General features: G+C 41.9%; 1 protein-coding gene across 1 annotated transcript; it reads right to left on the reverse strand.

The window, feature by feature from the left end:
* Positions 1 to 21320: 21320 nt before the first annotated feature.
* Positions 21321 to 59842, reverse strand: LOC141077578 (uncharacterized). The gene is made up of 7 exons (XM_073564567.1): positions 55290 to 59842; positions 45279 to 45429; positions 44970 to 45149; positions 44763 to 44886; positions 44617 to 44681; positions 44328 to 44418; positions 21321 to 23755 (listed from the first exon to the last, which is right to left on the reverse strand). Exons 2-7 carry the CDS (start codon positions 45354 to 45356, stop codon positions 21816 to 21818), a joined length of 2478 nt encoding a protein of 825 aa, XP_073420668.1. The 5' UTR covers positions 45357 to 45429; positions 55290 to 59842; the 3' UTR covers positions 21321 to 21815.
* Positions 59843 to 61226: the final 1384 nt, after the last annotated feature.

Genomic DNA, 61226 nt, shown 5'->3' on the forward strand with positions numbered 1-61226 from the left:
CAATCCCCTTCATCACAGCACCACAGGAAGAATACCAAAGAATGATGCTAGGGAGGGACAACTGCCTGGAGGACTTTCCTTCCAAAAGGCTAAATCTTTATTTAACAACAACTCTAATCTACAGTGCTGTGAGAAGGTATAGACTGTGGACCAGGTGGGAGCTCTGTAGATCTGCTCCATGGAAGGACTAGCCCCTTCAGCCCAGGAGACAGACCTGGATCTTGTAGAATGAGCTTTCAGCGATTCTGAAGATAGATTCAGGCTCTTATACTATTCACAAATTGCTTGCTTAATCCAGTTTGTTAAAGAACTTTTAGAAATCTTCCCTTTATTAGGTCAACAGTATTGGACAAAGAGATTTTGATCTTTCTCTGGGACGCTGTTTGGTGTAGGTAATAGAGGATGTCTCTCCAGACCTCCAAAGAATGAAATTCTTTTCTGTGGTCTGTCAGATTTTGACAAAAGGAAGAGAGGACTATCTCCTGAGACCCATGGAACGCTGTTGTCCCCATGGGCAAGATTTATGGTTCTAGGTGGAGCACCACCCTATCTTCTAGGATTTTTAGATAGGGTTAGTTCATAGAGAGGACCTGTATAGGAACACTGCTTTCCATGATAGGTTATCTATATGCAACAGGGACAAGGATTTGAAGGGAAGCATATTTATACCCTTGAGTACAATATTCAGATCCCAAGATGGGATTGCACTGAACCTTCTTGGGTGCATTAGAGAAGCTGCCTTCATAAGTCTCCTTATCCATAGATGATCCGCCAAATTTTGGTCAAAATAGGAGCTTACGGCTGACACCTTGACTTTAAGGATAGTAGGTTTTAAACCTCTTAACAATCCATCCTGCAAAATGTCCAATATTTTGGCTATGTCTGGAAAAAATGGATCCAGAGGAATAGACCAGTACGGTAAACTGAAGGTTTTCCATATTTTCCATAGATGGCATTTGTAATTTGCCTCCTATTTCTCTGGAGGGTATGTATGACCCCCTCTAAGAGGCTCATAGCTTTTAGGATTGAGGCTTCAGAAGCCAAGCAGCCATATACAGACTCTGGGGGGCTGGGTGATAGTTCAGACTTTGATGTAGACGGTCGTGGATCTTCCCACTTCAAGCCGTTTAATGTCCCAGCCCTTTTTTGGCCACAGAGGTGCTATAAGAATAGTCTTGACCTTCTCTTTTCTGATTTTTTTTTATAGTGTCCTTTGGTAGTACAAGAATAGAAGGAAATGCATTGGCTAGCTTGCACTCCCAATGATGAGCGAATGCATCTATCGTCACTGAAGCGTCGTTCAGATCCAGGAAGAAATATAATTTTACTTTTGATAATTTGCAAATAGGTCTATTTCTGGATAACCCCTTTTTCTGGTATTCATCTGAAAGATATTGGTATTCCTGCTCCATTCACCTGGATGTATGTTTGTCCTGCTTAGGAAGTCTGAATGTTGTCATGACCTATTAGGTGGAGGGCTGATAAAAGACTGTAGGTCTCGTTCTACCCAAGAAAAGATTGACACAGATTCTCGTATCTTGTGCTCCCTTAGTGTCTCATGTTGTCGGAATAAACTCTGACGTGGGTCCCATGAAGAAAAGATGTTGCTGTCTCAAGGGCTTCCTCTACTGCTTGCAAGTATCTGAAGTTTGAGGACTGACTGGTAAACAGTTGCAGCCAGATTCCATGAAACGTGACCTAGGAGAATACAGCTCCGTAAACTCTTTTGCTGACATCCATCCTTACTGAGGTTAGCAGCATGCTATATCCATGGTGTTCTTTAGCCAGATTTCCCAAACAGAGCCATCAGCTGAAAGACACTTACCTGGTAGGGTAAATGGATAGATGGATTCTTCTGCTGAGTGAACACGGAGTTCTGTCCCATAGTGAAATAATTAAATTTTCAAGGATCCTTGTATGGGCTTGAGACCAAGGAACTGCTTGGATATAGGATGTCTTGGACCCCAGGATGGACATTGCAGATTTTATAGAGATCATCCTCTCGTTCCTCAGAGCATAGATTCTGAATCTTATATGTACAGTGGCATGTAAAGTTTGAGCACCCCTGGTCAAAATTACTGTTATTGTGAACAGTTAAGCAAGTTGAAGATGAAATGATCTCTAAAAGGGCTAAATTTAAAGATGACACATTTCCTTTGTATTTTTGGCAAAAAATAAGTAAATATACTGTATATTGTCATTTTTTACCTTTAAAAAAAGGAAAATGGACCAATGGAAAAGTTTAAGCACCCTTGGAGATTTGTGTGCTCAAATAACTTTGACCAAGGTTTCAGACCTTAATAAGCCTGTTATGGTTATGGCTTGTTCTCTATCATTGTTAAGAAATCCAGGTGATGCTTTATAAAAACACAGCCTCCTCTAACCTTGTGCATTCATGGGTTCTTCTAAGCAGCTGCGTAACACTCTGAAAATGAAAACGGTGGAGGCCCACAAGCAGGAGAAGGCTATAAGAAGATAGCAAAACGTTTTCAGGTTGACCTTTCCTCATTTCGAAATCGAATTAAGAAACGGCAGTTAACAGGAACAATGGAGGTCAAGATAAGGTCTGGAAGACTATGCAAAATTTCAGTGAGAACTGCTTGTAGGATGGCTAGAGAGGCAAATCAGAACCCCCACTTGACTGCAAAAGACCTTCAGAAAGATTTAGCAGATGCTGGAGTTGTGGTAAATTGTTCTACTGCACAAATATGATCTTCATAGAAGAGTCATCAGAATAAATCAAGAAAAGAAAAAAAAAAACTATAGATGGAGTGGTATAGTAACTCAAAAGCTCACATGAAAACTAATACCTAAAATCAGATTTCATTAAATCCACTTAAAATCAACACATACTATATTATGCCTACAACAGGTAAATTAGTCAAACCAAAATGGTGGTATAGATTACTAAAATACCCTGAATGAGCCTAATGCACCCTCTTGCATTCCTTCTTGCCGTGGAGGTTGGCACCCTAGATAATACGCAAATAGCAACCTCCGCGGCAAGGTAGGGACAAATGACTAGGGTTTGTAGAGGGTGAGTTTTGATAATATATATCCTGCTGTTGATTCGCTATGTATTATTTGTGACTGCTTCAATTATCTGTCTGGGTATCCACTGGTTAATGAATCAGAATGTGTAAATTCTGCTTTAAAGTTAGTATTGATGATATGATTTCCTAAGGGTTTATTTGGGTTTTGGTTAGTGATATAGAATACCCTCTTGGAGGGCACACCTATTTTAGTAACATAGGTTCATTTTATTGTCACTGTTACGATAGGAATGGACGCAGCTTAGCTTAGATAGCTAACGCTCCCACGCCGCCAGGCCACGACGACGTGGACCATAGAGGGGGACCTAAGCCTACCAGGACTAGGGAAGGGCAGCAACCGGAGTCTGTGGCAGTTGAGCATGTGGGCAAGGTGGTGAAATGCAGGACTAGATGACACCGAACAACTTCAGGTAAGAAGAAACAAAGTTTACTAAATAAAGTCACATACAGAAAACAAGACATATTGCCAGGCTCCCGACTCTGCACATCAAGGAAGGGTGAACATCACAGGTCTCCAGGCGTCCGACGATGGCAGGAGGTCATCACGGATTGATGCAGTCCAGGTTCATCTGGCACGGACATATCAGGAGAACCTGTCTCAGGCCTCAGGCGTAGCACAGGCACAGCAGGAGAACATCAGACACTGACCGCGAACAGAGAGGGACCCCAGAGAACAGGCAGGACACTGGGACACAGGCAAAACACAGACAGCATGGATCCAGGAACACCAACATGGAAGCTAGATCGGCTGGTCAGATCCAGGACACACAGGCAGAGCCGTCACCGAGAAACAAGACTGGAGACTCCCCAGAAACACAGAGGAGGAGCCCATCCAGGAACACAAGCGGGATCGACTCGGAAACAGACTGGATATCAAGACACTGGCTGAACATAGGGACACAGACAAGACAAGGACAGCACAGGTCCAGGAACATTGACATGGCAGCTCAGGACATCGGCTGGTCAGACCCAGTACTTGCAGGCACAGCCGTCACCAGGAAACAAGACTGGAGACTCCCCAGGAACATGGAGGAGCCCGTCCAGGAACACGAATGGGACTGACTCTGAAACACGGGCTGGACCACCAGGATCACGGACTGGATATTTGGACACAGGCGGGACATCTGGACTCCGGACAACAGACACGGCTCCAGGCAGAGAACACCAGGACCCAGGCAGGACATCAGAGACACTGGTAGGACCTCAAGAACACCAGCAGGACATCGAGCAGTGGTCATCAGACTCCAGGCACCAGACAGTGGTTGTCAGGCTCCAGGGAAAAGACAGTGGTCGCCAGACATCAGACACGACCTAGAAAGGAACTCAAGCTGTATGGTGAAAGCACCGCAGGATTGGACCGCAGCTGGGCAGAGCTAGCACTGCATAATGGTCTTTGGCCTTTGCTGTACCCACGGTATTTAAGTGCAAATTCCTTGTTTGATTTTTATGGATTTAATGTTTAATAAATTATTGGAGTTTTAAATTGAGTATTGATCTACCTTTGCCTCTTTTCTTCTATATATTTATGGTGGATATGGTTAATGACTAGCTTTTGTAGGTGATATTTAAAAATACACTGCTCAAAAAAATAAAGGGAACACTAAAATACCACATCCTAGATATCTCTGAATTAAACATTTCAGTTGCAAATTTTTATTCATTGCATAGTGGAATGTGTTCAGAACAATAAAACATAACAATTATCAATGTAAATCAAAATGAATATCCCATGGAGGTCTGGATTTGGAATGATACTCAAAATCAAAGTGGAAAATCAAATTACAGGCAGATCCAACTTCAGTGGAAATGCCTCATGACAAGGAAAAGATGCTCAGTATTGTGTGTTGCCTCCAAGTGCCTGTATGACATCCCTACTGTACAATGCCTGGGCATGCTCCTGATGAGGCGGCGGATGGTCTACTGAGGGATCTCCTCCCAGACCTGGACTAAAGTATCCGCCGACTCCAGGACAGTCTGTGGTGCAGCGTGACGTTAGTGGATGGAGTGAGACATGATGTCCCAGATGTGCTCAATCAGATTCAGGTCTGGGGAATGGGCGGGCCAGTCCATAGCTTCAATGCCTTCACCTTGCAGGAACTGCTGACACACTCCAGCCACATGAGGTCTGGCATTGTCCTGCATTAAGAGGAACCCAGGGCCAACTGGACAAGCATATGGTCTCATAAGGGATCTGAGAATCTCATCTCGGTATCTAATGGCAGTCAGGCTACCTCTGGCGAGCACATGGAGGGCTGTGCGGCCCTCCAAAGAAATGCCACCCCACACCATTGCTGACCCACTGCCAAACCGGTCATGCTGATCGCTCTCCACGGCATCTCCACACTCTGTCACGTCTGTCACATGCGCGCAGTGTGAACCTGCTTTCATCTGTGAAGAGCACAGGGCGCCAGTGACAAATTTGCCAATCCTGGTGTTCTGTGGCAAATGCCAAGCATCCTGCATGGTGTTGGGCTGTGAGCACAACCCCCATCTGTGGACATCGGGCCCTCAGACCATCCTCATGGAGTCGGTTTCTAACCGTTTGTGCAGACACATGCACATTTGTGGCCTGCTGGAGGTCATTTTGCAGGGCTCTGGCAGTGCTCCTCCTTGCACAAAGGCGGAGGTAGCGGTCTTCTGAGTTCTTGCCCTCCTACGGCCCCCTGTAGTGCCTCCAGCCTCTGGACACTACGCTGACAGATACAGCAAACCTTCTTGCCACAACTCGCATTGATGTGCCATCCTGGATGAGCTGCACTACCTGAGCCACTAAAGTGGGTTGTAGAGTCTGTCTCATGCTACCACAAGTGCGCACAACCAACATTCAAAAGTGACCAAAACATCAGCCAGAAAGCATTGGTACTGAGATGTGGTCTGTGGTCCCCACCTGCAGAACCATTCCTTTATTGAGTGTGTCTTGATAATTGCCAATAATTTCCATCTGTTGTCTATTCCATTTGCACAACAGCATGTGAAATTGATTGTCAATCAGTGTTGCTTCCTAAGTGGACAGTTTGATTCCACAGAAGTTTGATTTACTTGGAGTTATATTCTGTTGTTTAAGTGTTCCCTTTATTTTTTTGAGCAGTGTATTTTGGACGTTTTGATAAGTATCAGCTGCAGAGGCCCTCGCAACCCATGGATAGCTTCCACAGCGGCAGCCAGGGACCGCACACGCAGAGGGTCAACACATGAACGACTACACAGCAGAGCTGGGAACTGAGCAGCATAAATACAGGTTACAGTCAACAGTATCCCAGCTATTTAAGGGAAAGGAGCAAAGGCTAAGAGCACAGAAATGCAGAGTAATGCCGGGGAAACAAGGCACAAACACACCAGCGTTACAGTCTCTTTTCCCAAACACCCCCTTTTCATCCTGACACTGCGGCATCACTCTTGAGCACTGGTTGGCATTATAGATTGGTTGGTGCTCAATGTTGTAGCCAGGGTCTTCTAGAGAGTTTCTAGGGAGAGCCAACGGTGAGAGGGGGCACCACATTGCATCAAAGTTAGGGTGCCAACCTCCGTGGCAAAGAAAGGATGCAATAGGGTGCATCATGGTCAGAGTATTTTGGTAATCTGTACCACCATTTTGGTTTGACTAATTTGCCTGTTGTTGTAGGCGTAATATAGTATGTGTTGATTTTAAGTGAATTTAATAAAATCTGATTTTTAGTATTAGTTTTCATGTGAGCTCATCAGAATAAAACATATCCTGCGTCCTCATCATAAAATTCAGCTTCAGAAGTATGCAAAAGAACATCTAAACAAGCCTGATACATTTTGGAAACAAGTCTTGTGGATCGATGAGGTTAAAATATAACTCTTTTGCCACAATGACAAAGGTATGTGTAGAGAAAAAAGGGCACAGAATTTCATGAAAAAATTCTCGCCAACCATTAAGCTTGGGGATGGATCAATTATGCTTTTGGTTTGTGTTGCAGCCAATGGCACTGGGGACATTTCATGGGTAGAGAGAAGAATGGATTCAATGAAAATTCAACAAATTCTCGATGCAATCATAACACTATCTGTAAAAAAAAAAGGTGAGCTTGAAAAGAGGATGGCTTCTACAAATGGATAATGATCCTAAACACGTGAAAATCCACAAACGACTACCTCAAAAAGAACAAGCTGAAGGTTTTACGATGGCCCCCACAGTCCCCTAATCTGAACATCATTGAAAATCTGTGGTTAAACCTCAGAATAGCAGTGCATGGAAAATGGCCCAGGAATCACAGAACTGGAAGAATTTTCCAAGGAAGAATGGATCTAAATCACTCAAACAAGAATTGAAAGACTCTTGGCTGGCTACAATAGTGTTTATAAGCTGTGATACTTGCAAAAGGGGATGCTACTAAGTACTAACTATGCAGGGTGCCCAAACCATTACATTGGCCCATTTTTCTTTTTGTGATTTTTAAAATGTAAAAGATGAAAAAAAAATTGTACATATATAACAACGTTAGTCTATGATGTCTGTTATATGTTCTCGGATTCTTATTTTTAAAGTCCGTGTGGCGAGTCCCACATAAGTTTTAGAACAGGGACATATTGTGCAGTATATAACTAATTTTGTGGAGCAAGTAATGGGCTCCGTAATATTACACTCCTTAGTGCCATCGGATAAGTATAATGTCGTGGCATGCTCGATATTAGGGCATGCTACGTACCCCGATCAGGGATGAAACCCCCACTAGTATGAGCAAAAGGTAAGATGGAATGATCATTTTGACCGTAATAGTTCTGCACCAATATGTCTCCTAAATTCTTACTACTCCTAGCTGTAACACTTGGCTGTGTTGGCAAATATTGCTTAAAAGTCATCAACCAACAATATGGGCCAGTACTTTATTGCATTTGTTTTCATAAGAATCCATTGGAAATGTCACTGTGATTATTCTAATTTTAGTATCCATGGGGCGTGGTTTCAGTGTACAGATGAGACTGTGGCATCTGGAGTTCCTAGCCCAGGTTGTAGGCATAATTAATGGAATGATTACTATAGCAACACTCCCGAAATAGTTCCTTTAAGTCTACCACCCTTCTCTTGAAGTCTGTATCGTAGGAGCAAATGTTGTGGATTTCTAGGAACTGTCTGGTAGGTACTGTATTGATTACATGTGGAGGATGTGATGATGAGGACAGAACTCTCTTTGCAAAAAAGGTCAGCTTGTAACATGCTATATCTATCACACTTCACTGTCACATCCAAGAAATCAGCACTGTTGTCACTGAACTTGTATATGAGACGCAGATTCAAGTTATTATTCTTTATTTGTCAAAAAAAATTCCAACTCAGTAGGATTTCTCTGCCAGATCAAAAAATACATTGCCAATATACCGCGCCCAAAAGGGGATGAGGTCCATTGACGAGTATTGATCTGACAGGTACAGGTCACTCTCCTACAGTCCCAGGAACAGACTGGCATTGGACAGCACAAAGGCCTCCCCCATGACTGTCCCTTGGAGCTGAAAGTAGAGAGACCAGCCAAAAAAGAAAAAAATTGAGTGTCAGAGCGAAATCTAACTGTAAAATAAAATAATTTTCTTCCCTCGTCATATTAGTCATAGATCGGTAATAGGCCACTGCATTGAGGTCATAATGGTTACGAATACTAGTGTAGAGCACATCACCATGGCCGCACTTTCATCCACATGTATCAAATCTAACTTTTTAAGAAATCTGTTGTATTACGGACAAAGGATGGCAAAGTTTCTAGAAATGTCTTCAACAATACATCAATATATTTACATATATGCTCCAAGAAGTTGCCATCCCCTGAAACAATGTCTGTCAGGAGGTATCTTATAGTTCTTGTGTTCTTTAGGGAGCAAATATAATATGGAGACTTTAGGCTCAGGTACTATTAATGCCTCATGTAATTGTTTAGAGATTCCATTTTTCTTCTCGACTCTCTCCAAAATTTGGGGAGTGCATCACATTATGAAAGGAGAAGGTTAAACGTTTTTCGATAGCATTGGCTGTCCTGTAACAAGCCTCAGCCTTGTACATTTTGCGAGGCCAGATCACGATGTTTCCACCCTTGTCTACAGGCTTGATAACTATATCTCAAATTTTGTTCAATTTGTTAATGAATGATTACACAATTAAACTTATCCTATAAATCCAGGCAGGGATTTCCTCCGAAACTAGATGAACAAATAGTTCAATGTTATAACATGCGCACAAGGGTGGAAGCCTCTGAGATCTGTGGTAGAGGCAAGGTGGTTTATTACCCAATTGTGTAGCCTTCTAATCTTTAGATAAACCGTCCAGGGTCTGCAGGGCTGATTGCCCCATAAGTTGGCAATATCCTCTAACTCCTCGTTATGAAACCACTTTTTAAATATCAGTGATCTTGTGAAAATGTGGAAGACTTTTATTGCTGTAAATGGGACAAACCAAATTTAGTGTCCACATGTTTGGCATTTTTCTAGCGATGAGATTCTGACTAATTAACATGTACGTATTGTCCAGAAGCATGAGGTGAGCACTATAATGATTATAAAATAATTATGCAATAATTATACAATTAGTATAATTTCCAGAATGGGGTAATTTGAGGGGGATTCTGCTCTTCTAGTACTTAGAGACTCTGTATATGGAGTCCACAAACTAGGAAAATTTGCGCTCCAGGAGGCAAATAATGCTGCGTCCCTCTAGAGTCTCATAAAATGTCTAAGCAGTACTGCATAGACACATATGGGGTATTTCCACGTTCAGCAGAAATTGTGGGACATATTTTGGTCCAATTTTTACCCATTCCCGTGAAAAAATGTATTTGGGGCTAAATCTAAATTTTGGTGGTAAACATTTAAATATTTTTTATTCACTGCCCAATGGCAAACAATTCTGTTACACACCTGTGGTGTCAATATGATCACTGTACCCGTAGATGAATACATTGAGAGGTGGAGTTTGCAACATGGAGTCACTTATGGGGGTGTCCTGCTGTTCTGGTACCACAGGGCTCTCTCAGCGAGTCATGGCACTCGAAAACGATAACAGCAAAATCTGCCCAATTGCATGGCAATCCTTCCCTTTTAACTGTACCTCAAAAGTAGTTTTCGACCACATATGGTGTATCAGTGTACTCAGGAGAAATACAACAAATTTTAGGGACCGTTTTCTACTGCTATCTTTTTCCTTGTAAAAATTGAAAAAAAAAATGTGGCTAAAACATTTTTGTGGGAAAAATATATTTTTTTCCTTTTCACAGTTCAACATAGTAAATTTCTGTAAAGCTCCTGGGGATTCAAAGTGTTCACCACACATTTAGATAAATTCCTTGATGGGTCTAGTTTCCAAAACAGGGTCACTTGTGGGGGTTTTCCAATGTTTAAGCACATCCGAGGCTCTCCAAACGCCGCGACACCCGCAGACCATTCCATCAAAGTCTGAGTTCCAAAACATCACTTTTTCTGAGCCTTACCTTGCAACCAAACAATAGTTTTCCCCCACATATGAGGTATCGGCCTAACAAATTTTGGGTTCCATTTTGTCCTGTTACCCTTGTTAAAATAAATAATTTCGGCATAAAACATTTTTATTGGAAAAATGTGATTTTTTTTTCACGGCTCTACGTTATACTCTTGTGAACCACCTTTGGGTTTATGGTGCTCACCACACATCTAGATATGTTAATTGATGAGTTTAGTTATCAAAATGACATCACTTGTGGGGGGTTTCCACTGTTTAGGCACATCAGCAACTCTCCAAACCCGACATGGAATCCGTTGTAGTGTTCCATATAAAGTGACACTGGTCAGAATTATCCTGGTCATGAAGGTGAATACAGGCTTGGGGGGTGAAGGAGTTAATGAATCTCAGGAATTTTACCAGCCTGAATGCTGGAAGCCATTGTTATGGTCTTACTTAAGTATGGGAAAGAGAACACTATCGGATTCACTCAGACCTCCCTTTTGACAGCTAATCTCAGGATACTGTAAAAAGTTCTGGCCAAAAGTTTGAATAAACTAATTTCATACATCAGCATCAAGCAGGCTTTATGCCTAAAAAAAAATAAAAAAATCAACCAATATAATTATTATACGTCTTTTCTTTAGACTTCAGATACCATCAGATAACTGTAGAGGTAGGGCTATATTCTCATTAGACGTTGCAAAAGCATTTGACAGTGTTGAGTGGTCCTACCTACAATTGTAAATAAAAATTTACACTGGACACGTGGAAAAAAGTGAGGTCAGACTTTTATTGTTTCTTGCACATAAATTGATAACATTTAGATGTATTCAGTTGTATTCTTGTACAAATCATTACTAACAAAGCCATTACTATAGGACCATAGGGACAAATATCCCAATATGGATACTTAAACAAAACAAAAAAAAAGGAACAAAAATCAGAATATATGTTAAAGGTCCTTGTTTTGAGAAGTAGAGAGCTGAGGTTGAGGACACTATTTCTAAAAGTCGAGAAATAAAGAGGGAGGATTGGGAATTCTGAATGTATTTGTCTATTTCATGGCTTCATAACTGGGAACTTGGAAACTTATGAATCAGCAGGTTTGGATGAAATGGGCAACTCATCAAATTCCATGCCTTGTAACATAGTAACATAGTTAGCAAGGTCGAAAAAAAAGACATTTGTCCATCCAGTTCAGCCTATATTACATCAGAATAAATGGCCATATATACATCCTTCTTAAAAACCTAATAACTGTTAGATAATGTTGTTAAGCTCCAGAAAGACATCCAGGCCACTCTTGAACCCCTCGACTGAGTTCACCATCACCACCTCCTCAGGCAAGGAATTCCAGATTCTCACTGCCCTAACAGTAAAGAATCCTCTTCTATGTTGGTGTAAAAACCTTCTATCCTCTAGACGCAGAGAATGCCTCCTTGTGACCGTCACCTTCCTTGGTATAAACAGATTCTAGGAGAGATATTTGTATTGTCCCCTTTATATACTTATACATGATTATTAGATCGCCCCTCCGTCGTCTTTTTTCTAGACTAAATAATCCTAATTTTGCTAATCTCTCTGGGTATTGTAGTTCCCCATCCCCTTTATTAATTGTGTTGCCCTTCTTTGTAATCTCGCTAGTTCGATGATATCCTTCCTGAGCACCGGTGCCCAAAACTTTACACAGTACTCCATGTGTGGTCTAACCAGGGATTTGTACAGAGGCAGTTTAATGCTCACATCAAGTGTATCAAGATCTCTTTTAATGCACCCCATGATCCTGTTTATAATTTTTAGAACATATCTTAAAATTGAGAGAATTTGAACTTTAGATTGCAAAAGGTATATATATATATCTAATATATAAAGCTCAAAGTGTGTATGTATGTATGTATGTATGTATGTATGTCTGGGATAGGCATCCGCACCGTCGCAAATACAGCCACAAAATTTGGCACAGTCACACGTCTGGACCCCGAGAACGTCCTAAGCTATGTTGTGAGGCGAAATTTTAACCCCGCGCGTTCCAATTCACCAATTTTGCCCCCATCTACATACTGGGGAAAAAGTGTGTGCGTATCAAGCCCCGCCCCTCATTATGATGTCACAATGGTTGCCATGGCGACACTGATGTCATCAAGCCCCCGACGCTCATTATGATGTCATAATGGTTGACTATGGGATGGAGGATGTGTGATGGGTATATGGGCACTGGACTATGGGATGGAGGATATGTATGACAGGTATATGGGCACTGGACTATGGGATGGAGGATATGTATGACGGGTATATGGGCACGGGACTATGGGATGGAGGATATGTATGACGGGTATATGGGCACGGGACTATGGGATGGAGAATATGTATGACGGGTATATGGGCACGGGACTATGGGATGGAGGATATGTATGATGGGTATATGGGCACGGGCTTATGGAATGGTGGATATGTCTGATGGGTGTATGAGCACGGGACTATGGGATGGAGGATGTGTGATGGGTATATGGGCACTGGACTATGGGATGGAGGATATGTATGACGGGTATATGGGCACGGGACTATGGGATGGACAATATGTATGACCGGTATATGGGCACGGGACTATGGGATGGAGGATTTGTGATGGGTATATGGGCACTGGACTATGGGATGGAGGATATGTATGATGGGTATATGGGCACTCAACTATGGGATGGTGAATACGTATGATGAGTATATGGGCACGGAACTATGGGATGGAGGATGTGTGATGGGTATATGGGTATGGGACTATGGGATGGAGGATGTGTGATGGGCACTCGACTATGGGATGGAGGATATGTATGATGGGTATATGGGCACGGGCCTATGGGATGGAGGATGTGTGATGGGTATATGGGCACGGGACTATGGGATGGAGGATAATTATAATTTGTTATAACTAACCACAGTTAGTTACTATGCCCGGGCAGCGCCGGGCTCTTCAGCTAATATGTATATATATATCATATCACAGTTGTTGGAGAATCACATAACAAACAAAAAAACAGGAGCGCCAGCCGACAAAGCAGGAATGGACTATGGGTATGCAGATCAGATTGCAAACCAATAGTTGGCTCTTGTTTTGACTGCTGACTGTCCTATTTTTTTGTTTCCGTTTTGTACTTGCCAACAAGAGGTCCAGAGTGAGGACAACCGGCTTATGGTAGCAGGTGGCTGACTATAAAAGATTTAATTTTTCGTCTTTTGTAAATCCTTTCTTTTTTGCCCACATCCTTTTGTGTATCCAGCATTCATTCAGAAGCCTCTTTTTTTCTGTTATCTTCTAAGTTGTTCGAGAATAGAAGAATAAGGACGATAGAGTTCTTATTCAATATAGAAAACAGCCACCGGTTAAGGGTGAAATTGTTATGTGAAGCCTTATAGAGATAAAGGGACATTTTTGGAAAAATAAACTAACAGTTATAACTTTGTTAGTGAGAAATTGCAGCAATAAGAGAATTGTATCCAGGCTTTATAATGCCATAATGAGAAAACCTGATTGGCCGACTTCTGCTCCAGCAAAAAGTAAATGGGAGAAAGTAGTAACAATAAAAGAAGATCAGTTCTCTCGAATACCCAGACAAGTATCTCTACTTTCTAAAAGCAAATAATTTGGCAATTATTTAACGCCTGAGGTATTGCCAAAGGTAGGTAACAAGAAGGACCGTGAGTTTCTGAAATGTCAGGTTATGTTGGTGAACACGTACTATAAGTAATTGTTATGCTATAAAATGTAAATTTGTGGGTGTCAGGTTATTGAGACAAGGGAATAAGTGTTTAAAATCAAAGTCCCCTTAGTCCCAATAATATGTGTATTGGGGGATAAGTTGGGAACTGATTCCTTTCTCCAACACGGAAAGTGACTTAAAAAAAATAGATCCCACAAGATGTTCCTACCAAGAAGGAATGGATTATAGATGTAAATAGCAATTTACAATCTGAACATGTTCATTATTGTAACATAGAAAAGATAAAGACGTTCACACACGCAGATTGTGGATTATAAGGAACTGTAATCACAGACAGATGTGAGATTGTGAGTTAAGAAGAAGAGGAGGAAATGTAGGGTAACTTCTTGAGGAGGGAGTTTGCAATATTCCCACATAATGAATATATAAATATATACCTGAACTATTCAGTGCAGATGGACAGATGGAATATTGCATTTGATTTGCTCTTTAGGTAACATATCTATTACCCTGTTTCCCCGAAAATAAAACACCATCTTATATTAATTTTTGCTCTGAAAGTTGCACCATGTCTTATTTTCTCAAGAAAAAGAATTGACCAATTTTTTTTTGTCAAAAAAATTTAACATTTATTATCATACCAACGTATGCTGAACAGTAGTCATCACAAAACAGTAGAATCAAATAAACTGTGAATCGTATCAAGAATTTCTTGTTACTACCGTATAATTACGGTATTTCCATGTACAACATGTAAAACAACGAACAATGGTTCATTTACTGATCTCAATATTTAATAACACAAAACAAGATTTATTCAATGACAACCATGTCATCATCTTCTGGAACATCATCATAACAATCCAAACTCTGAAGTTCCTGTGAAATTTCTTGGGACTCCATTTCTTTCAAAATCATTGGCCCATATCTCTCATGTCTAGCAATAGCACTGTCCTTAAATGAGCACTTCTTGTCAAGGTAGCCTGCTCGTTGTGCATTTGCAATGCAAGTGTCAGTGATTTTCTCCCATGAATTCTTCACCCAAGTCACAATCTCTGGCAGTTTAGGTTTCACAAAGTTTCCACGTTGATTTCTCTCCATTCTATTTTCAATGTAGTCATTGATTTCCACATGCAAATTGTCCTTGAATGGTTTGTTAATGGCGATATCAAGAGACTGGAGATAAGCCGTCATTCCTGCAGGAATCATTATTTGATCTATTTTTCGCTCATGAAGTTCTTCATATCTTTGGCGTGGTGTGTGCTGGCTGCATCCCAGATCAGCATTCCTCTTTGGCTCCCTCGCATAACAAGCGGCAGCATTAAATCGACCCACTTCCTTATAACTGCTTGTGTGGCCCAGGCTTTTTCAAATTCAAGAATATAAATGCCTGAAACACGTTCAATCTCGTCTTTCTTGCCCTTTGAAATGAGTAAAGGTGGGACTTTAGTGCCATCCAGATGCATCGCCAAAATACAGGTAACACGTGCACTTTCATAAGCAGTGGAGGGAACGTACACTGAGGAGGCACCTCGTTGTTCAATTGTTGTTTGAGATGCTTGGCCCATAAACACTGCAGTTTCATCCATGGCAATCATGTTGGAAAGATTGTATTTAGAGAAGTTAGCGTCATCAAAAGGTCTTGAATGCAAATGCGCGTTTAATAATTTCAGCATCTTCTAGCCTAAAGAGTGTTGTGGATCTTCTCAAAAACAGTTCACTTCGTTGAAGGAAGTTATCCAACCAGTGTTGTGATGCCTTGAATTCTTCAGGAGCAATTTCAAACTGTGGTGCCATTTGCAAGGGCAAATTCTTAAATCTGAGCCCTAGTCACAACCAATGTCTTTGCTCTCCTGTCAGCAACCCACTCACAGATCAGGTCTTCTAGCTCAGAATATAATGGTTGCCGACCAGATCCAACCTTGCACTTTTTTAGCATTTCCGCTGTCCACTTGTTGACTGAGGTTACCGTAATCTGCTCGCCATTTTTGGACCAATCGGACACTCAACATTTTCTCTTTGCAGAATTCAGTAAGATTTTTGCCCCAAGATTCTTCCACGATTCCTTTTTTGTACTCGACGGAATAGCCCTTTCTTTTAGCGCTCATGTCTAGGGGTAAAAATATACCGTATCACCATTTTTTACGGTATTTCTTTTACAGTACGGTACTTTACGGTAGACCGTTCAGCAGAAAAGCAAACAAATCAAAGTAACACACTACGGTACGGTACTGTAATTGCCTGACTCCCACAAAGGGCCACAAAACATAAGGGCTCTAAAATGGCTCGCACACACTTTCTGGACACTGTACCGCTACTGTAACAATCACCCACAGCAGTTCCTTTACCGTAGCAGCCCCATCATCATTTTGCAGCCCCAAATATTCCCATCATCCCATTGCAGCCCTCATCATCCCTTTACAGTCCCCAATACAGCACCCCCATCATTCCATTACAGCCCCCATCATTCTACTGTACAGTATTGCAGCCTCCCATCATCCCACATCATCTCACTGCAGCCTCCCATCATACCGGTATCCCACTGCAGCCTCCCATCATACCGGTATCCCACTGCAGCACACACACACGAACACACACACACCCATACACAGACACACACACTTTCACTTTCTTAAGCCTGGATCACACTTCCGTTTTTTCAAATCCGTCAAAATCCGTCGGTTTCCGTAAAAAAAAAATGGATCCGCCATTTTTTTTGGAGGATCCGTTTTTTTGTCCCATAGACTTCCATTAGCGGTTACCGCGGATCCGTCAAAAACGGATCAGTTTAAAAAAAAAACGGATCCGTTTGCGGAAAAAAACCGGAAACGGATCCGTTTGGCGGACACAAAAAACTGATGTGTGAAACAGGGCTTACTGGTTTCCTCCGCAGTGCTGCTTTCAGTGCTTTTGGTGGTGCAGGAGCCCTGGGCCAATCAGAGCGCAGGAGCCCTGGGCCAATCACAGCCCAAGAACAATCAGAGGCTATGGATGACGTCAGCTGGCCCATGGTTCCTGCGCTGATTGGCACAGGGCTCATGGGCGGAGATCGGCACACAGCTCCGAGGCTGTGATTAACTCCTGCGAACAGCGCGGCTGCAGTGGCGGGCACCGGACAGCAGGAGCGAGATACAACTGCATGCCCCATGCACAGAACAAGGTATGCCTTATTTTCAGGGGGGTGCCGTATATTAGCAGGCACAGTGCTCCTTCTAGCATGCCTTACTTTCGGGGGGCGCCCTATTTACGGGGAAACGGGTAGTAACTGCATCTGTTTTAAATTACAATCTCTTACTCGCTTACTTGTCATTACTATGACTGTCTGTTATGTGTTTTCTTGTAGTGTTTGTCAAAATATATTGTTTTTTCCCAGTTTGAGTTTTTTTGATGTTCAATAAAATATGACTGTTAATGGGAATCAGTCACCTCATTTTTGGCCTATAAGATGTGGCCACAGCCATTAGGGGCTTATCTAAAGCATTCTGTAATGCTGTAGATAAGCCCCCCGATGTAACCTGAAAGATAAGAAAAACAAGTTATATTATACTCACCGGGGGACGTGGTCCGGTGCGGTGGGTGTCGCGGTCCGGCGCCTCCCACCTTCTAGCGATAACGTCCTCCTTCTTACTTCAGCCACGGCTCCAGCATAGGCGTACTTTATCTGCCCTGTTGAGGGCAGAGTAAAGTACTGCAGTGCGCAGGACCTCTGACCTTTCCCAGCGCCTGCGCACTGCAGTACTCTGCTCTGCCCTCAATAGGGCAGATAAAGTACATCTGCGCAGGAGCCATGGCAGAAGTAAGAAGGAGGACGTCATCGCTAGAAGATGGGAGGCGCCAGACTGGACGGTGACACCCATCGGACAGGAACAGACCCCCCGGGTGAGTATACAGTGCCTACAAGTAGTATTCAACCCCCTGCAGATTTAGCAGGTTTACACATTCGGAATTAACTTGGCATTGTGACATTTGGACTGTAGATCAGCCTGGAAGTGTGAAATGCACTGCAGCAAAAAAGAATGTTATTTCTTTGTTTAATTTTTTTTTCAATTGTGAAAAGTTTATTCAGAGGGTCATTTATTATTCAACCCCTCAAACCACCAGAATTCTGTTTGGTTCCCCTAAAGTATTAAGAAGTATTTCAGGCACAAAGAACAATGAGCTTCACGTTTGGATTAATTATCTCTTTTTCCAGCCTTTTCTGACTATTTAAGACCCTCCCCAAACTTGTGAACAGCACTCATACATGGTCAACATGGGAAAGACAAAGGAGCATTCCAAGGCCATCAGAGACAAGATCGTGGATGGTCACAAGGCTGGCAAGGGGTACAAAACCCTTTCCAAGGAGTTGGGCCTACCTGTCTCCACTGTTGGGAGCATCATCCGGAAGTGGAAGGCTTATGGAACTACTGTTAGCCTTCCACGGCCTGGACAGCCTTTGAAAGTTTCCTCCCATGCCGAGGCCAGGCTTGTCCGAAGAGTCAAGGCTAACCCAAGGACAACAAGGAAGGAGCTCCGGGAAGATCTCATGGCAGTGGGGACATTGGTTTCAGTCAATACCATAAGTAACGTACTCCACCGCAATGGTCTCCGTTCCAGACGAGCCCGTAAGGTACCTTTACTTTCAAAGCGTCATGTCAAGGCTCGTCTATAGTTTGCTCATGATCACTTGGAGGACTCTGAGACAGACTGGTTCAAGGTTCTCTGGTCTGAGGAGACCAAGATCGAGATCTTTGGTGCCAACCACACACGTGACATTTGGAGACTGGATGGCACTGCATACGACCCCAAGAATACCATCCCTACCATCAAGCATGGTGGTGGCAGCATCATGCTGTGGGGCTGTTTCTCAGCCAAGGGGCCTGGCCATCTGGTCCGCATCCATGGGAAGATGGATAGCATGGCCTACCTGGAGATTTTGGCCAAGAACCTCCGCTCCTCCATCAAGGATCTTAAGATGGGTCGTCATTTCATCTTTCAACAAGACAACGACCCATTGCACACAGCCAAGAAAACCAAGGCCTGGTTCAAGAGGCAAAAAATCAAGGTGTTGGAGTGGCCTAGTCAGTCTCCTGACCTTAACCCAATTGAAAACTTGTGGAAGGAGCTCAAGATTAAAGTCCACATGAGACACCCAAAGAACCTAGATAACTTGGAGAAGATCTGCATGGAGGAGTGGGCCAAGATAACTCCAGAGACCTGTGCCGGCCTGATCAGGTCTTATAAAAGACGATTGTTAGCTGTAATTGCAAACAAGGGTTATTCCACAAAATATTAAACCTAGGGGTTGAATAATAATTGACCCACACTTGTATGTTTAAAATTTATTAAAATTTAACTGAGCAACATAACTTTTTGGTTTGTAAGATTTATGCATCTGTTAATAAATCCTGCTCTTGTGTGAAGTTTGAAGGCTCTAACTTATTTGCATCTTACCAAACCTGCTAAATCTGCAGGGGGTTGAATACTACTTGTAGGCACTGTAATCTAAAGGCCCCGTTACATGCTTCAATGTCCCAGCGATCCGACGTGGATGGGATCGCTGGGACATAGCTGATCACTGGGACATAGCTGATCGCTGGTGAGCTGTCACAGACAGACTCACCAGCGATCAGGACCAGCGAGCAAGCTGGTATCCAGGGTAAACAGTGGGTATCCAAGAGCCGCGCGGCTTTTAGTTACCTGCTGTTTACCCTGGATACCAGCTCCTAGCATCGCTGATCGTTGGTTTCTCGCTGTCACACGCAGCGATGTGTGCTACCCAGCGGGAGACCAACGATAGAATTATGGCCCAGACCATTATGCAACGATTACACAGGTCAACGAAAAAAAATTTTTTTTCTGGTGTCCAAAATATTTTAATGAATTTGGGGTATTTTTGGGGTGCTGATTCTGAATATGTCATCAGTTTTGCCAGATTGGCTCAAGTTTTTGAGATTTTTGGTATCTTATTTATAGCACTTGTTGGTAAATGCGACGCATCATCTCATTAATTTCTTTGGATTAGTACTTGAACTGAGCAGTTCTCAATATAGTTTTGTGTTAATTAGTGTTCTAAAAGTTTGTTCATAGCTTGATTTTTGCACTAACTTTATGTTGTTGTCTGTTTTCCAGTGAAAAGCATGAACTCATCATGAAGAAGTTGTCTTAACGATCCAGACTCATTCTGTTACATTTGTGGTGAATATACACTGCCAAAACATAGAAGAAACATAACACACTTCGTAAAAAAAGTGTATTTTGCCTATTTTGGGGTTATGCTTGGGGACCAAGACAAGTTTTGGGCACCACACATAGTGTGCAAAGCATGTATCGAATTATTACGAAAATGGAGCAAAGGACAAAGAAAAAGCTTCAAATTTGGTGTTCCAATGGTGTGGAGAGAGCCAAAAAATCATCATGATGACTGTTATTTCTGTGCAGTGCAAGTGCAAGGATTCAATAAGCATAAGAAACGAAAATGGGAGTAACATGGAATCTGCAAGAAGGCCTGTCCCTCATTGTGAAGATGTGCCTGTACCTGTGTTTACCATAAATAACAGTCATCATGATGATTTTTTGGCTCTCTCCACACCATTGGAACACCAAATTTGAAGCTTTTTCTTTGTCCTTTGCTCCATTTTCGTAATAATTCGATACATGCTTTGCACACTATGTGTGGTGCCCAAAACTTGTCTTGGTCCCCAAGCATAACCCCAAAATAGGCAAAATACACTTTTTTTACGAAGTCTGTTATGTTTCTTCTATGTTTTGGCAGTGTGTATTCACCACAAATGTAACAGAATGAGTCTGGATCGTTAAGACAACTTCTTCTTGATGAGTTCATGCTTTTCACTGGAAAACAGACAACAACATAAAGTTAGTGCAAAAATCAAGCTATGAACAAACTTTTAGAACACTAATTAACACAAAACTATATTGAGAACTGCTCAGTTCAAGTACTAATCCAAAGAAATTAATGAGATGATGCGTCGCATTTACCAACAAGTGCTATAAATAAGATACCAAAAATCTCAAAAACTTGAGCCAATCTGGCAAAACTGATGACATATTCAGAATCAGCACCCCAAAAATACCCTAAATTCGATGAAATATCTTTGGCACCAAAAATGCTGTTGACCAGTGTTATCGATCAGCCAACTGATCGTTGCTACATGTCACACGCAACAATGTCGTTTCGACATCGCTGCAACGTCACCAAACTGGTGACGTTGCAACGATATCGTTCACAATATCGTTGCGTGCAACAGGGCCTTAACTTGTTTTTCAGGTTACATCGGGGGCTTATCTACAGCATTACAGAATGCTGTAGATAAGCCCCTGATGGCGGTGGCTGCACCTCATAGGCCAAAAATGAGGTGACAGATTCCCTTTAAGTCAACCATTTATTACCTTTTAGATGTGATTGTGCCTTCTCCCTGTGAGATGTATGATTTTCAAGATGATGCCATTTGCGAATAAAAAATTTACCTCATTCAGAATATGAAAATGGCTTCTCTCATGTGTGAGAAATCTGGTGTTTAATAAGATTTGACTTATTTGCCCAACATTTCCTGCATTTTGATCAATAATTCTGTGTGATTTCTCTGGTGAATAACTATAATTTCTGGTTAAAGTGTTCCATATTCAAAATGTGAGATTCTCTCCTGTGTGAAGTTTCTGATGTTTAACAAGACTTGTTTGAGCTGCAAAACATTTCCCACATTCTGAACATGGAAAAGGTTTCTCTACCCTGTGAGTATCCTCATGTGTCACAAGACTTGATTTCTGAATAAAGCATTTCCCACATGTTGCACATGAAAACGGCTTCTCCCCTGTGTGAATTTTTTGATGTGTCACAAGAACTGATTTCCGAATAAAGCTTTTCCCACATACTGAACATGAAAATGGCTTATCTCCGGTGTGAGTTGTCTGATGTGCAGCAAGATATGATTTACTTGAAAAAGATTTCCCACATTCTGAACATGAAAAAGAATTCTCCCCTGTGTGAGTTTTCTGATGTGTCACAAGAACTGATTTCCGAAAAAAGCTTTTCCCACATACTGAACATGAAAATGGCTTATCTCCTGTGTGAGTTGTCTGATGTGCAGCAAGATATGATTTACTTGAAAAAGATTTCCCACATTCTGAACATGAAAAAGAATTCTCCCCTGTGTGAGTTTTCTGATGTGTCACAAGAACTGATTTCTGAATAAAGAATTTCCCACATGTTTCACATGAAAACGGCTTCTCCCCTGTGTGAATTTTTTGATGTGTCACAAGAACTGATTTCCGAATAAAGCTTTTCCCACATACTGAACATGAAAATTGCTTATCTCCTGTGTGAGTTGTCTGATGTGCAGCAAGATATGATTTACTTGAAAAAGATTTCCCACATTCTGAACATGAAAAAGAATTCTCCCCTGTGTGAGTTTTCTGATGTGCCACAAGAACTGATTTCTGAATAAAGAATTTCCCACATGTTTCACATGAAAATGGCTTATCTCCTGTGTGAGTTCTCTGATGTACAGCAAGATATGATTTACTTGAAAAAGATTTCTCACATTCTGAACATGAAAAAGGTTTCTCCCCTGTGTGAGATCTCTGATGGACAACTAAATCTGATTTCTGAATAAAACATTTCCCACATTCTGAACATGAAAAAGGTTTCTCCCCTGTGTGAGTTTTCTGGTGTTTAACAAGACTTGATTTTATTGTAAAACATTTCCCACATTCTGAGCATGAATATGGCTTCTCCCCTGTGTGAACTCTCTGGTGAATAATAAGATCTGATTTTTCTTTAACACATTTCCCACATTCTGAGCATGAAAAAGGTTTCTCCCCTGTGTGAGTTCTCCAATGGACAACTAAAGATGATCTCTGATTAAAACATTTCCCACAATCTGAACATGAAAAGGGCTTCTCTCCTGTGTGAATTCTCTGGTGTGTAATAAGCTGTGTCTTCCTTACAAAACATTTCCCACATTCTAAACATAAAAAAGGTTTCTCCCCTGTGTGCGTTCTCCGATGGACAACTAAAGATGATCTCTGATTAAAACATTTCCCACATTCTGAACATGAAAAGGGCTTCTCTCCTGTGTGAATTCTCTGGTGTGTAATAAGCTGTGTCTTCCTTACAAAACATTTTTCACATTCTGAACATGAAAAAGGCTTCTCTCCTGTGTGATTTTTCTGATGTGTAAAAAGATTTGATTTATTTGCAAACCATTTCCCACATTCTGAACATAAAAAAGGTTTCTCACCTGTGTGAATTTTTTGATGTTTAACAAAAAAACTGTTAGGGTAAAAACATTTTTCATTCTTTGAATTTGAAAATGGCTTCTTTTTTGTAAGAGAAATTTGATTTTTAACGCCTCTTTTGTGGCTTTTATTTTTCTGAATAATTTTTGAAGCATTAGGAGATAAGTCTTGTTTAAAAGTATCAGATGATCGATCTTTGCTGTGAAGGGATGATGAAATAGCTGGAGTAATGGCATTCAATTCAGTTATATCTTGTGTGATATCAAGGGCTTCTGATTTAAGAACTGAAGATGTCTGATGTCCCTCTGATCTCCAGGTACAGTCATCTGCCAAGAATAAAACCAATTATTTAATAAAGAATCCTTAATTATATTTTTAAATTTTTAGATATATTGCAATTTCTATGGATATTTTATGTAGAAAAATTGGTTTACCAAGACAAAAACAGTTCACAATCTAAGAGACCTCAGAGCACGAACCAGTTGACCATGAAATTCCACTATCTTTGCACAAACTACTTACCTAATATTGGAATAAGAAGCCACCAAAAAATGATATGTGGGTCAAAATGATAGAAATTTTTTTTACTCATCTTTCATAAACAAGCCCCTACTCAGGTCCATCATCTTTCAATGGAAAATTAGAGGGTTTGCTCAATGATTCTTGAAAAGCAACAACCAATCAAGCAAATACCTTGCTCCAAAGACAAAATGTCCCCCTCGCTTCTAAGCCTTGCCATATGCCCAAACACTGTTAGTGTCCATATTTTTGGCATTGCTGTACTGAGAAGAACCCACTTAAAAATGTATGCTGTGCATGTCTCTATAAGCACGAGATGGGCACTATGTATCGGGCACTAAAATGGAATATTTGCAATTTTTACTCTACATCATCAATTGTGTGCAGTTTTCCAGAAAGTTTAAACTAAAAACTCGCGCTGAAGTGTGTACCTTAAGGATTAAGCTCCAAAGGGCTAATTAACATATGTGTTAAGATTAATGTCTCTATGTTGGACTGAGAAGGGTTTATTACCTTTTAGGCAGACATTTGGATAATGGCGCTGAAGTCCCAGGAACACGGTTTGGCAGACAGGAAATCCAGAGGAATAGCTCATAAACTTTCCAAAACGAAATAGTTGCTAAATTCTTGGCTCCAAATGAGCAGGATTACTGATAGACGTTAGTCACTGGCCGGGACAACGTCTCCTATCTGTAGCTCTGAAGCGGCCGCCTGTCTGGAATACAGACGCCGCGTTAGGGAAGCCTGCAAGGTGCAGAGATGCTGCAGGACCTTGCGTGACGTCACAGTCACGTGATGAATCACGTGACAGGCTAGGGAGCACTATGGCGCGCTCAGGGGACTTGTTTGCTAATCCTATGCGTTTCAGAATCTCGGATTCCTTCCTCAGGGATAGCCCCATAGAGCACAGATCCTTCTTATATATCCTGCATCACTTTGAAGAGACTTTATACATTAAAAGCAAATAATTCGATTTCACTATTCAGACCGTTCGGGATCAGAGTATCCAATTCAAATATCCAACGGCTCTCTTCTCTGGACATCTGATGTATGAAATTACCTTTTCTCCAGCTTTTATTAACCACTTTGATCCCAGTAAATTTAATACCTTTTATGGAACCTCCATGATGTAACAAAAAATGGTTAGAACTTGTAAACTTTTTGCAAATATTCCGCAAATGTTCTCCAATCCTAACATGGAGCGGACGTTTAGTGTGCCCTATATATAGTTTACCGCAAGGGCATGTAATGCAATATATCACCCCCATTGTGTTGCACGTGATGAAATCCTTAATCGTCACTTCTATGGATCCATTAAAAATGGTGAACTGCTTTCTCATGCCTAATTTCTTACAAGGAGCACATTTCCCACAGGGAAAAAAACCATGTGGGTAATACTGTGAATGGAGGCTTGAGATCGCTGTAGGATTTAAAATCGAAGGTGCTACTAAATTGCCCAAATTATTAGCTCTTTTAAAGATAAACCTCGGATATGCTGGCAGCACTTCCCCAATGATCTTATCATTCTTCAATAACCTCCACTGTGTAGTGACAATTTTTCTAAAAATATTACTATTAGCGTTATATTGGGTGATAATTGGAATTTCCTCCATAATAGTGTTTTCGTTTTTTTTTTGTTTTGTGTCGAAGTAACTGTTCACGTGGTATATTCCCTACTGAGTCCTTAATGTTCTGCAGGGATTGAATATCGTAGCCCTTTTGAGAAAACTTTTTTGTTAAAATGGCAGCCTCATCATTATAATCTACCATCCTGGAACAGTTCCTATGAGCCCGTATAAATTGGCTCCTTGGAATGTTAGTGAGCCAACTCGGGAGGTGGCAACCGTCCAGGGATATAAAATTATTAGAGTCCGTAGGTTTATGAAATAATTTTGTCTGAATAGTGTTACCATCTACAAAAATCTTCAAATCTAAGAAATTTACTTCTTTAAAACTGGTGGTTGCCGTAAAATTTAAAAAATAACAATTTTTATTTAGTTCATTAATAAAATACAACAATAGACTAGGTCCACCAGACCATATAAAAACAACATCATCAATGATGATGGACTCTAATAATTATATATCCCTGGACAGTTGCCACCTCCCAAGTTGGCTCACTAACATTCCAAGGAGCCAATTTATACGGGCTCATAGGAACTGTTCCAGGATGGTAGATTATAATGATGAGGCTGCCATTTTAACAAAAAAGTTTTCTCAAAAGGGCTACGATATTCAATCCCTGCAGAACATTAAGGACTCAGTAGGGAATATACCACGTGAACAGTTCCTTCGACACAAAACAAAAAAAAAACGAAAACACTATTATGGAGGAAATTCTAATTATCACCCAATATAATGCTAATAGTAATATTTTTAGAAAAATTGTCACTAAACACGGGAGGTTATTGAAAAATGATAAGACCATGGTCGAAGTGCTGCCAGCATATCCGAGGTTTATCTTTAAAAGAGCTAATAATTTGGGTAATTTAGTAGCACCTTCGATTTTAAATCCTACAGCGATCTCAAGCCTCCATTCACAGTATTACCCACATGGTTTTTTTCCCTGTGGGAAATGTGCTCCTTGTAAGAAATTAGGCATGAGAAAGCAATTCACCATTTTTAATGGATAAATAGAAGTGACGATTAAGGATTTTATCACGTGCAACACAATGGGGGTGATATATTGCATTACATGCCCTTGCGGTAAACTATATATAGGGCGCACTAAACGTCCGCTCCATGTTAGGATTGGAGAACATTTGCAGAATATTTGCAAAAAGTTTACAAGTCACCCCCTTTCTAACCATTTTTTGTTACATCATGGAGGTTCCATAAAAGGTATTAAATTTACTGGGATCAAAGTGGTTAATAAAAGCTGGAGAAAAGGTAATTTCATACATCAGATGTCCAGAGAAGAGAGCCGTTGGATATTTGAATTGGATACTCGGATCCCGAACGGTCTGAATAGTGAAATCGAATTATTTGCTTTTAATGTATAAAGTCTCTTCAGAGTGATGCAGGATATATAAGAAGGATCTGTGCTCTATGGGGCTATCCCTGAGAAAGGAATCTGAGATTCTGAAACGCATAGGATAAGCAAACAAGTCCCCTGAGCGCGCCATAGTGCTCCCAAGCCTGTCACGTGATTCATCACGTGACTGTGATGTCACGCAAGGTCCTGCAGCATCTCTGCACCTTGCAGGCTTCCCTAACGCGGCGTCTGTATTCCACACAGGCGGCCGCTTCAGAGCTACAGATAGGAGACGTTGTCCCGGCCGGTGACCAACGTCTATCAGTAATCCTGCTCATTTGGAGCCAAGAATTTAGCAACTATTTCGTTTTGGAAAGTTTATGAGCTATTCCTCTGGATTTCCTGTCTGCCAAACAGTGTTTCTGGGACTTCAGCGCCATTATCCAAATGTCTGCCTAAAAGGTAATACACCCTTCTCAGTCCAGCATAGAGACATTAATCTTAACACATATGTTAATTAGCCCTTCGGAGCTTAATCCTTAAGGTACACACTTCAATGTGAGTTTTTAGTTTAATCTTTTAATTTATTGTAGTGGACAGATTAAGTGGGTTTGTCCTTAAATCTTGCTGCTTTTGTGATATATGTACCACACACAGTGCGGATTGTCTTTTTTCTGCTTTTATCATTAGTTTTCCAGAAAGTGCCTGTGGTGTCAAAATAGTCAATACTCCTATGAATTCCATTAGAGAAATGGAGTCACTTTATCGGGCTTTCTACTGTTCTGTAGTTCTTGTAGTTGATATGCAAATGGTATTGGCAAATTTTTCCAGCAAAATCTGCATTACCATAGCCGAAATGCCGTTCCTTCCACTCTGAGCCCTGCCATGTGCCCAGACAGTAGTGTGCAACAATACATACAGTATTATCAGATTTATGACAAGTTTAAAGAAAAATTGCGGGGTCTATTTCTTCCTATTACTTTTAGTGGGGAAAAAAAATCATTTTTGTTATTGTGTTACACCTAAAGGGTTAACAAACTTCCTGAATGTACTTTTTGATACTAAGAGTTCAATTTTGTACTATACAGGCGCATCCAAGTAATTTCAAGAGTGATTGAGGAAAAAAAAAAAAAAAAAAATTAAAATAGTTTTTGTGTTCTAACAATAAATAGTAAAGATGTTGTTGAAACACCGAAAATGTTTATAATTAACCGTTTTGTGTGGTATCATTTTCTTTTTTAAGGGAGTACAAATTTAAAGGTTGAACATTTCGAAAGGGTGTGAGAGGAAGCACTAAGCAAAACGCGCGTCACGGGGTCTAATCTGGTAAATATGAAGTGTTTATCTGTCCCTTGAAGTGTCTTTATGCTCAACTATTTTCAATCGTCTACTTTGATCCCTATATGCCCAGCTCTGTGCCTGTTCTTTGAAAATATAGGATTGACTACGAGCACTTGTACTTTCTATAATCTGTAGTATTTGGAAGTCTGCGCTCCCAGACACATGGATATCTGGTTTCCTTTGTAGATGATATTGGAGAACACTACATAGATGATTATTTCATCCAAAGCTGGATCCATGATTTTGGACATGTGTTTGCTCCATTAAATATAATACTGGTCTATAAGCACTTGCACTTTATTATTCTACTTTTGGAACTTCACATTAAATGTCCCATGGATGTGAACCATAGTATTACAGGCTACTTTTCCCACGTACTAAGATGATTTTATTGGAAACTTATATTTGTATCAGGATGTACACATTTTGTCACTAGGTAGAGACAATATACTATCTTTTTTGTTAGAAAGGTCTATCTAGGTTTAAAATAGGATTCATATTCTACCTTTTCTCTATATGGGTCTCTAATTTCTAAAATAACTTTCTTGTAATGAATTATGAATGATTAACAATACTAAAGACTAAAACAAAATTTATACTTACTTGCCATCTACGCAGTCCGACTTCTTTCATTTGTTCTTACAAATTAGTGCTTTTTTGTTTTGTATTATCTCCATAAAGATTAATTTTATTTGAACATATACTTCCATAGATTAATAGGACCACATTTTGACTATTTTTCTATATGTTCATTCTACCTCCCAAAAATCAGAATAAGGTTCTCATTTATCCTGCTTTCTCCACTGAGCGCTTACATTGGGGTTTCTGTGTAAATCTCCAAATCGCGATTCTTTGGCATGAGCTGAAAACACATTTTCTTTAGTGGTTCTTTAAGGGTATGTTCCCACAGTCAGTATTAGGCATCGCTTTGGACGCAGCACATGTCCGCTCCGTCCAAAGCGCTGCCGGCTTTTGAATTCAGGTGATTCCGCATGTGTTCATTGAATCGTGCGGAAACACTGCGCCCTATACATTGGACGGTGATATTTATCTTGTGGAGACTGAGCGTCTCTGCAAGATAAATAGAAATGCTGCGGGGTCTGGAAAGACACAACGCATGTGCGTCTACACAGGGAAGCCAGAGGTGTCCGTGCACGCATAGTGGAGATGGGATTTCATGAAATCCCATCCACTATGCTGTAAAATCTGGCTGCTGTGGGTTGGACGCTGCAGATGCATGCAACATCCAACTTGCAGCGTTTACTGACCATGGGAACATACCTTAAGTGTGCTGTAGAAAAGTAAATCACTTCCTCAAAAGACTTTATTCATTATGCTCAAACATATAACTCTGCTCTACGCCTCTCCAAACAAGCCTGCTTCACCACGCTGATCACCTCACATTGTCACACAAGTAGGATTAGAGGATTCCATTTTCTTTCCAGATAAGATGTTCTATTCACTCTTCACCCTGGCTTTTCATTTTGGGGGAACATATCCTTTCATGGATAACCCACTGCTCATAGCAGGGTTCACTAAATCATCCCAGACAAATATCTGTGCAGCCTCTGTTTGAAGACTTCCAATGAAGGCGAACTCGCCACCTCTCGTGGCAGCCTGTTCCACTCATTGATCACCCTGTCAAAAAGTTTTTTCTAATATCTAATCTGTGTCTTCTCCCATTCAGTTTCATCCCATTGCTTCTACAGTAGTCTTTCCTTGTCCAAATGAGAATAAAGAGGATCCTTCTACAATGTGACAGCCCTTGAGATATTTGTAGACAGCTATTAAGTCTCCTCTCAGTCTTGTATTTTGCAAGCTAAATATTCCCAAATCCTGTAACCGTTCCTCATAGGACATGGTATGCAGACCAGTCACCATTCTGGCCGCTCTTCTCTGAACTTGCTCCAGTTTGCTGATGTCTTTTTTAAAATGTGGTGCCCAAACCTGGACACAGCATTCCAGATGAGGTCTGACCAAAGAGGAGTAGAGGGCAATAATGACTTCACATTATCTAGACTGTATGCTTCTGTTAATACCTCCCAGAATTTAGCCTTTTTTGCTGCTGAATCACACTGTTGACTCATGTTCAGTCTGTGATCTAATAGTATACCCAAGTCTTTTTCACATGTGCTGTTGCTTAGCCCTATTCCTCCCATTCTGCATATTCTTTTTTCATTTTTATTGCCCAGATGTAGTGCTTTGCATTTTCCCTGTTAAAAACCATTCTGTTAGCTGCTGCCCACTTCTCCAGTTTATGTACAGTATATCTTTTTGAATCCTCTCTCTTCTCTAGTATTAGCTATCCCTCCTAGCTTTGTGTCATCAACAAATATAATCAGTTTACCCTCAATTCCTTAATCTAAATCATTGCTAAAGATGTTGAACAATACAGGGCCCAGGACAGAGCCCTGTGGTACCCCAATTGAGACATTCTTCCAACTGGATGTGCAGCCATTTATGAACACTCTTTGGGTCCGATCACAAAGCCAGTTATGAATCCTCCTAACAGTTGCCTTGTCCATTCCATACCTAGTCATTTTTTTCAATAAGGATTGCATCAGATAACTTCAGCAAAGCATTTGAGAAAGTAAGATATACTATATCTACAGAATTTCCATGATCAGTCAGTGATTCTGTCATAGAACGAAACTAAGTTAATCTGACATGACTTAGTTACAAACCCATGCTGACTCATTTGTTCAAAGATCTTTCCTGGTATAGAAGTCAGACTCACTGGCCTATAGTTCCCTGGGTCCACCTTCTTCCTCTTTTTGAAGATGGGAACAACATTTTCTCTTCTCCAGTCTTCTGTGAATTCTCCTGTTCTCCAAGAGTTTTCAAAGATTATGGAGAGTGGTTCAAAAACTTGTTCTGCTATCTCCTTCAGTACTCTGGGGTGTAATTCATCTGAACATGGAGATTTGAATTCATTTATGTTAGCTAAGGGTTTCCTCAATATCTTTCTGTTTAGAGATATCCTGGATTCTCCTATTTCTTTAATAGGACAGTGCAGATCAGTTGATGTTACATTTCCTTTCTGAGAGAAAACAGATGCAAAGTAGGAATGTAAAAGCTCGGCCTTCTCAACATCCTTTCTTATCATTTCATCATTTTCATCATGTAAAAATCCTATAGCATCTTTGACTTCTCTTTTACTTTTGATATATCCCCAAAATCCTTTTTTATTGCTTTTGATGTCTCTTGCAAGCCTTAATTCATTGTCAGCTTTAGATAATTCGATTCATGCCCTGCAGGTTCTGCAGACAGAATTATATTCTTCTTTAGTTATGCCTCCCTCTTTCCATTTGATAAACATTTCACTCTTTTTAGCATGTGTTTAAGTTCTGTGTTCATCCATCCTGGTTTCCTTAAATGCTTCCTATTCTTCCCTCTTTTCGGAATTGTTAATGATTGTGCTTTGAGAATCTCATTTTTCAAGATTTCTCATCCTTCCTAGACATTTTTGTCCCTTAGGATATCCAGCCATAGGATCCCTACGATTCTCTTTCTGAGTCCCTTAAAATATGCCTTTCTGAAATCTAACCTTGAAGTCTGAGACTTCACAGGTCTTCTTCTCTAGTTATCCAAAATTCTAAAATAGCATGGTCGCTACCTCCTAGGGTCCCAGCCACTCTTACCTCCTCAACCATTTCCTCCCTGTTTATAAGGATTAGATCCAAGGTAGCAGATCCCCTTGTTTTCTCCCCTACCTTTTGGAAGATAAAGTAGTCAGCAAGAGAGGATAAGAATTTGCTTGACCTGCTAGTTTTGCCTGAGGGAGATTCCCAACAAATGTCTAGATAGTTGAAATCTCCCATGACCACCATGTCATTGTTTTTAACAACTTGGCCACTTGATGCATAAAGAGTTCATCCAGATCCTCAGTTTGCACAGGTGGGCTGTAGTAAATGCCTACAATGGTGTCCTTTCTGTTGTTCTCTCCTTGTATTCTTACCCAAACAGTTTTCACAGAACTCCCAGTCTCTGAAGCTTCAATTTCTGTGCAGATATATGCTTTTCTAACATACAATGCAACACGTCCTCCTCGTTTATCAAGTCTGTTTCTTGCAAATAAGTTGTATGCTTCTAGCCTTGGATTCCAATTATGTGTATTGTCCCACAAAGTTTCAGTGATTCCAATGACATCATTTCTTATCCTGTATTAGTAGTTCCAATTCCCCTTGTTTGTTGCCCATTCTTTGTGCATTTGTATAGAAACATTTTAGTTTGCATCCATCATATGAGCACAAACAGCCAAACTCCTATCGTTACTTCATCTTTTGGACTTCCTCAGTGGTCCTCCTCAGCCACCCACACAGACGGACATAAATTAGACCTGATCTTCACCCATCTCTGCTCCCTATCTAACTTCACAACCCCTCTCTCCCTCTGACCACCATCTATTCACTTTTGCATCCCTGTCCTGCTCACCTGTCACCATGTCCAGCAACTAGCGCACCTCTGCAGAAACCTCACACATATAGACACCCACAGACTCTCTGACTCTATTCTACCACTGGCGTCCATATCCTTACTCCATGACACACACAGTGCCACTGCTTTCTACAATGCCACTCGCGCATCAGCTATGGACGCGGTCACCACTCTTGTGCATGCCAGAGTGCGACAAATCAAGAGACAACCTGGGCACAATAACCTCACTAAAAAGCTTCGGCAAGTGTCTAGAGTTGCAGAGCGGCATTGGAGGAGATGATTTCACTGCATTAAAACAAGCAACACTCGCTTTCAAATCTGCCCTCACCTTCACAACCCCGATATCTTCATTATCCTACAACGCCACATCGTTATTCACCACTTTAACTTCCTCCTCTGCCCACTTCGACCTACCTCATTTCTGCTGAGGACTTTGCCAGACACTTCAAAAATAAGATTGACCAAACAAGGCAAGTATTTATTGTTCAACCACCACAACCATTTCTATACCAGACCACTGCCCCTCTCCCATAACTGAACAGGAGCTGAATCTTCTCTCCAAATTACACCTCACCACTTTTGCACTTTACCCCATCCCAACTCCTACCCAACCTCACCATCACACTTATTCCATCCCTAACCCATCTCTTCAACCTATATCTAACTTTTGGTACCTTGCCTTCTGCGTTCAAACATGCCACAATCACGCCTATCCTCAAAAAGCCAACCCTTGACCCGACCGCTATGTCAAGCTATCGCCCCATATCGATGCTTCCATTTGCTTCCCATCTCCTTGAGCAACATGTCTACGCTGATCTTTCCTCCCTCCTTTCATCTAACTTGCCCTTCAACAATCTACAATCTGGTTTCCGTCCTAATTATTGCACTGAAACTGCCCTGACTAAAATTACTAACGACCTACTTACAGCCAAAGCAAACAGACAATTCTCTATACTCCTAGACCTGTCTCTGCCTTTGGCACAGTTAAGCACTGCCTCCTACTACAGATCCTCTCTTCCTTTGGCACCAAAGACCTCGTCCTTTCCTGGATCACCTCACACCTTTCCAACCACACGTTCAGCATATCCCACTCCCACACTACCTCCTCATCCCGTACTCTCTCTGTTGGAGTCTCCCAAGGCTCTGTGCTAGGACCCCCTACTCTTCTAAATTTATACCCTTGGCCTGGGACAACTCAAAATCCCATGGCTTCCAGTGCTATCTATTGGCTGATGACACTCAGATTTACATCTCTAGCTCAGACGTCACCTCTCTGCTGTCCAGAATTCCAGAGTGTCTATCAGCCATATCCACCTCTCGCTTCCTCAAACTCAAATTGGACAAATCTGAACTCATCATCTTTCCTCCATCCCACATATCTTCCTTATCTGATCTATCACAATAAATTATATCATGCTTTCCCCGTACCCGAAATACACTGCCTTTGAGTAAACCTTGACTCTGCCCTGTCATTCAAACCATGCACCCAAGCTCTTTTGCCTCCTGTCTCCTCCAGCTCAAAAATATTTCCAGAATCCGTCTTTTCTTCAAACCTCAATCTTCTAAAATGCTTGTGCATGCTCTCATCATCTCCTGCCTTTACTACTGCAACATCCTCTAATGTGGCCTCCCTGCTAACACTCTTGCACCTCTCCAGTCCATCCTTAACTCTGCTGCCTGAATAATTCATCTCTCCCCTCGCTACTCCCCTCTGCACATCTCTTCCCTGGCTCCCAATTCCTCAGCGTATCCATAACCTGTCTGCTCCGTATATCTCCAAAGAAATCTCCCAATATCTTCACTCACGCATCCTCTGGTCCTCCCAAGACTTCCATCTCTCCTTCACACTTAGTTGTTCCTGATAGGAATGCACACTGCCAGTATATCATAAAAAGAGATGACTTTATTGATAACAAATGATTAAAAACATAAAAAAAAAAAAAACACAGTGAAAACCGCATAGGTCCTGTGCACACTATAAGTATTAGAAAGATAGTACAAATAACAGCTCCATAAGAAAAAGCCAAGTAAGAATCAAATAAAATCATATAAATGGCAATTCATTTAACTATGCAGGAGATTTCAAACAGACATAAATGGTCACTAGATAAAGAGCTGCATAATAAACCCCCCATGGAAAAGCGGACCACTATACCTCACCAAACAGCTACAGGCATAAATCGGCCTGGAGAAAGGAATGCACACCATAGCATGCTGAAATGAGTATGCCAATGAAGCCAATGCAGCGGCCAAATATATCAATCTGTAAGAGTGCAAAAGCACATACAAATGGCCGAGAAAAAAAATAAATAAAAAAATGCTAAGATGAAAGCATCCACACAAAAAGAAGGCACAAGGCCAGACATAAGGGTAGCGGTCCCTTGAACATTCAGAATGAGTCCGTTATATACATGCCATAAATGGAGCCATGGGAGACCAGATGGTGAGCACAAGGCGCAGAGGCCTCTGTAGCTGTTATAGTGGTCTGCTTTTCCATGGGGGGGTTTATTATGCAGCTCTTTATCTAGTGACCATTTATGTCTGTTTGAAATCTCCTGCATAGTTAAATGAATTGCCATTTATATGATTGTATTTGTTTCTTACTTGGCTTTTTACTATGGAGCTGTTATTTGTACTATCTTTCTAATACTTATAGTGTGCACAGGACCTATACGGTTTTCACGGTGTTTTTTTAATGTTTTTAATCATTTGTTATCAATAAAGTCATCTCTTTTTATGATATACTGGCAGTGTGCATTCCTATCAGTGGTCTGCTTTTTTTCTTTTTTGTTTTGAATTCATGTATTGACCACTGGTTTGCACCTCCGCCCTATATTCATTGAGGTATTAGCAGTGCGCCAGTTCACATTATTCATTCACTTATTTGTTCCTCACTCAATCACCTCCAAGACTTATTCCGAATATCCCCCCATCCTCTGGAATTCTGTGCCCTAACACGTCCGAATATCCACCACATTCAAATCCTTCAGATGAAATTTGAAAACGAACCTCTTCAATAAAGCTTACAGCCTGAAATGACCCCACTGCCTCCTCACCAACACTGGAGCTGCTGCAACTCCCACAACCTACCGTCTCCTTCCTACAATCCTGTGGTATGTAAGCCCGCAAAGGCAGGGTCTTCTTTTCTGTGTACCAGTCGGTCATTATTACTTTGTTTACCATAAGCGATATCTGTATTTTCTATGGAACCCGTCCTCATGTACAACAACATGGAATCAATGGTGCTATATAAATAATAATAATAATAATAATAATAATAATAATAATAATAATAATAATAATAATAAAACAGAAGTATGGAAAGTAGAGAAAGTAGAATAAAAAAAAAAAAAAAAAAAAAAAAAAAAAAAAAAAAAAGAGGTCAGGATTCTAGGTAGGCAACCGCATCATTACCCTCTCCTTTTACCTAGAGATCACCCTTATGGGTAATATTATTGTTCTAATGACTTTCTAAGTTGTCAGCACATATTTCACGTGTCATTTCAATTTGCAGATTAACCCCTTTCTGACATCTGATGTCATAATACGTCCCTGTGCCTTGGGCCCATTTGACCATGGACGGATTATTATTTCATTGCAATTGCCCGTGCACACGGGCTGTGTGCGGGCGATCGCCACCGGGTGTCAGCTGATTCTGACAGCTGACACCTGGCACTAAGTGCCAGGAGCAGTCATGCACCGCTGCCTGCACTTTAACCCCTGAATGCTGTGATCGATTGAAAGCAATTGCAACATTCCGGGAGCCGGCAGAGGGATGACAGCCCGTCTGCCTTTGGATCGGAGACCCCGTGGGTGGTGCGGGGTCCCAATCGTTGCCATGGTGACCAGAGCTAAGAAAATTGCTTGATCATGTGCAGTGCATGATAAGCCACTTTCTCTGTCAATGCAGAGCTGACAGTTTGCATTGTATGGAGATGTTGCTGTATCCCCATACTATACAAGCGATCAGCCTGCAAAAACTGATAGTCCCATAGTGGGATGAAGTAAAAAAAAAAGTTAAAAAATAAGTCAATTTTTTTTAAAAATTGTAAACATTTTATATTTTTAAAAAAATAAAAAAAATAGTAAAAAAAATATCAAAAGATATTGTATCTATAAATAAATATTACACATATTTGGTATCGCCTTGTCCTCAACAACCCATCCTATAAAACTGTCCCAATAGTTACCCCTTTAGTGAACACCTCAAATAAAAAACAAGGCAAAAAACAATGCTTTATCATCATATTGTCGAACAAAGAATAAAACGCTATAAAAAAGATGGCTTGGTTCTGCCTCTCTAGCTTCAGCAGTGACGACCGACTCCTCTACCATCAGGCTGGGGGATCCTGTGGAGGAAGAGTCGTCATCACTGCATGAAAACTTCTCTACTTCAAGAGGCAGATTTCATTTCACTGCTGGAGCAGCCGGAGCAAAGCAGGTTGTACGCTTGCTCCGCGCTAAATATTCTGCGGGCCATTTTTTTTTTTTGCCTAACAAAAAACTAACTCTAATCCAACACTAGTATTTTTTTACTGCCTAACCCCAATACGCGTAACCCTAACCCTAATACGTGTAGCCCTAACCTAATAACCCTAACTGCAAAAAATTCTAAAAATACAAAAAATAAATTATAAAAAATATAAACAAATTTTATAATCCCCTACAACGGGGATGTGGAAATTACGGAGACTGAGGGTGGGTAATTGGACGTTTTATGGGGTTTGCGGAGGCTGAAATTATTATTTTATATTTCTGACAGGGAAGCGCTTGAACGCCGTGTATCTCTCTTCTCTCTCCCAGAACAACTGCAAGGAGAGAAAAGAGAGGCCCAGCCCAAGTGCTGCCATATTTACTAATATTGGGGGCTTCTGATTACTGTGATAGGGTCTGTCACAGTAATCAAAAGTCAGCAGCCAAATAGCCAAATGGTAAAATTCTCATCGGCTGTCGGGTGCAGGCAGGCAGGCCTTGGCGTGTGCACGCACATGCACCCACCATTTTCTTTCTGCCCGAGGAAGGAGGGGGGCTGAGGGACTATTAATCCGGTACATAAGGTAACGTGGGGGGCTCGGGGGACCCGATTTCTCTCTCCTCTGATGTGCGATCACATCAGTCGAAAGAGAAATTAAATGGAAAATCTGACTTTTTATTGCGGTCACAATTTTACCATTAATAACAGGAATCGCAACACAGGGGTCGGCAATAACTGACCCGAATCATGTTCTCTGGGGTCTCAGCTACCCCAGGTAGCTAAGACCATGGAGAAATTCCAACTCTGGGGGGCACTATACCCATATTCCTCAGCTCCGTTAAAAAGCGGCGCTGAGGCATAAGAACCCTTAACTGCCGCCGTTAAAAGGCGTATCGGCGGTCGTTAAGGGGTTAAGTATCTTCTATCATATAGACCCCTCAAAGTGACTTCAAACGTTATGTGATCCCTAAAAAGATGGTTTTGTAAATTTTATTGGAAAAATGAAAAAAAAAAAATCACTGGTCAACTTTCAACCCTTATAACTTCCTAACAAAAAAAATGATGGTTCCAAAATTATGCTGATGTAAAGTAGACATGTGGGAAATGTTATTACCTATTTTGTGTGACATATCTCTGTGATTTAAGGGCATGAAAATTCAAATTTGGAAAATTGTGAAATTTTTGCCAAATTTCTGTTTTTTTCACAAACACAAGTCATACCGAAGAAATTTTACCAATATTACAAAGTACAATATGTCATGAAAAAATTGCATGGCTGACTTCCCAGAGGTTAAACACCCAATACATGGACACTAAATCTAAACGCAAACTATTTTTTACCCGTCAGTCCTATTTTGAACTGGGGAACCAGTCAAGTAAATTTTTTTTTTTGGTACGTCAACATAACACATCTAATACTATACTCCAAATCTGGAAATTGGATAATTCAATAGTGACCTCAACTGAGGATATACTTCACCGTTTCTATGATTATTATAGAATATTATACTGTACAGTTCTAGGAGTGGTCTCGGTATCCTACAATGCCTGGACTATCGGACATAAAATTCCCCACGCTGAGTTCTACTCAGCAGGCCTTTTTAGATGCTGATTTCACTATGGAGGAAATAGAAGGTGCCATGATGGATATGGCCTCTGGGTAGGCTCCTGGACCAGATGGGTTCCCTATTGAAACATACAGAAAATATAGGGATATAGTGGCACCACTTCTTTTGAGGGTGTATCGGGGGATTTGGGAAGGGGAATATCTGCCAGACTCCTTTTATGAAGCAAATATTATTATACTTAAGAAAGAAGGGAAGGACCCCCTTGAGTGTTGATCTTATCGCCCCATATCGCTTGTTAATGTAGATTATAAAATTTTTACCAAGGTTCTGGCCTTTAGACTGAACTCTGCTATACTGAATCTTATATACCCTGACCAGACTGGTCTCATGCCTGGTAAGAGCACTTCTATTATTGTCAGATGGGTCCAATTGGTAATTCAATATCGTTCTTTGGTGCCGGACAATAATTGGGCTCTGGCGTCGTTGGATGTGACTAAAGCCTTCGACTGCCTTGAATGGCCTTTCTTGTTTGCATGTTTATGGAGATATGGTTTTGGTGCTAGATTTCAAAAGTGGATTGGTGCAATATATGCGAAACCTAAAGCTCGTATAATTATAAATAATTCTGTATCTGAATAGTTTTCTCTATCTGGGGAAATGCGTCAGGGGTGCCCCCTCTCCCTGGCCCTCGTTGCCCTTGTGATCGAGGCACTAGCAATATGTTTAAGATCCTCTCCAAATATCAGGGATATAAGCATAGATGATCGCCTAGACACTATTGGCTTATAAGCTGATGACATGCTGTTATTCATGGACAGGGCAGAAGAGACGCTCCCACATGTGATTACTACTATAGATAAATTTAGTAAATGCTCAGGATTATATATTAATTGGGATAAGTCCGCCCTATTATCCTGATCCCATAGCCCAATGGCCCACCTTGATACCTTATCTTTGTTGCCTATGGTTTCTCATTTTAAATATTTAGGAATTAATTTATCTAAAAATAGTGAGCTCGACCTACAATTCAATATCATTCCATTACTGGAACTAGTCAAACTTAAATTTGCCTGGTGGGGTAAGCTTCCGTTATCTGTAGCCGGCCATATAAATCTAATTAAGATGATTTTACTTCCTAAGCTTAGCTACTCCCTACAGCATAGTGCGGTGTTGATTCTTAAATCCTTCTTTACAAACTTAAATTTCCTGACCATATCTTTTATATGGGGGAAAACCAGACCCAAGCTTAAACTTTACACTCTACAGAGGCCTAAACAGATGCAGGGAGCGGCATTACCGGATTTCTATTTATATTATCTGGCCGGACAGATTAAGGCTTTAACCCCTTCACGACCCATGACGCCTACGTAGGTGTCATGAAAAGTCGTGCCCAAACGACCCATGACGCCTACGTAGGAGTCATGCTATAAATCGCCCTCCTGCGGGTCGGGTGACCGGGGTCACTGAAAGGTCACCCGACCCGCACAGAGAGGACACTATGGTTAATCCCAGGGGGCATGGCTTAGCCCCCACGTGCCTACGATCACTCTGATTGGCTGTTAAAAGTGAAACAGCCAATCAGAGCGATTTGTAATATTTCACCAATGAAATTTCGTGAAATATTACAATCCAGCCATGGCCGATGCTGCAATAGCATCGGCCATGGCTGGACACCGACACCCGACCCCTCCCACACCGACTGGCGGGGCCGATCGGCCCCCGCCACCGATGGACGGCGGCGATCGGTTGCCGCCGTCATCATCTGCTCCCCCTCCCCTTCCTATCACTCCGCCCCACCTTCCGATTCCCCCCCCCGATACCTCCAATGTCCTGCTGTGGCTCCCAGTGTTCCGCTGTCCGGATAACGGGTGCCGCCATCTTGCAAAATGGCGGGCGCATGCGCAGTGCGCCTGCCATTGTCCAAGATGGCGGCGCCCATGAATTTGCCGGCCGCCCATTCATTTTTCATTTTGATCACTGTGATAAACTCTCAGTGATCAAAATGGAAAAAAAAAAAAAGTAAATGCACCCCCCGTTTATCACCCCCATAGCCAGGCACAAACAATAAAATAAAAAAATATTTTTTTCCATTTAGGGTTAGGGCTGGAATTAGGGTTAAGATTAGGGTTAGGCTTGTGGTTAGGGTTAGAGTTGGGATTAGGTTTAGGAGTGTGTTGGGGGTTAGGGTTGTAGTTAGGGTTATGATTAGGGTTAGTGGTGTGTTGGGGTTAGAGTTGGAGTTTGAATTGAGGGGTTTCGACTGTTTAGGCACATCACGGGGTCTCAGAACGCGACATGGCACCATGATTTATTCCAGCCAATTTTGCGTTCAAAAAGTCAAACAGTGCTCCCTCCATTCCGAGCCCCGACGTATGCCCAAACAACACCCCCACATATGGGTTATCAGCGTGCTCAGGAAAAATTGCACAACAACTTTGGGGGTCTAATTTCTCCTGTAAACCCTTGGGAAAATAAAATATCGGGGCTATAAAAATGATTTTTGTGAAAAAAAAAAATTATTTTTGTGAAAAAAAAAAAATTATTTTTGTGAAAAAAAAAATGATTTTTTATTTTCACGGTTCTGCGTTATAAACTTCTGTGAAGCACTTGGGGGTTCAAAGTGCTCACCACACATCTAGATAAGCTCCTGGGGGAGTCTAGTTTCCAAAATGGGGTCACATGTGGGGGGTTTCCACTGTTTAGGCACATCAGAGGCTCTGCAAACCTAACATGACGCCTGCAGACCAGTCGGTATTTCAAAACGTCACTACTTCGCTTCCGAGCCCCGACGTGTGCTCAAACAGTGGTTCCCCCCACATATGGGGTACCAGTGTACTCAGGACAAACTGGACAACAACTTTTGGGGTCCAATTTCTCCTGTTACCATTGTGAAAATAAAAAATAGCGGGCTAAAAAATCATTTTTTGAGGGAAATAAAATTATTTTTATTTTCACGGCTCTCCGTTATACACTTCTGTAAAGCACCTGGGGTTCACACTATGCATCTAGATAAGTTCCTTAGGGGGTCTAGTTTCCAAAATGGGGTCATTTGTGGGGGAGCTCCAAAGTGTAGGGAGACAGGGCCTCTCCAAACACGACATGGTGTCCGCTAACGATTGGAGCTAATTTTCCATTCAAAAAGTCAAATGGTGCTCCTTCCCTTCCGGGCCCTGCCGTGCGCCCAGTGGTTTATGACCACATAAGGCTAAAAGAAAATTTTTGTGAAAAAAAGGTCTTTTTCTTTTTTACGGATCAATTTGCGAAGCACCTGGGGGTTCAAAGTGCTCACTATGCATCTAGATAAGTTTGTTGGAGGGTCTGGTTTCCAAAATGGGGTCACGTGTGGGGGAGCTCCAATGTTTAGGCACACAAGGACTCTCCAAACTCTACATGGTGTCCGCTAAATATTCCAGCATATTTTCCATTCAAAAAGTCAAATGGTGCTCCTTCCCTTCCGGGCCCTGCCGTGCACCCAAACAGTGGTTTATAACCACATATGAGGTATCGGTGTACTCAGGAGAAATGGCCCAACAAATTTTAGGATCCATTTTATCCTGATACCCATGTGAAAATGAAAAAAATGATGCTAAAGGAAAATTTTTGTTGGAAAAATTAAAATGTCCATTTTTTCCTTCCGCATTGCTTTAGCTGCTGTGAAGCACCTGAAGCGTTAATAATCTTCTTGAATGTAGTTTTGAGTAGCTTGAGGGGTGCAGTTTTTAGAATGGTGTCACTTTTGGGTATTTTCTGCCATATAGACCCCTCAAAGTGACTTCAAATGTGAGGTGGTCCCTAAAAAAATGGTTTTGTAAATTTTCTTGTAAAAATGAGAAATCGCTGGTCAACTTTTCACCCTTTTAACTTAACTTCCTAACCAAAAAAATTTTGTTTCCAAAATTGTCCTGATGTAAAGTAGACATGTGGGAAATGTTATTTATTAACTATTTTGCGTCACATAACTCTCTGGTTTAACGGAATAAAAATTCAAAATGTGAAAATTGCGAAATTTTCGCCAAATTTCCGTTTTTTTCACAAATAAATGCAAAAAATTATCGACCTAAATTTACCACTAACATGAAGCCCAATATGTCACGAAAAAACAATCTCAGAATCGCTAGGATCCGTTGAAGCGTTCCTGAGTTATTACCTCATAAAGGGACACTGGTCAGAATTGCAAAAAATCGTCAGGTCATTAAGGTCCAAATAGGCTGGGTCATGAAGCGGTTAAGTAAACGGATGCCCGATAATTACCTCCCCCACTCAGTAAGGCAACTAACTCATGCTGCATAGGTTGATTGCACGTTGGGCATTCCTAGAAGCAGATAAACGTAATGTACCTCGATTATTACCTTTACTTCAATTACCGTGGTCAGTTTGGAGACAAATTAAAAAAGTAATCCACTTTGAGGATATTATAGCTGAAATGCTGCTATGGAACAATACTCATTTCCCGGTGTTGCTGGGCCACCCGTCCACTGATTTCTGGATTTCACTTAATGTTTCCTCGATCAAGGATTTATATGAAGGTAATGTCCTAATGTCCTCTAAACAAATCCAATCTAATATAATGTCCCGAGGTCCCAATTTTTTCTCTACCTTTAGCTCAGATCAGCTTTCCAGTCGCAATTATGTTATATGAGTACGACCCAAATTCTCTCATCTTTCCCTTTAATAGGAATGCTTAAATCACAAGGTCCCCAGGGTCTCATTTCTGCTTTATACACGTACATGTTGTCGGTGGGAACTAACTCCGCTATAGTGTCAATTAAGGGAAGGTGGGAGGGTCTCATCCCTGATGCTCAAGGTGAGAATTGGGAGGATTCTTGAATCTTCAATTAAGGTGTCCCCATCATTTAATAATAGATTGACCCAGTTATATATAATACACCAGTCATATCTAACTCTGTCACAGCTTTTCAAAAGGGGTCGGTCCCGAACATCAGATTGTTTGAGATGTTGCTCGCCGGAAGCAAATTTTGTGCATATGATATGGGGCTGCCCCATTATCCTCTCCTACTGGAGTGAGGCAACATTGTTGTTGACATCCCTAGTACAAACCCCTGCTCCTCTTAACCCACTAGTCTGCTTATTTGGGGTTCTAGATGAGGAAATATGGGGACACTATGTTAAGATTTTCCTACGTGAGACTCTCTTTCTAGCTAGGAAGGCGTTGGCATTACGTTGGATGGGTGGTGCAAATCCCTCTCCCAAAGCATAGATCGAATTGGTAAATTCAATTATACCGTACAAGCGAACATTATATCAAAACAGGGGCTGCTTAGGGAAATTTGACAAGATTTGGGACAGGTGGAACGCTTCTCATCTTACTGTACCGGACGTGGTGGTCTGGTAGCACCGTGAATGTTATGGTTAAAATACATCAAGTCATACTCTATGGCATCATATGACTGTTAATATTGCGTAACTATACTTGGCGGCGGGACAGTTGTTAAATTAGGTGTTGTGGTGTAGAAGTATTGGGGACAGTGGCAGAATGGTGACCACTTGATAAAACCTATAAAGCAGTGACAGCCAGTGAATGAGAAGAATCTGTCACTTCTCTGAAGTTAATGGTTACTACTCACCTGGGTCTTTATCTGTAGGAATCTTCTCATTGCACCCCTCATCACTCCTCACATATGTCTCTGTAGTATTAATATGGGTCAGATCTTCACCCTGAAACAAATATTGTAAACGTCACAGACAGATGGAGAAGTCACATCTATGATCAGCTCTAATTCTGCCATCTCCACCATTCTCATTACACAAGTATAAAACATATAATACTGGTGGATAACACAAGACTGAGCACAAGACCTTCACAGCCATCTACACATCATAGGGGAGATCTCATGACACCTTCTCTCCATCTACCTGATGATCCTGTGGAAGAAGAGGACGGGGACATCTCTCTGGTGTTGTCCTCTTACTGGATAGATCTGGAGGAAACATACAGGGACTGAATTCATTCTTTACATACAGATAATTATAGGCCGTGTGTATTTAGTCCTGTCTATTACCTGGTGATGTGAGGGGCTGGGGAACCTCCATCATGACATTCTTGTACAGATCTTTGTGTCCTTCTAAGTACTCCCACTCCTCCATGGAGAAATAGACAGTGATGTCCTGACACCTTATAGGAACCTGACACATACAATGTTACCGTCATCCCCCAGATCCCTTCATAGCATTACTGTATAATCTCCCAGCATTCCCAGCAGTGTCACCTCTCCAGTCAGCAGCTCAATCATCTTGTAGGTGAGTTCTAGGATCTTCTGGTCATTGATATCCTTGTGTATCAGGGGATGAGGTGGAGGCCCCGTAATTGGGCTCAGGGGTCTTCCACATCCTTCAGACCCAGGGACCTGACAGCGCTCACTAGAGGTCTTCTTCACTACTGTGTAATCCTGGTTATGGAGAGACACATTAATAAATCTCACTACAGACATTTCCAGAGTCCTCACCTCTCCAATTCTGTCCATCTGTTATTCCCATAGATAAGAATGATGTAATGTGACGTCATCAGAATCTCTCACCTCTCCAGTAAGCCGGAAGAGGATCTCTAGGGTGAGGTGTAATATCCTCTCCGCCATCTTGTCCTTGTCCTCATCCATCCTTGATGGGGCAAATCAGGAAAATTCTCTTATAAAGAAGATCTCCACTGAAAGAATACTATACTGTAGGGACCTGAATGAGAAGAAGATGACGATGTATTATTATAAAAGGATCCAGTAATACAATTACTGGAGATAAAAAGGGGAAACATCAGGGGATGAAATATGTACAGATTTTGTACTCAAGATCTATTGTTGAAAAATCCCTTTTTCTACATCACGATGCCCATTAGATTCTGTTGTCAATACCGACTGTCTCATCCATGTGGGTTAAACATTGAAGAAAAAAAAAATAACAAAAGTTCCAGCACTTTGAGATTGATAATCTAAAAGTGATAATTAATTGTAATCATCAAAACACTTCAAAAACCCTCCGAAAAACGCTGTTGCTGTTCTTTTGCAACGTTTTTTCAATTTCTCATTGATTTCTATAGGTGAAAAAAATTCTGCAAAAACATGTGACTGTGTACCTGCCTGTATTATTGATGCCTTTCCATTACTATTCTTGGGGCTTGATGTCATCTGACACTACAAAATGCAACATGTTGCATTCGGCGCAGGTCGCCGCACTGTCAAAACGACGCGTGCGGAGGCATACATTGGCATGGCTTGCGTACCTAATGCTAAAGATAGGGTACGCAGGCTGACGGAGGCCGAGCTGAATGGAAGAGATGCGGCCGTGAGCGGAGCTTCACGGAGGAAGTCCGCATCCCTCCGCAGCCCATCCATACGCTAGTGTGAAACTAGCCTTAGACAGAGGCCCTTGCCTTATAATTGCGCCTAAGCTCAGCACACTGCACTTTACCTACAGGCTAGATTTAGCCCAGATTATTTAGACTCAGGAAGACTTTTTTCGCTTGAAATTTAAAATTCCATCTCAATGCTGCTAAGTCCCCCACTTTTTTGTGCATTGTTACCCTCTACCTCATTTAATCCCTATGTTTGAATTTTATATACCGTAACCCCTTTTAAATAAATAAAATGTTTGGATTTTATTTCTTGTCTAAGCCTACACATTTTCTCCAATGTCAGACTTTGGACATTTGTGTGGATATATACATTTTGTGAGGTTCATTATACCCCATTTTTGGGACTTATGTGAATAATTTATATGTTGCTGTTTTCTAACAGATTGTCCTCATTACTAAGGATGGACCTTAAGGCTAGGGAAACCACCTGGAGGTCCAAGGCTACCAATTTGTTCAAACAAGGGATTTCAGCTACATCACGGGATATTCCATTGGAAAACAGGGATATTTTATTGCGGTATAAAAATGCCTTGCACAGAAAAATTAAATTATGGTGGAACAAAACCACTTTAGAGAACTATACTGAACAGAACATTACACCTAGAGGCCTCAGAGTACAGGTTTATCCATCTTTTGATTGGGAAGACACAGAGTTAATACATAGATGGAAAAAAGCAGCTACCACCTGCTCCTTAGAATTTATTAAAATAATAGACAAAAATCTGATAACAATGAACTCTTTGGATAAAGAAATTGAGGAGCTTCATAAAAATTAACAAAAAATCTTTGGTTGCTGAAAAACTTGAAGAATTTCTAAAACATATTGAAAAGGATATCGAGAAGTGGGAGAATGACATTAGCCAGCTAAAGCTGAAAAAGTACATTAGAGATACTACAGATTATGAGACTGATAAAGTCTTTAGATGGCTACTCCCCCAAAAAAAGAACACACTGAGGCCTCAAAAACCAACATTCCATCAAAGACCATCATTCGTATTCAGAAAGCAGTGCCTCCTGTAGTGAGAACGAAATTATCAGTGAGTTATATGCATGCGTACCAGGACTAGCAATAAGGATAGCAGGAAATACCTAGATATTTGTAAAAAGAAAAACACCACGTAACAAGTAACAATGACCGAACCAACGTAGTTAACTTGCATGAAAATATACTGACAGAATCACAGATTAGATTACTACAAACAGAGGCGCATCGGGGGGGGGGGGGGGGGGGGGATTCAGCCGGGGCATGTGCCCCGGGCGCAGCCGGCAGGGGGGCGCAGCCGGGCCGCCTAATGCGGCGGTCCACAGTGTCTCCCCTGGCGGCAGCATTCTGCCGCCCCCCGGCCTGGGAGTCGGCGGTTCTCGCAGAGAAGCTGCTGCGTGCTGGGTCCCATGGAGCAATTGAACTGGCGTCTGTACAGGCACCAGTAGAATTGAAGCTCTGATCACCGGGTCAGAGCGACGCCAGTAGCGTGATCAGGTCATGTGATCACGCTGCTGGTGTCACTCGCCGTCGCCCAGGACACTGGTGGCAAGTGTGCTCCACTCTGGAGATGAAGAACCACTGAAGATTAAGGAGGAGGGGGATACATAAAGTGTGTGTGTGTGTGGGGGGGTTTAATGTGTGGGGGGTATTGGCGTGGGGATGGGGGGTTATTTAATGTGTGGGGGGATTTAGAGTGGGGATGGGGGGGTTATTTAATGTGTGAGGAGATTTGGAGTGGGGATGGGGATACTTAATGTGTGGGGGGATTTGGGATGGGGATAGGAGAATTTAATGTGTGTGGGGGGATTTAATGTGTGTGGGGAGATTTGAGGACACAAAATGAAGATTATGTATGAGGAAACAGTATGAGGGGTGAGTGTGGGCATGGGTGCAGACAGTATGAACGGGTAAATGTATGTGGACACATTAGGAGTAGTGACGGGAAAAATGTATGGGGAGTGAAGATGAAGGGATTTGTGACGACAGTATGGGGAGTCGGGCATGTGTGAGCAGATAGTATAGAGAGTGAGGGGGTAAATATATATGAAAAGACAGTATGGTGAACGGGGGGATGTTAGAGGAGACAGTATGAGGAGGGAGGGGAATAGTGTGAGGAGACAGTATATTGCAGATATTTTTATTTAGGAGCATTATAATGACACTTCTATCTTTAAGGGGATCGTGTGGAGATTTGCTACAGAAGACTGGAGAAGAGGGAAGTCTGCAGAGACGAGATGTGGATGAGAAAACTCATCATGGGGTCTGGACAAGAAGAAAAGAAGGAGAACGACTCCAGAGACGACGTCATCTATAAGGTACCTGGATGTAAATATTATTTGTGATACTGACTTATTCTCATGTTTTTATTTGTTAAGAACATTAAAGGGGTTGTCCAGGTTTGTGATGAGTCTGCAGTCATTCTATGTGACTGCAGACTTCTGAATTCTCACAGTGATCACTGAACGCTGTCAGGATTCTCTCACGCTGGTAATTTACATACATACGGTCAGGGGCGCACCTACCATGAGGCAAGTTGAGCACGATGCCTCAGGTGGCGGTGCGTCTTTAAGAGAGGAGGCCGCAGATTCTCCTCTCCTCAGGTTGCTCATGCAGGGCTGCTCTGTGGGCACAGGACCTGTGATGAGGTCACAGAAGGGGAGGAGTCAAGCGTCACATGATCAACGGCCTCAGTGTCTGGGACTCTGCTGTGCTGGTTGTCATGGTGCTGGATGAGGGGGAAGTTTATGTGTGGGTTCAGGAGGGGTTTACAGGGTGGATGTAGCAGAGCAGTGTGTATACAATTGTGGACGGAACGGAGCTGTGTGTACGAGGTGTGCGGAGCGGAGCAGTGTGTGCACAAGTTGTGTGGAGCAGATTCATGTGTGTACTGAGTGGAGCCGTGTGTGCGCGAGGTGTATGGAGCAGAGCCGTGTATGTATGAGGCATACAAAGCAGAACAGTGTGTGCGTATGAGGTGTGCGGAGCCGTGCGTGTACGAGGTCAGTGTATGGTGGGGAGCATTCATACCTCCCAACCATCCCAGATCCAGGGGGACAGTCCCGATTTTGAGAGTCTGCCCCACTGTCCCAGCCGGAAACTTACTTTTCCCACAGACACAGGAGTACACGGCGGAGGCCTGCGGAGCACTTTAAAACTCGCACGTGACGTCCCACCGGAAGTGACGTGCTGGAAGCTGACCGGAAATTAGGTAATTTCGGGAGGTGATTGTGACAAAACCATGGAGGCACTTCAGACCCATCACCGTGTCCTCCTCCGACAGTGTGGGCAGCGGGATCCCCTTAGACTCAGGGATGTCGGCCATGTGAGCGGATCATGATATGTCCTGCATCGGGAGGCTCAGGTGGGAATTACAATAGGAGCAGGGCTGCTTTAGTATCTTTATAGAATCTTTCTCCTCTTTCTCTCTGTTCTTTCTTTCGCTCTGTTCTTTTTCTCGCTCTCTACTTTCTTTCTCTCTCTGTTCTCTTTTTTAGCTCTGTTTCTTTCTTTTCCTCAGTACCAATCAGTGTGCCCATATTACCAGTCACTGTGCCCTCAGTACCAGTCAGTGTGATCAGCAGTGCTAAATGAGTGCAATTGGGGCGTGGATATGGGTGTGACTAGTTGAGAAATGGGTGTGGTTATGGGCGTGGACTACAATTTGCCGGGGGCCAGCATGGAACACGGGGCGGAAGAATGGAGCACGGAGGGGGCAGAATCATGGGGCAGGATGGAGACAGATGGGGCAGGATGGAGACAGATGGGGCAGGATGGATACGATGGAGACAGAAGGGGCAGAATCATGGAGCAGGACGGATGCGATGGAGACAGATGGGGGAGGACCGCACACCCATTTAAAACAGTATAAAAAAAAACAAAAAAAGACCCATCACTGCAGCAATATCATCCCTTAATTAGCATATAAACCAGGAATAGAACAATCCACAAAATAGATTATCTGTGTAGCAAGGTGGATATTAAAACTTTACCTTTATTAGGTAAAATAGTAAAAAGCCAAATTAGTCAAACAACAAAAACAAAGGGGTACCACAGTGAAGGAAGTGCCCTATAACCAATTAACAGAAAAGGGGGGTGGTTGTTAAAAAGGTACACCTGGCCTCTCAGATCCTCAATATTAAAGGGAATCTGTCACCACATTTTTGGACTATCAGCTGCTGTCACTGCCATCAGGGGCTTATCTACAGCATTCTGTAATGCTGTAGATAAGCCCCCAATGTAACCTGAAAGAGAAGAAAAACGAGTCATATTATACTCACCCAGGGGAGGTCCAGGTCGGGTCCGGAGGGTGTCGCAGTCAGGCGCCTCCCATCTTCTAGCGGTGATGTCCTCTTCATTGCTTGCCATCGTGGCTCCGGCGCAGGCGCACTGCTCTGCCCTATTGAGGGCAGAGCAGAGTACTGCAGTGCGCAGGTGGCAGACCAGATCAGAGAGGTCCAGTTCCTGCGCACTGCAGTACTTTACCTTCAACAGGGCAGATAAAGTACACCTACGCCGGAGCAACGATGAGAAGCAAAGAAGAGGACATCATCGCTAGAAGATGGGAGACGCCGACCGGGACCGCGACACCCTCCAGACCCGAACCGGATCGCCCGTGGGTGAGTATAACATAACTCGTTTTTCTTCTCTTTCAGGTTACACCGGGGGCTTATCTACAGCATTACAGAATGCTTTAGATACAGTAAGCCCCTGATGGCGGTGCCGGCAGCTGATAGTCCAAAAATGGGGTGACAGATTCCCTTTAATCTGACCTGATAGCAAAATGAGTGTAGTTGCCCATAGGATGAATAGTATATACATGATCACATTTATATGGTAAAAATAAGTGGTGCTTATAAGAAAAAGATGTTATACCCATACATGTTATTGTGACTTACTTGGACAAGTGGAGAACATATCGTATCGGCAACTATAGTCATTTTGCTATCAGGTCAGATTAATATTGAGGATCAGAGGGGCCAGTAGTACCTTTTTAACAACCCCCCCCTTTTTCTGTTCGTTGGTTATAGGGCACTTCCTTCACTGTGGTACCCCTTTGTTTTTGTTTGACTAATTTGGATTTTTACAATTTTACCTAATAAAGGTTAAGTTTTAATATCCACCTTGCTACACAGATAATCTATTCCGTGGATTGTTGTATTCCTGGTTTATATGCTAATTAAGGGATATTATTGCTGCAGTGATGTATTTATTTTATTTTTTTTGGATACTGTTTTAAATGGGTGTGCGGTCCTGTTAATGTGTAGAGCTACACTGCCGCTTTTTTTTTTTCATCTGGTGTAGTTTAGAATTTGGGATAAAATTAAATAATGTGTTCTGGAAGTGGTGCTCTAGATAACTGTTATTTCCTGCAGAGATGAGCCCTGGCTGGAAGAAGTGACGGCGGTCTGTACTAGATGAAAGATGAAAACCAAAGATGAATGACTTCACCTAGAGACGTCACTGGTCAGTAAGTATGTTACCTGTACACTGACACTATACATTGCATACTATATACAGCGGTTCGGTGTATAATGTCACAAGTGATCATTGTATTACCTATACATTATATACATAGCTCCTATGTATAATGTCACCGGAGATCACTATTACCTGTACACTGACACTACATACAGAGGTCCTGTGTATAATGTCACCGGTGGTCACTGTATTATCTGTACACTGACACTATATACAGAGCTCCTATGTATAATGTCACCAGTGATCACTGTATTACCTGTACACTGACACTATAGACAGAGATCCTGGGTATAATGTCACTCACCAGTGATCATTGTATTACCTGTACACTGACACTATATACAGAGCTCCTGTGTATAATGTCACCAGTGATCACTGTATTACCTGTACACTGACACTATATACAGAGCTCCTGTGTATGTCACTGGTGATCACTGTATTACCTGTACACTATACACTATATACAGAGCTCCTGTGTATAATGTCACCTTCTCCACCTTTTATCGGCGCCATCTTGTGACTGCAACTTCTGTCTGCGGAAAGTCAGAAGTAGCAGAAACCCTCTATCAGGCCACGTTCACATGATCAGTATTTTACTTCAGCATTTGGATGCCAAAATCAGGAGTGGAACAATCAGAGGAAAAGTATAATGTCTTCTTGGCCTTGCGCCCATAGTGTGTCTGGGATCAATGCCATGAATTCAGGTTCTACCTGATCTATGGGCGTGCCCTGCTTATTGCACTGCAAAGAGAAAAAAAACGTATAATTCTGCAGAGTGATCATAAGAAAATGGGGTCTTGAGACTGACTGTCTTGTCTTCGTGAAACAGAATATTAGCTTGAAATTTTGACAGCAGATCTGACCCTAGCAGATTGACTGGACAGGTGGATGAGACTACTAATTGGGACAACATGCTTTGTGTTGGCTGGAGACTTACATGGAGGGGTCTGGTCATTGGTGTGTACCGAGGATTTCCATCCACCCCCACACAAGGCACGATTTCATCCGTGACAGTCTAGATCTGGTAAGTCAATGTTTCTAATTACACTTCTGGCTGCACCGGTGTCCACCAGGAAAGTGAGGGGTCTGCCCTCAACCTCTAACTGGATAGTAGGCGTTGGTCCACTCGGTTGTTTTGTGGAATGCATGAGTAATGGGGTGTGTGGTGGATCCGGCTTGCCAATGTCCTATTGTGGGCGGGGTCCAGGTGGTCCCTAGGTGGGCTGCTGTCGCTGTTCTGGCCCTCTCCTGAGTGGAGCTGATCTGCAGTTCCTTTTTAGGTGTCCTACTCTCCCACAGTTGAAGCAGGCGCCCCTAGGTCTCTGTAGTCTGAGGTTGCCCTGAGATGGGTCCTGAGACAACAGAAGGGTAGTACGGGGTTTAGCTGACTGATTTAACTCTAATCCTTTTGCCACTGTATGTAGTACTTCTGATTCTAGCCTGCGGTATTCTGGCCTGGCGGTCTGCAGTTGTTTGCGTATTGGTTCTCTGAGACCCTGCACAAAGGCCTGCACCCAAATTTGGTGGTGGGCTTTGTCCACGAGGTCAAATCCTAAATCAGTAAACATTTGGTTTAACCTGTGGTAATATTTTTCCACCGATTCATTTTTCTCTTGCATTGTATCTTGTAAGGAAGTGGCTTGGTCTATTAGGCGGTCCTTGGTCCAGAGCTGGAGCTTTTCTAGGAAGTCCTCCCCAGAGGGTAGGGACTGATAATATTCAGGCATTCCACCTATGGGTCTTAGGGATGGTTCCATTACAGGCCAAAATGAATCACCTGCTTTGATCTCAGCCAATCCAACTAAATCTATCCATGACGCTGCATGGGTTTTGTGTATCTGACTCATTTTCCTATAGAAGGGCATAGGATGCCCCTCTGGATCAGGTAAGCTGTTAACTAGTGTGGCAGCTTCCTGTGGCTTCCAACTCACATATCGGGTACTACTTCTGGAAGGAACTAAAATATCATGGGTGGGAGGTATACGCCTAGTTCGGCGTGGGTAGAAACCATTCATATATTCGGAGCTGTCTGGGGGACTGTCATCCTCGTACAAAGGTAAAGACATCCTCCCTAGATTGCCTGATGCTGCTATACCACTAACTTGGGTCTGTATTCTGTGGTAAAGATGTGGTTGTGGGAAAACAGGTTTCTGGTTTTTCTTCCTTATCCTCTCCCTCAGTTTCACTCTGCTCACCATTTGTATATATGCCAGATACTACCGGAGCTAAAATGGCTGCTGGATGAGGTGTGCCCTTACATAAAATGGCTGCTGGATGACGTGTGGGTGTAACTGTGGGTGTGGCTTGCCTCAAGACGGCCTCTGTGACATGAGGTGTGCCATCTGCATTAAGGACTGGGTACAAGGAGGTGCCTCCAACTGTAGGTTTGCGTGGGCGCGGTGCCCCACAAAGGGCACATGTGTCCCTCCAATCTGGGTTCTGACTTTGACAGACTGCACATGTCCACCCCTCTGGAGAATACTGAGGTGGTTTATGCGGTGCAGCCGCCAAAGCCGGAGTCATTTTATCAAGAGGTGGCTTATATATATATTCACCAGTGGCAGAATCACATTCTTCAACCCACATTTGTCTCTTAATTTCTCTAGCGGTATGATACCACGCTTCTGCATCTCTCCATACCTTTGTGTCACGTAACAATCCTTTCTTGGTAATTAAAGTGTTTTTCCACTCTGTCTCATCAAGTCCCCCCCCCCCGGGTTGTAGACCCTATAAGCTTCAGGAGGAGCTTCGCATTTTTAACATACTGTTTGCCTTCTCTTTGTGCCACTACCTCTTGAGCAGAAAAATAATTAGTCTTAGACTCACTATGACCCATGTTTATAACTTAATTGTCAACCACTGTATTTTTAGCAAAAAAATCTCAAACTTTTAGATTGCCGTAATTATAAATGTGCTTGAAGGGTTACTGTGTATGTGTGTGTACTATAAAACAACTTATTACACTCTATATTTTATATCCTCCGGACTGAATACAGATAATGTAGCGTGATTGTTAAACACTTTGAATTCAGGAAATGCAGCTGAAGTAGCAGTCTAACCGGTATGGCAGTATATTCAACATGAGAGCTGCGGACAGGCGTGTCTCAACAATGCATCAGTACTACAAACATAAAAACTATTATGAATGTATTCCTTATCCCTTTCACTGTTCTTTTGTTACCAAGGCAACTAGGGCTGGGCTTTTTGTCACTTTAGGTATAGTAAATAGTGGTAATCACCTATAGATAGGTGGTTGATAGTTCAGCAGAGGGGGGAAAGAATAGTAATCACCTCTTTCCTTAAAAATATGTATATGCCGTGTCATTCACGTCACCGGGCACAGTTTATACTGTGGGCGTATGGCCGGACGTGAGCACCTATATTATATATATATATAACTTCTTCGACCGTCTAAGGTCGGAACCAGGGTGATAACCCAGTGTGAACAGCCCCTTTGTACTCTGCTCTGTTTTGTTTCTAGTAGCCCTAGTGCAGTATGAAATAGTTTTTATCAGATACTAGATGGGTTCTAGATACACCCTCCGAATTGGTTAGACCGGATAATACACACAGACAATTAAGGAATTATATACCTGACCGGGTCCGTAGGCTCAGGACTTTCAAACGTGGTCAGTTTAAGGGTTCAGAGAAGACAGCCAACTATCTCCTCTTAGCCGGATGTGAATACAGAAGGGTAGGTAAGATGATATATTTTCTCACCTGGTCTCGAGCTGCAGCCTCGTCCTGCTGGAAAGACGTCCGTCCTGGGGGAGATTTTGTTGCGGCTGTGATCGTCTGGTATCGTCCTGAGCCCCACTGTTTGAGCGCCAACTGTGGATTCTGTCACACTAAGGTGCGACCCGTCTTAATTGTCTGTGGCCGAATTGTAGCTTTGGCACAAGGTATACGTATACTCGAGAAAAGAATACACAAGACAAGAGGGTATCGTGTCAGTATGATTCTTCTCTGTCTTTAATCAAACGTGTACAGCTTTTATAACAGAATTTGAGCTACATCATCAGTTACATCATGGACATGTTTCCAGTTACTATTTGCTTTTCCCAGGTCGCTACACAATCATTATGTACATTTCTGGGTTACCGTTTACTGCTCCCACATTGCTAAACAATACTTATATACACAAGTATTGTTTTCTAGCTTGGCTTACCCTGGTCCACCCAGTTTATTCAATATTTGATGAAGCTTAGGTGAGTGATACCATACAGAAACAACTCTAAGAAAATATAAGAAAATCAGAAGTATCTTAAAGCAACATGATCCCAATATCCAGCAAAGCGTCCATATAGTGATACAGTTTTGATTCTTGGATATATTCATGTGCCATATATTCTTCCCTTAACAAGGTAACATCACATGCACTGGTCAGGTGATCATGACATCACCACAGGTCCTTAAAAATACACAACCACATACAGGCTTCAGGCAAAACGGGGTACAGTGAGCCCCCCTCACCATGGAGCGAGGTAAATGGGTAGCCAGTCCCTCCCATCTCTCATAGCCACCCGCAACCTGCACCCAGGTGCACTAACGACAAAATACTCCGGGTTGCATTGTAGGGAGCATCCAACCCTGTGACATATACCTCGCATTAACCATGCGACCACCAGTCACACCACAATAGAGAGATAGATGAGAGCCATGACTGGGCGGTTAATTTACAGGGCTATAGTCTGTTCAGAAATGACCGTACAAATAAGCGAGGGGGAGGCGTGTGTTTATGTGTAAAATCATCCTTAAAACCCATCCTGCGTGATAATATATGAAACTAATGAAAATGTAGAGTCCCTGTGGGTAGAGATAAGGGGAGGGGGGGAAAATAATAAATTACTGATAGGAGTTTGTTATAAGTCTCCAAAAATAATGGAAGCAAGAGAATATCCTCATAAAGCAAATAGATGAAGTTGCGACTCAAGGAGAAGTCATTATTATGGGGGACTTCAACTACCCTGAAATACATTGGGGAACAGAAACCTGCAGTTCCAGCAAAGGTAATAGGTTTTTGACAACTATGAGAGACAATTACCTTTCACAACTGGTTCAGGACCCAACAAGAGGGGGGGCACTGCTAGACCTAATATTAACCAACAGGCCAGACCGCATATCAAATGTAAGGGTTGAGGGTCACTTGGGTAATAGTGATCACAAATTAATACGTTTTCATGTATCCTTTAGTAAGATGTGTAGTAGAGGGGTTACAAGGACACTAAACTTCAGGAAGGCAAATTTCCAATGGATGAGAGATGATCTTGGTGCAATTAACTGGGACGATATCCTGAGACATAAAAATACACAAAGAAAATGGGAGACGTTTATTAGCATCCTGAATAGGACCTGTGCACAGTATATACCGTATGGGAATAAACATCAGGGCTGTGGAGTCGGAGAGTCGGAGTCGGTGCTCATTTTGGTGGAGTCGGAGTCGGTATAAAATGGACCGACTCCGACTCCTAAAATATATAATAAATTGGGTACAGTAGTTCAATGCAGGATGTGCTGAATATTTTTTCATAGGAGTTTGGGAAAGTTATGAAATGTCCTATAAATGGCTGTTATATTCCTGATCTAAGGCTACATTCACACACAGCATTTTTCCTGTGTTTTTTGAGGATACGTTTTTCAGCTGCAAAAGCTGATCATCTTTTTAAAAAAACTGCATCACCTGAAAGGTTTTTGAGCTCATAGATAATGTTTTCAATAGCAAAAGCAGATTAGAAATCTGCTCTATCCATTTATCCATATCTGTCTATCCATATCGTATCTGTACCAAAAAGAATGAAAACCGGGTAGTACACCAATATATATTCTGTTCTATCTAAATATCTTGATTATTGGATCATAAAAATGATTAAATGTCTGAGGTTCACATTGTACTACAATAAATTTTTCACTTAAATATAAGCAATATGTGTGGGAGTCGGAGTCGTGGAGTCGGAGTCGCAGGTTTGGCTTACCGACTCCACAGCCCTGATAAACATGCTAGAAATAGGAGGAAACCACTATGGCTAAATAGAGATGTAAGGGGTGCAATAAGAGATAAAAATAAAGCATTTAGAGATTTAAAGCAAGTAGGTAGTGATGAGGCATTAAATAAATACAGAAGATTAAATAAATTCTGTAAAAAGCAAATCAAAACAGCAAAGATTGAGACAGAGAGACTCATTGCCAGAGAAAGTAAAAATAATCCCAAAATATTCTTTAACTACATAAATAGTAAGAAACTAAAAAATGATAGTGTTGGCCCCCTTAAAAATAGTCTGGATGAAATGGTGGATGAGGATGAGGAAAAAGCCAATATGCTAAATGACTTTTTCAACAGTATTTATACAGGAAAATCCCATGACGGATAAGATGATCAGGGATAAAAAAAATTCTCCATTAACTGTCACCTGCTTAACCCAGCAGGAAGTACGGCGGCGTCTAAAAATCACTAAAATTGACAAATCCCCGGGCCCGGATGGGATACACAACCGAGTACTGCAGGAATTAAGTACAGTCATAGTTAGACCATTATTTTTAATCTTTAAAGATTCCATAATAACAGGGTCTGTACCACAGGACTTTTGTATGACAAATATTATGCCAATATTCAAAAAGGGGACAAAAACTGAACTTGGAAATTATAGGCCAGTAAGTTTAACCTCAACTGTGGGTAAAATCCTGGAGGGTTTTTGTAAGAGATACTATACTGGAGTATCTGGAGAAGAATAACCTCATGACCCAATATAAACATGGGTTTACGAGGGACCGTTCCTGTCAGACTAATCTGATAAGCTTTTATGAAGAGGTAAGTTCCGGACTGGAACAAGGGAATGCAGTGGACGTGGTGTACATGGACTTTTCAAAAGCTTTTGATACGGTGCCACACAAAAGGTTGATACATAAAATGAGAACAATGGGGATAGGGGAAAATATGTGTAGGTGGGTTAAGAGCTGGCACAGTGATAGGAAACAAAGGGTGGTTATTAATGGAGCACACTCAGACTGGGTCACGGTTAGCAGTGGGGTACCACAGGGGTCAGTTTTGGGCCCGCTTCATTTTAACTTATTTATTAATGACATTGTAGGGGGCATAGAGAGTAGAATTTCAATATTTGCAGAGGACACTAAACTCTGCAGGGCAATCAATACAGAGGAGGACAATTTTACATTACAGGAGGATTTATCTAAACTAGAAGCTTGGGCTGATAAATGACAAATGAGCTTTAATGGGGATAAATGTAAGGTCATGCACTTGGGTAGAACGAACAAGATGTATAATTATGTGCTTAATTGTAAAACACTGGGCAAAACAGTCACTGAAAAAGACCTGAGTGTATGGGTGGACGACAAACTCACATTTAGAGGCCAGTGTCAGGCAGCTGCTGCAAAGGCAAATAAAATAATGGGATGCATTAAAAGAGGCATAGATGCTGATGAGGAGAACATAATTTTACCTCTATATTAGTCACTAGTGCGACCACAATTAGAATACTGTGTACAGTTCTGGTCTCCGGTGTATAAGAAAGACATAGCTGAACTGGAGCGGGTGCAGAGAAGAGTGACCAAGGTTATTAGGGAACTGGGGGGTCTGCAATATCAAGACAGGTTATTACACTTGGGGTTATTTAGTTTGGAAAAACGAAGGCTTAGCGGTGATCTTATTACAATGTATAAATATATGCGGGGACAATACAGAGACCTTTCTAGTGATCTTTTTACTCTTAGACCTGTGACGGGGACAAGGGGGCATCCTCTACGTCTGGAGGAAAGAAGGTTTAAGCATACTCACAGACGCGAATTCTTTACTGTAAGAGCAGTGAGACTATGGAACTCTCTGCCATATGATGTTGTAATCAGTGATTCCCTACTAAAATTTAAGAAGGGACTGGATGCCTTTCTTGAAAAGTATAATATTACAGGGTATATACACTAGTTTCCTTAATATTGCGTTGATCCTGGGAGCTAGTCTGATTGCGGTATGTGGAGTCGGGAAGAAATTTTTTTCCCCAATGTGAAGCTTACTGTTTGCCACATGGGTTTTTTTTTTGCCTTCCTCTGGATCAACATGTTAGGGCAAGTTAGGATAGGATATGGGTTGAACTAGATGGACTTGAAGTCTCCCTTCCACCTTAATAACTATGTTACTATGTATATAAAGATAGATAAAGAGATAGATATAGAGATAAATAGATATAGTCTATATATCTTTCTATTATCCATTTTTATCTATATACAGTATATCTATCTCTAGCTATCTATATATATATATATATCTATCTCTATATCCATCTATCCATCGATAGAAATATAGTTTATATATACACTCACTGGCCACTTTATTAGGTACACCTGTCCAACTGTGTGTTAAGACTTAATTTCTAATCAGCCAATCACATGGCGGCAACTCAGTGCATTTAGGCATGTAGACATGGTCAAGACAATCTCCTGCAGTTCAAACCGAGCATCAGTATGGGGAAGAAAGGTGATTTGAGTGCCTTTGAACGTGGCATGATTGTTGGTGCCAGAAGGGCTGGTCTGAGAATTTCAGAAACTGCTGATCTACTGGGATTTTCACGCACAACCATCTCTAGGGTTTACAGAGAATGGTCCGAAAAAGAAAAAAAATCCAGTGAGCGGCAGTTCTGTGGCCAGAGGTCAGAGGAGAATGGGCAGACTGGTTCGAGCTGATAGAAAGGCAACAGTGACTCAAATTGCCACCCGTTACAACCAAGGTAGGCAGAAGAGCATCTCTGAACGCACAGTGCGTCGAACTTTGAGGCAGATGGGCTACAGCAGCAGAAGACCACACTGGGTACCACTCCTCTCAGCTAAGAACAGGAAACTGAGGCTACAATTTGCACAAGCTCATCGAAATTGGACAGTAGAAGATTGGAAAAACGTTGCCTGGTCTGATGAGTCTCGATTTCTGCTGCGACATTCGGATGGTAGGGTCAGAATTTGGCGTAAACAACATGAAAGCATGGATCCATCCTGCCTTGTATCAACGGTTCAGGCTGGTGGTGGTGGTGTCATGGTGTGGGGAATTTTTTCTGGGCACTCTCTGGGCCCCTTGGTACCAATTGAGCATCGTTGCAACGCCACAGCCTACCTGAGTATTGTTGCTGACCATGTCCATCCCTTTATGACCACAATGTACCCAACATCTGATGGCTACTTTCAGCAGGATAATGCGCCATGTCATAAAGCTCGAATCATCTCAGATTGGTTTCTTGAACATGACAATGAGTTTACTGTACTCAAATGGCCTCCTCAGTCACCAGATCTCAATCCAATAGAGCATCTTTGGGATGTGGTGGAACGGGAGATTCGCATCAGGGATGTGCAGCCGACAAATCTGCGCCAACTGTGTGATGCCATCATGTCAATATGGTCCAAAATCTCTGAGGAATGCTTCCAGCACCTTGTTGAATCTCTGCCACGAAGAATTGAGGCAGTTCTGAAGGAAAAAGGGGGTCCAACCCCTTACTAGCATGGTGTACCTAATAAAGTGGCCAGTGAGTGTATATACACTCACTGGCCACTTTATTAGGTACACCATGCTAGTAACGGGTTGGACCCCCTTTTGCCTTCAGAACTGCCTCAATTCTTCGTGGCAGAGATTCAACAAGGTGCTGGAAGCATTCCTCAGAGATTTTG

This window comes from Dendrobates tinctorius, unplaced genomic scaffold, assembly GCF_039654945.1.
Source record: "Dendrobates tinctorius isolate UK_male_01 unplaced genomic scaffold, ASM3965494v1 ptg000457l, whole genome shotgun sequence".
Taxonomy (NCBI): domain Eukaryota; kingdom Metazoa; phylum Chordata; class Amphibia; order Anura; family Dendrobatidae; genus Dendrobates; species Dendrobates tinctorius.

Bases quoted from the DNA above. Each gene is read 5' to 3' on its own strand.
- LOC141077578 (XM_073564567.1), bottom strand. From the start codon at position 45,356: ATGGATGAGGACAAGGACAAGATGGCGGAGAGGATATTACACCTCACC. The intron at 45,150-45,278 runs GTGAGAGATTCT...CTCCATAACCAG, and splicing joins TCTTCCGGCTTACTGGAGAG to GATTACACAGTAGTGAAGAA. The intron at 44,682-44,762 runs GTAATAGACAGG...TGTTTCCTCCAG, and splicing joins CCAGCCCCTCACATCACCAG to ATCTATCCAGTAAGAGGACA.